Source organism: Diospyros lotus, chromosome 12 (genome assembly GCF_014633365.1).
Source record: "Diospyros lotus cultivar Yz01 chromosome 12, ASM1463336v1, whole genome shotgun sequence".
In the NCBI taxonomy this organism is placed as follows: Eukaryota; Viridiplantae; Streptophyta; class Magnoliopsida; order Ericales; family Ebenaceae; genus Diospyros; species Diospyros lotus.
Window position 1 is genome coordinate 11,804,068 of NC_068349.1, and position 72,089 is coordinate 11,876,156.

General features: G+C 37.0%; 3 protein-coding genes across 8 annotated transcripts in view; 2 read left to right on the forward strand and 1 right to left on the reverse strand.

Moving 5' to 3' along the window:
- Nucleotides 1–10,747: 10,747 nt before the first annotated feature.
- LOC127786811 (autophagy-related protein 8f) lies at nt 10,748–27,187 on the forward strand. Of its 4 annotated transcripts, none has more exons than XM_052314478.1 (7): nt 10,756–10,903; nt 10,990–11,166; nt 11,275–11,316; nt 11,461–11,516; nt 25,073–25,125; nt 26,591–26,709; nt 26,838–27,187. In XM_052314478.1, the coding sequence occupies exons 3-7, from the start codon at nt 11,280–11,282 to the stop codon at nt 26,930–26,932; spliced, it is 360 nt and encodes a 119-aa protein (XP_052170438.1). In that variant the 5' UTR covers nt 10,756–10,903; nt 10,990–11,166; nt 11,275–11,279; the 3' UTR covers nt 26,933–27,187. The 4 variants fall into 4 exon arrangements, with proteins under 4 accessions (XP_052170437.1, XP_052170438.1, XP_052170440.1 ...); XM_052314480.1 differs by having other exon boundaries at nt 10,790–10,903; nt 11,041–11,166; XM_052314477.1 differs by lacking the exon at nt 10,990–11,166 and having other exon boundaries at nt 10,748–10,903.
- An 18,819-nt stretch (nt 27,188–46,006) lies between these two features.
- LOC127787276 (uncharacterized) lies at nt 46,007–48,845 on the forward strand. Of its 2 annotated transcripts, none has more exons than XM_052315240.1 (4): nt 46,007–46,256; nt 46,421–46,622; nt 47,197–47,255; nt 48,385–48,845. In XM_052315240.1, the coding sequence occupies exons 1-4, from the start codon at nt 46,197–46,199 to the stop codon at nt 48,541–48,543; spliced, it is 480 nt and encodes a 159-aa protein (XP_052171200.1). In that variant the 5' UTR covers nt 46,007–46,196; the 3' UTR covers nt 48,544–48,845. The 2 variants fall into 2 exon arrangements, with proteins under 2 accessions (XP_052171200.1, XP_052171201.1); XM_052315241.1 differs by having other exon boundaries at nt 46,436–46,622; nt 48,385–48,840.
- A 1,549-nt stretch (nt 48,846–50,394) lies between these two features.
- The window catches only part of LOC127786949 (uncharacterized), a 27,582-nt gene continuing 5,887 nt past the window's right edge, over nt 50,395–72,089 (reverse strand). Inside the window, exons 2-5 of one of the 2 annotated variants that reach the window (XM_052314744.1) lie at nt 71,638–71,715; nt 71,460–71,544; nt 52,432–52,520; nt 50,395–50,814 (exon numbers count right to left, since the gene is read on the reverse strand). In XM_052314744.1, the coding sequence (XP_052170704.1) occupies nt 50,671–50,814; nt 52,432–52,520; nt 71,460–71,544; nt 71,638–71,715 (396 nt within the window). In that variant the 3' untranslated portion in view covers nt 50,395–50,670. The other variant, XM_052314745.1, reaches the window with a different exon arrangement.

A 72,089-nucleotide genomic window follows, 5' to 3' on the forward strand; every position in this document is an offset into this window, starting at 1 on the left:
TTTATAAATGTCCATGCATCATTCATTCATACTTATATAACCCTCACTTAGAAGATTTTATCTTCTAATATTGGACTATGTCCCTGGAATATTCCATGTTCCAGGCGAGACGAGCGACCGGAAGGGCAAGGAAGTGATCGAGGCATGAGCTTGATGGATATTTTATGGGCCCCATGTGGGGCTAGGACCATCTATTATATTCCGTTGTATTATTTAGACTTTAACAATATTTGTAATATTATGTCAGGTGAACGATGTGTATGCACCCACGTATGATGTGTCTTCGAGGTATCTTGCAAGTTCTGATCTTGCTTCCGCTTATGTTTAAAGTATATCATTCATTCTCTATATTTGAGAGTGTTAATTTATAAAGGATATGATCTTTGGTTTATGTTTGATGAAAAAAAAAAAATCCTAGCATATATTAATGCCCTGAAGAGGCTGGGGTGTTACAGCTTGCTCAAATCATTGAGAGGCAGCTAAAAGAATTTTGAGGTATGTAAAAGGAACAATTGATTATGGAATTTTTTTATGAAGCTCATGTTCTAGTCAAAATTATTGGTTATACGAACAACGATTTAGGAGAAAGTATTGATGATTCTCGACGCACTTTCAGTTATGTTTTCAATCTTGGAAGTGGTGCAATTTCTTGGTGTTCAAAGAAGCAACCAATTATGGGGTTTTCTACAACAAAAGCAAAATATATAGCAGCTTCTTTAGTTGTATGCCAAATTATGTGGTTAAAAGGTGTTTTGGAAAGTGTGAAATTCAAGCAAGAGGGACCTATAACTTTGTATTGTGATAATAGTTCAACAATTTCAATTGTAAAAGATCCAGTTCTACATGGTCATAAGGCACATCCATCTCCATTTCATTTTCTAAAGGGACTTGTTAATGAAAGAGAAATCAATATTGAATATTGCCAAAGTGAAGAACAACTTGATGATGTTTTTACAAAATCTCTTGGAGGACATATTTTTTCAAGAAATGTTGCAGCTTTAGGAGTCAAAAGCAAATTTGGTAAAAATGAGGCATTGTTGTAGTAAATTGAACTTAACCATTGATTTTCTAGAATAATTATGGAGTCTAGTCATGTATTGAATCTAGATATAAATAGAGAAGTCAAGAGTCTTGTAATACCCAATATTTAATATTAAGAGTATTTTTGAAAATTACGAGGTCAAAATGGTATTTATTATAGTTTCGGGCCTACGTGTAATATTCAAAACGTAAACGAAAGGCGAGGGACTATGTCAAGGAAATTCAATAAGGGAAAAGTTGTCCAAATAAGTGATACTTGATAAAGCAAAGAGATTCGCGAAAGTTTGAGGTCGAAAACACGCGATTAGGAGCATTCGGGCAAAAGTGCAGATTTCATAAACTATCCGAGGGAGGTCGAACTGACGAGTTTTTCAGAAATTTATGAGGGAAATGAGAAATATGGAACTTGTGGGCAGTAGTGGAAGTGTTAGAAAATCTAGGGGTATAAAGGATTGGGAGAAAATGAAATTAGAAGTTGCTTAGGGGGTTAAAGTGCAAATTTTGGAAAGTTGCAAGGTGTGAAACCGATTGGCTGCTCTGTGGCCACAGGCCAGCCGCTTGGAGGCGTCGGGAAGGTCGCCTGGAAGTGCTAGGGTGGTCTCCAGGCGATGATAAGGCGGTTTGTGGTTACCATTGGCCGAAAATGGCATTGACATGATCGATTTTAATGGCGGATAAGATTTCCGATTTGGCTGAATTTTTTGAGGGCTCTAGCTCGTGATTTAGGGCTTTTTGATTGTTTAGGAGGTTAGATCTAGGGTTAAGGGGATAAGATTAATCGAGTTCTAGTGGGAATTCGGGTTGAGAATAGGTATAAATAGCTCAACCGAGGTCAAGGGTTTTCAAAGAAATCGGGAGAAATTGAGAGCGTTTTGGATTGAATCGAGCTTCGGGGATAAGGAGCTTTTGTTCTTTAGGTTGTGGGAAGAATTTATGGAGAAATTGGGATCGTTTGGCATAGAAATCATAAGGTTTTAAGGAATTGGCCAGAAAGTTGGGCTCGCCGGATCGCAACTTGCAACCGCCGTTTAAGGTGTCTTCCGGTGACTTTTTCAGTCATTTGAAGGCACCAACGTGGTCGCCTCGTCAAGCTCTTCAAGGGCCTGGGGTTGTTTTGGCGAAAGGAAGCCACTGGAAAGCGGCCATAGCCGGAGAAGACGACCGGAACCGGTTGTGCGTGGGCTTCACTCGACGAGGCCTTGTATGGCGCGCGAGGGCGCGTGAGGTAGGGTTTTTCTCTAAAATTAATTTTGTAATTTTGATAAAATTATTTTAAAAATTATAATGGAAAAATATTTGGTGAAATTTGATGTTAGGTATTTTTTATGAATTTTCGAAGGTAAGAAAGGTTTAAAAATGGAGAAAAATAGAGAAAATTGAGGAAAAATAGAAATATTGATTTCTAAGGTCTTAAATGGTAAATAGGAGACGTTTGGGTTGTTAGAAGGAATAATTGCACGATTTTTGAGGTGTGACACATTTCTCGAGGCGAAAATTGGACTTTTCTGAATTGAGGTGAGTGGTGAGTGGTTTGATTCTAACTTTACCTCGTCTTGAAAATATCTTAGTGTGTGTATAGTGGGTTCAGGTGAGTGATTTTACCCTCCCGAACTTAGGATATTCGTGGTTGAACCAGTTCTAGTGAGCAGTTATCCCCTCTAGAACTTGAGTTGTTTTGTAAAGGCATTTCTCTTATGTACTTGTGGCATCTTTTGCATATTGAACATATGGTATATTGCATCAACTGTTTTTACTTATAAAAGAGTCGGTGCATGTGTGTGATTTTCATATTATCGGGGTGTTATTTTCGTGTCGTTGTTGGGTCTGTATGGGACAGGATGGGGTCTTCTTGAGGATGGGATAAGGTTAATCCTGGTGAACGAGTGACACAGTAGGGCACTCGAGGGATTAAGTATGTCGCAGGAAGGTTAACCCCAACAGTGTGTGGAATGAATTTTTCGCATGAGGTTGAGTATGTCAGGGAGATTTCTCAAGTTAAACATGTTGCATGTTGTTGTTTGTCTGTATATGCCATGCTTATATGTCTTTTATGCATTATGTAAACTGTTTCATGCCATCACTTAGATGTTTTATCATCTAACCTGGGTTATGCCCCTGGAACATTTAATGTTCCAACTAGGGACTGCTGCGAGGTCGAGGACATGGCCGGTGGGGCCAACGATGTTTAGTTTGATAATCATTGTACCATTTTGGGAGTGTTAGTACTTTTATTGGTATATGTATGAATGGTTGTGTGATAATGCTGTTATCATTTGCTAGTTTGTAATACATATTTCAGTGTTGGAACACCTTGTAAGGAACTCGTGTTAGCTCACGACATTTTGATATTATTTAATCTGCTGCGTTATATTACGTCTCGTTTAGTTTTAAGTCTATTGATCTTGTTAGTTAAACGAGCAAGACTGGGGTTTTCAAGATTTTTACCTGCATGTGAAGATTGTTCTTGGGATCACTGCGGGACGTCAGCCATTTTATGCGACAGGTGTTTCATCTGCACGTGAAGATTGTACTCATGGCGCCGCGTGTGACAGACTTGAAAAAAAAAAAAGATTCCCCGGGATTCCCTTATAGTGATGCGCCCGTGTAAGGTGGGGTGTTACAAGTCTCCTAAAATTACATAAGTTACGTAAGTTAAAGAATCATCTTGCCTTTTTGGCTTATCAAATTAATGTTTTGTTAGATCTTATGCCAATTGATACGTATACATAGGACCAAATGATGAAGTATTTTACATGACAAAATAGAAAATAAACTTTCAGAATATATTGCTCAAGAATTATCCAAAATTTCATGTCTTCAATTTGGCTGGCAAAAGTGGCCTAGCACGCATGAAACTCATTGTTTGCTTGAAAACGCCAAGGGTTCTAAAGGGAAATGTAAAACTATTTAATGTGAATAAGTTGAAATAGAGAGAAATGTTATTTATTTTCCACTTTCTACAATTCCATAATGCGAATAAGGTTAACTATTTAAATCTTTAGAGTTTAAACGTTACTTACTTTATAAGTTAAAAAAAATATTTAATCTATCAAAAAGTTGTTTTTTTTGAGGGTTAGCCTTCTTTCCAATTTTCTATATTTACTTTTTGTCCATATTTTATTCATGTTTTCCATGTTTTAATTTAAGATTCATGTTAACCAAGTAAAGTTTAGTCTTTTATTTTTGAGACATATTTATAGATGTTTATCATGAGATTCAATAGAGAAATATTACAGAAGTCAATTGAATTTTTTGCAATTCTGTAAGTATAGTTTTGCCCTCACTAAATTAATTTTCTACATTCGCCATTACTTGGAGTATAAGTTTAATTTTCTACAGAACCACAAGAATGGAACCACCTTGTGCTGCAACTAAAGTTGAACCTGCCACTGGAATTCAACAGTTCGCCTGCCTATGCTTTGCATGCATGCCATTTCCCTTTAGGCTGCAAGTTACGAAGCCATCGGGGTTCCACGTCCACCACATGTTTTCACTTCCGCAAATCAATGCGTTGTGTTTCCTAAACTATGCCATTGTGTTGAGTGTAGTGTGTGTTCAAAGGGGAGAGTCGGCCGGAACTTTAATGATGTAGGCTCACCTACAATGTTCATGTTCGAGTATGAATTGCACTAAGAAAACAAATATTGCTCTTATTTCATAAGCAACCAAAAACCCTATAATGTGAATAAATGTCTTAAATATGTGAAAACTGAAAACTTATCTGGCCAACAATCCCCTAACGGGTTGGGCTTTTCAAAACAAAATAAAGAAACATTTAAAATAATGAACTAAAAACACAAAAATGCATTTTTAACACTATAAACTATCTCAAACGGCCAAAATCCATCATACATCATAGCTAAGCGATGTGTTTGATTCATCTCATCAAGACCTTTTCGGAATGGGGTCGTGGGCCCAAAATGGACATTGTATGCGAAAGTTAAGCCTATTTCTTCGAACATCGACCGTCGTAACGTTCCAGGAATGCAGGGGCTTGTTCTTCGGCATTAGACACACGAACCTCATCATTCTCCCTGGGGTCAATGGGATTCAACCTCGAATCTGAACCGCTATCACCGTTCTCCATGTCGTACAGGGATCGATAATGGACTGTTATTTTGTTGATGGCTCTACTATCAACGCACATCCAATAACTCCCACTTTTTTTTGGTACTAGAAGCGCAGGTATTGTGCATGGGCTGAGGCTCTCCCGGATATGACCCTTGTGTACTAACTCCTCCATTTGCCTTCTCAACTCATGTTCAGTCGGGCTCATTCAATAATGGGGACGGTTAAGCAGCGATGCACCAGGAATCAAATTAATATGGTGCTGAATATCCCGTAATGGAAGAAAACCATGCGACAGATCTGCTAGAAACACTTCCTAAAATTCAGACACTAAGACAACAGCTTTGGGGTGAAGACCCGCCCCCTCGACTGCACTAGGAGCTGCCAACACTGTCGTCGCGTTAGTCCCCATTAATAACAACACAACACCCTCAGCCAACATCTCACGCACAAACAAGGAACGAGAAAGTAGATTACTATTGTTCCCTGCTAAAGAGGCACAATGAATGGCATGCGTCCATAGGCACTACATCACACCACACACTATCACGATACACATTGCCAATAGGCAAAGACACCAATACACATCGAGTGATGGAAATTTCATTACCTCGCTTCAACCATGCCAAACTATAAGGAGCAGGATAGGGCTCTATGGCTAAATTTAACTTTTGAATAGCGGCTTCTGACATCACATTTTCACAACTGCCCGAGTCAATGATAAATCTACACACCTTCCCTAAATGGTGCACGTGGACTGAAAGATATGATTTCATTGTAAGTTCTCAAAAGGCCCCTTAGGTGTAAGACACGTTCGCCGCACTACCAAAAGAGGCCCTATGTCACCCTGTAAGCACCTCCTCATCTTCTACCGCTTCTCCCCCATCATTGGCAGAGTTGACAACATTAGTTTGGTTCGCCTCTCCTATCAGTAGACCCGAACGTGACTGCTTTTGGGACGGACAATCCCTCCTCAAATGGACAAAACCATCGCAACTAAAACAGAGACCACCACGCTCCTGCCCACCAATAGGAGCCTAGCCACCCAGAGTCGCAGCTGTAGGACCTGGAAATCGAGTGGTCCGATCAGCGCCCCGTGGACGTTGGAATGGACCAGATGTGGGATTTGGGGTGACTTTTCGACCCCCACCTCCAAATGGACCACCAGAAATACCGACTCCTGAGCGCTGCAACTGTTGATTTTCTGCCTGGAGTGCGCGTTGATGAGCCTTAGACACGGACACTGGTGAAAACATATTGAGAATGTCCTGCAAATTCAGCCTAAGTCCGCCAATGTAGCGCGCCACCAACTGATCCTCTGATTCCCCCAAATCATTACGCGCTATTAATTGGTAGAATTTCGTGGAATAAACATCTATAGAATGATTTCCTTGCCTTAAATTCTGCAAACGTTGATACAAGGTCCTCGTGTAATTGAAGGGCAGGAATGCCGCATTCAACTATTTCTTCATCTTCTCCCATGACTGAATCTTTGCCTTGCCTCGACGGCTCCGATTCTGCTTAACTTGTTGCCACCAAGCGGCTGCTCGACCATGTAGCCTCGTAGCTACCAAGGGTACTCTTTTGTCATCGGGTACCTCCTTGTAATCCAAATCTCCTCTACTACCGATAGCCAATCGAGAAATTCATCAACCTCAATCCCACCATGAAACTCGGGGATATCCACCTTAATTCTAGCCTCCCAACACTAGAAAGCATCCCGTTGTATTGCTGGTTGTTGTCTGCCAACTTGTTCCCGAGGCTGCGGCACATGACTGCCCCATAACTCTGACATGGTCTCCTCGTCCGTCGGTCCATCTGAATCGTAACCACTCATGTCATCCCCATTGACTGTTGGTCCATGACGTGATGGAACATGGGGGTTCCATGCTGCACAACCTCCGTCGCCCACGTTATAAACTGATCAAACCGGGTTGTCAACACCTCGATTTGATTCTGTAAATTTGTAACTTCGTCAACTCGACCACCTCGACCACCACAACCGCCACAAATAACATGTCTTCTTCCATGAACCATGCTCTGATACCAACTGATGTAGGCTCACCTACAACGTACACATTCGAGTACAGATTGCACTAAGAAAACGAATATTGTTCTTATTTCATAAGCAACCAAAAACCCTACAATGTGAATAAATGTCTTAAATAGGTGAAAACTGAAAACCTATTGGGCCAACAATCCCTTAACCGGTTGGGCTTTTCAAAAAAAAAAAATAAAGAAACATTTAAATAATGAACTAAAAACACAAAAACACATTTTTAACACTGTAAACGATATCAAACGACCAAAATCCATCATACATTACAATTAAGTAATGAGTCTAATTCGTCTCATCGAGACCTTTCTGGAATGGGGTTATGGGCCCAAAACGAACATCGTATGCGAAAGTTATGCCTATTTCTTAGAACATCGACCATCGTAACATTCTAGAAATGCAAGGGCTTGTTCTTCTGCATTAGACACATGAACCTCATCATTGAGACTTGAGAGCGGTTGATCACTATATGGGCTTCTATCAATGCCATGGGTGTGGAACCAAGCATGCCCGAAAATCGTTTGATTTTGATTCCAATGACCTTTTGAGACTTTTGTGCTGGTTAATATAAGCATTTCTATTTATATCGTCAGTTCTTGTTAAGCCCACATTATGATTTCATTTTAAACAATATTTTCTGTAATGTAATGGGTACAATTCAAGAAAATTGACACCAAGTTAGAGAAGATTCCTAGACATTCTGTAGTTGAATGAAATTTTGCTTAGAAACTTTGAGAATTCTTAGGTATGTGCCTTTGTCATTGGGTCAAGCCTTGTTATGATTGAACTTTTAATTTTAATTTTATTGCTTTTACTTTATATATTATAAATTAGTAATGGTAAGCTCCAAATGTAATTCATTAGAGTATTTAGGTGATGAAGGGCTTGATGGCATGGAAAATACTGCTTGTACATAATGGATTATCGAAGGAATGACACCCAATGCTTCAATTACAAATCTACCCTCAAATTGAATACTCGTCCAATTTGCTACCTTTCCTTTCTCATTCCCCTCCCCTCACTCTCCTTTTCTTCTCGTTAACGTCAGCTATGCTCATTTTGGTCACCATTCACCGTTATTGCAACTATAGTCGTTCGTCTTCGACGCAGTTGTTGTTCGCCGCCGTTGAAGCCGCTGCCATCAATGCTTCTAGTCAGTGTTCCCCTTTCTTGCAACCGCTATTGCCGTTTGTCTCTGCTATTCTAGCCGTCGTCGACGCCTCCATCTTCTTATTCTCTTTCTCTCTCTAGGTCTTTTCATTCTCGTCCACCACTTCTCTCGTATCGCCGTTCATCGTTCACCTCGGCCGTTCCAGTCGTCGTTGACGCGTCCATCTCATTCTCTCTCTCTTTATGTCTTCTCAATCTCACCTGTAACTTTTCTCTTATCGCCGTTCACCTTTCGTTGTTCGCCTCCGTCGTTCTAGCCGCTGCTAACGCCTCTATCTCATTGTCTCTTTCTCAGGGTCTTCTCGTTCTCACCCATGACTTCTCCTCTCTCATTGTCGTTCCTCCCCGTTCATCGCTATTTCAGCCCCTACCAACGCTTCAATTGTCGTTTGCCTCTGCTGTCAAATAATATATATATATATATGTATTACATATATATGAACCCAAATATTAAAATTGATTAATAACTAACAAATAGCAAGTCAGAAAGATTTATATTATTTTTCAGTATATTGCACTTAATATTTTTAAAGTTTTGATGAAAAAATAAGCATTTTTAATTTATCATAAATGATAAAAACACCGTACTATTATCAGATTGTATAGATTGAGCATTTTGTTTCTAATTTTTAAAAACTTAAACTAACATATATATAAATATATAATATATTTACTGAAAATGTATTTGTATATAACTTCGGGTTAAATATACCTATTTTTTAAACAAAAGTATAGACTAAACGTATTCTATCTAAATATAAATATGCACAAACAAAGTATATATATTACACAAAATATTTACATATATATAAATATACACAAATATGTTTTTTAAATACAAGTATAAACTAAAAACATATTATACAAAATCATCTAAACCAAATTAAACCCATTTTGTAACTTTTAAAAATTCTGGCTTGTAATAGGTTGAAACTTTTAAGAGCATAGTATGGCTTGCTATTTTTAAAAAATTATTTTGTAGTTTTGTTTCATTTTTTAAGTTATAAAATGAAAATCAAATTATAAATCAAAATATTATAATATTTATTTTTAATAAAAAGATATATTCATACCTCCATCACAATATAATTATATTTATTCTCTTTATCATTCATACAAAACATAAAATTTTATGTATTTTGTAATTATCTTATGTATAAACAATTAAATATATTTTTATGTTATTATTTATTTATATTGCTTAAATTAAAAGGTCAAAAATTGTATGTAAGGTTATACAAAACCATAGTTCAACCCAACTAAATCATAATTTCATTGTTTGATTTGATTATAAAAAAATTATTTAATTTAATTTAAATAAAGAAAATAGTATTATATATATTTTTAAATTATTATGTTTTATAATTTAATATTTGGATTCATATATATGGAATATATATATATATTATTTGATGGCGGCAACAGTTGCAATGGTGAATGTTGAACAATGATAAGAGAAATAGTTATAGAAGAAGAGAAGCCATAAGCGAAAACAAGACCCAGATAGAAAGAAGGAGAGAAGGAGATGGAAGTGTCAGTGGTGATTGGAATGGCGGAGGTGGAGGCGAACAATGAACGACGATAGGAGAGAAGCTACGAGTGAGAACGAGAAGACCCAAAAAAAGAGAAAGAGAGATGGAAGCGTCAATAGCGACTAGAACAATGGAGATTAATAGTGATGGAGGTTGCAATAGAGACGAACAACGACTAATAATGTTGATGGCAACAGCTTTAACAATGGCGAACAATGATAGAGGATAGAGGCAGAGGCAGAGACAATTGCGTTGAAAGCGAACGATAATGACTACAAAAATGGTGAATGATGACCAAAAAGAGCATAGCAAATGCTAGGGAGAATGAGAAGAGAGAGAGAAAGTGGGGAAAAGAGAAAGAAAGTTTTGGACTAGTATTTAAAATTTTAATTTTGGACTAGTATTAAAAAATTATGAAAAATAATGAATTTCATCCCTTGGATAATCCATTAGTGGCATTTTCCACAGAAGTTTTCAACTTATTAAATCATTGATAAGATTGCAGCGCGGTTTCCCTGGAATGCCCTTAATCAGCGCCGCCTCCACGCAATTTGGGTAGGGTTAAATTCGTCAAATTGAAGAAAGGACCACGCCGTAGGGCGCTTTCGTGAAGAAAGAAAGGATCAGAGGATATCCTCTGCGCTCTTCTGGGAAGTAATTCTCTATATGCTTAATGGGCACACTTTGCACAAATGACCACCGCTGATCTGCATCTGGCGGCTGGAATCTCACCGACCATCTGATCCAATGGGACCCACAAATAATCCTGTGCATCATCCCACTGACCTCGAATTCTTGCACTGCCAGTAACCGCACATAACACTTTCCTATTTTAATATTTTATTTAATTCTAAGCTCCAAACAGAACATAAAATACGGATATACAATCCAGACGCATAGTGGAAAGAATAGGATATATATAGTCGAAAAACAAAGCTAAGGCAAGGCTGCAGTATTGGTTACCTTCCAGAATTCGGCAGCAGAAAGCCGTTGGGTGTTTTTCTTCTTCTCTCTTTCCTTGTAAATTTTTCCAAAGGTTTGGTCTCTTCTGATGCAAATCTTTTCAAAGTTTCTGGCGGTTCGCATTCCAAGCTATCTTATAATTTTCGCTTTCTGGTACAGTTTTGGTGTTCTTTTCTTTGATTATTGTTGATGATTTTGTGAGTCAACCAGTCAAAACAATTAAGTTAAGGAGGCGTTTGAAGGAATTAATGGTTGGATGATTGGTGTCTGATGTTTTCCTAAAGTTCTTTCATCGCCTGTATCAAATTCTTTGATTTCAGAAACCTAAAATTTGGGGTGAGGGCTTGTGTAGATGAGTTGTTTTCCACTTTTCCAATCCCTTCTATTTGTGTTGTATTTGTAAATTTTCAACAGGAGTATGAATTCTTTGAGCTGTAATTTCAGGTTTAATGGCAAAAACTTCCTTCAAGCAAGAGCATGATCTTGGTACTTACTACTTTTTTTGCTACTGACTTGTGTTCTTGTCCCCCTTTTTCGGTAGTTCTAATCCTATAGTTTCTGACTTTATAATAAGTTTTTAGTTTGCCTTTTTATTTATTTATTATGTCTTTGATTTTCTTTTATGTTCAGAGAAGAGACGTGCTGAGGCTGCCAGGATTAGAGAGAAATATCCAGATAGGATTCCGGTGAGAATTAAGCAATTTGTTAAGAACCCAAATGTGTTTAGGATTAATTTTGAACTGTTACAGGTTTTTCAAATTTGGGATGGGTGTTTCATCTTTTTGATGCTCTAAGATGCATAATTTTTATGTGTTGTTACTTCATATTGCGTCAATAGCATTTGTGCTTATGGAAACATTAATGCTTATGCCCACCATTAAAATATGTGATGTGATTGAATAGCAATTTGAGTTTGCAGAAAAATTTAGACTGGGGAATTAGCTCTTCAAGGAAAACAAGTAAAAGAAACATAGAAAGTTGTTACTTCTATTAGTTGTATGCTACGCCCTATTGAGTTTTGACTCTGTAAGGAGAAAACCATTGCATGAAGCAGCATGTCGTCGACAACATGACTTTTTTCCCCCTAATTTCAGATATATGGAAATTATAATTGGTGGAAGTTTGTGGAAATTTAAAACCTTAGCCACAAGTCCTCCTATTGTCACGCTTTCAGGATTATGCTATCCTTATTGCGCTGATGATTGTGTTCGCCACAATTTCGTCCTTCCATTCTTTGTCTTTTTTGACTTGCATCCTTTTGTTTTTTTTTTCCTTTTTCTTTTAAATCTGCATAATGTCAACTCAAGGTTTTCATTTAAGTTAGTGAAGTTCTGGAAAGCTTTGGGTAGCAAGGATTCTTCATTTGAGGTACCATACTCATGTCCAAGGCATGAATATGTATTTTGGCATGTCGGTTTTTTATTTTTTTTAACTTTCATTTTTGGGCACTCTAGTTTTGAAAGGTTCCTCCTATTTATAACTGGTTCCAATCTGAAATCAAGGGGGAGGAATGCGATAAGTAGTCGACCATCAGAATAAAACTCTTCAAACCAAAACATCTTGAAATTTTAAAACAAATGGTTGGAGATCTAGAATTTATGTATTGGGTAGTGGGATTATGGCTTGGGATTCTTGTTGTTGTTGTTTCTAACTTTGGACAACATTTTGTAGCAAAAGAGATATAGGAAGATCAACATTTTATAGCAAAAGAGACATGTCTAGGGCACACAAGAGAGGGGCAGTCGTGTCTATAGATTAGATACACGATAGACAAGCCTAAGGATACAATGGTGTTCTAGTAGAGTTATTAGAATTTTTGGGGAAAAAGTTAACAAATGAATAACTTTTGGGTAAAAAATAAATGACATAATTGGGCCTAACACGATTCTAACAAAAAATGTATTGTTTCCACCGTGTTTTTATGATCTATTTACTCAAAAAATGGTGGCAAGATGTTTAAGCTGGAGAAGTGCATCCAACATTTAATGTGATCATAAAATTCCTTTAATTTTTGTTTTCTTTAAAGGTTTTATCGGACAGGTACAAAACCATCTTTGTTGTATGGTTCAAATTTTAGGCATTCAAATGCTAATGTGGGAAAACATAATTAAGATGAGAATGTTTCTATAAATATACAATACAACCATACGAGAAAAAACAAAATTATAAATGAGACTATCTATGATAAGGTAAGAATGGCCCTGTTGAAGGTAAGATGTATGAGATACGATTAAGACGAGATTAAGATTATTTGAACATGTGATAAAAAGGTTAATAGACACTTGTGAAGCGAATGGATGAAATAGAAGAAATAAAAAGGATAGAAGATGACAAAAGAAAACATGGTAGAATAGACTTAGACATGGCATAGAATATAGTGGTCTTAGAGAAGATATAACCATAGAGAGATGATTAAAGGTCTCCCCATGCAGAAGCCTCCTCACTTCGTGAGATTTATGGGAAGGTCATTTTTGTACACAAATGCAATCTTCCCCTTTGTTTTTATTTTTGCAAAAAGGTTGTTTTCTCAACTCAAGCCCATGACCTTCTAATCATAAAGGAGATGAATAAGAAGTTAAAGTTCATATAGTTGAGTCTAGTGAGTAAGGCTTATAATGATATTTGTATTATGATTATTATGAATTTAATGGAATTTAATGAATAAGAAGTTAGAGTTCATCTTTCCTATATTGTACCCTAGTTCCCTATTGATAGGGATTGTATTATTCATTCGAATTAATGAGAGAACTTCTGATCCCATTCTCCTACACCTTCTTATTTGTTTTTTCTACATGGTATCAGGGCCTTAACCGTTCTTTTGATTCATCTATTGTGAGCCTTCATTGCCACAGTTGATTTCTGTGTTTCCTTGCCATTTTTCCCTTTGTAATCCTACATCATGTCAGAACTCTTTGAAACAGCTTCTCCCATCTCCATGGGAGACGCTATACTGATTGAGCAACCAACCGGTGGTGCTCTTGCCAGTGAGCTACCGGAAATGCATCACTCATACAGCCTGGATGGCGGGAATTACCTCCAGTGGTCTCAATAGGTGAGAACATTCTTGAAGGGTTGTGGGAAAATTGCTCATCTTACTGTTCCAGCACCCAAGACTTTTGATCCAGCGCTTGCTGCTTGGGATGTAGAGGATTGGATGCTAATGTTGTGGCTTTGGAGTTCGATGCTATCTGAGGTAAGCAAGAATTATATATTTATTTATAACCAAGGATATTTGGCAAATAGTTAAGAAAACTTATTCTAAGGTGCAAGATGCATTAGTTGTCTTTGAAATTAAAACAAAAATTAGTAGCACCAAGTGATGGACCTTGTCAGTGACTGATTACTACAATAGGATGAATGGATATTGGCTTGAGTTAGACCACTATCAAGACATTAAAATGGTGTGTAGTGAAGATGCTGTCATTCTTACTTCCATGCTTGAAAGAGATAGGATTATAGAGTTCTTAGCAGGAGTTAATCCTGAGTATGATCAGGTAAGGGCACAAATTCTTATCAGAGAGAAATTGCCATCTTTGAATGAGATATACTTTATAATTCGTAGTGAAGAACATCGGAGGATAGCCATGTTTAATGATCATAGTTCAGAAGGTTCGACTATGGTGTCTAACAAGGTGCAGGGATCATGGTCTAAATCACAGCAAGGTAGGGACATGTTTCACACTAAGCAGCAGAAGAAAGAAGGCTTATGGTGTTCCTACTATAAGAAGCCAAAGCACACTAGGGAGACATGCTTTAAATTGCATGGAAAATAAGCTGTTTTGAACCTGCAACCCAAGAATCAAGCATAGGTTCACCTTGCAACAAAAGAGTAGGAGGAACCAATAGAGAAGGCTAATTCTACTGCCTCTTTTGATCTGGGAGAATTGAATGTTGAAGAGATAAGTAAGCTGAAGCTCTTCCTAAAGATCATCCAAGGCGGGTCATGTTCTCTAGCCCAAATAGGTATGTGCTTTAATTCTGAGTCCTTTATTGCCTCACACACTGCTAAGAATGAATTGTGGATCTTAGATTCTGGAGCTACTGATCATATAATCCTTGACCTGAATGTTTTTGAGACCTATCACCAGTAGGTAGCTCTAAAAGAATTACAGTAGCTAATGGTCTTACAGTTCCTATAGTTGGATAAGTGTGTTTTTAAACTCTTCTCTTCCTGTCCAACATGTGCTTCATGTGCCTAGTCTTTCTACCAACTTAATCTTGGTTCATAAGCTCGCTAAAGACCTTAACTACCATGTGGTTTTGTCTCTTCATACTTGTGTGTTTTAGGACTTGGCCACGGGAAAGATGATTGGTGTTGCTAAGACACAAAATGGGCTATACTACTTATAGAGAGACTATGAGCCATCTAGAGGGGATAAACCTATTCTAGCTTGCTCATCTCAACCTACCTCCACTGAGATAGATGTCTAGCTTCAACACTTTCGATTAGGACACCTTCCTTTTAATTTGTTAAAGTTTGTGTTTCCTTCTATGTTTTAGGGTTTAGATGTTGTTAATTTTCATTGTGATGTGTGTTAGTTATCTAAACATTACCGGGTATTTTATTGTATCAGTAATAAACTTTCTTCCATTCCTTTCTTCTTGGTGCATTCTGATGTGTGGGGGCCATCTAAATGGTTCATCTCATATGTTGATGATTATACATGGATGACTTGGGTATATCCACTAAAGGATAAGGCAACCATTAGTAACATTCTACCTTTATTCCATAGGATGACTCTTACTCAATTTGGGGTTTCTATTAAAAGATTTAGACCTAATAATGTAAGAGATTATTTTAATCAACATTTATATCAGTTCTTTGAGTAGGAGGGTATCATCCATGAATCTTCTTGTATTGATACTCCACAATAGAATAGAGCTGTTGAAAGAAAGATGAGGCATCTACTTAATGTGATTCGAGCTCTCTTGGATCAGCTTTACGTTCCTAAATCCTTTTGGGGTGAGGCAGTGTTAACTACAACCTATCTTATTAACCAAGTTCCTTCTAAAGTGCTAAACAACCTTAGTCCTTTTCAATTTCTTTCATCTCACTTTCTAGGAATTGGCCTTCATGATCCTCTTCCTCTTAAAGTGTTCAGGTGTGTGGCTTTTGTTCTCATTTCTAAACATCATATGGATAAATTTGATCCTAGAGCCCATAGGTGTATTTTAAGGATGTCACCTTTGTTGAAACTCGGTTCTTTTTTGGGCCTTCAGTTTTTGGTCACTAGGGGAGACAGTTGTTGGTGACCATGGGGATCATGCAAATCTTCCTAATTTGGACTTGTCCTTGGATCTCGGTCAACCGCCAAACACTACATTAGAATCTTCCCTTGGTTGATTGCTTAGTTCAAACTCATCTAACTTACCCTCTATACCAGAGTCCTTGGATTTAGGAGAGTTATCGTCCCTACCAGGTGCATTCGACCTAAGTCCTTGTCTTCCTGACCAACCATTGGTGCCATCCCCTGCTAGGTTTAAGGGTTCACTCTATGTCTACAAAAGAAGGGTTCAACCTATTTCATGTGCAAAGCATGGACCACCATCTGTTCCAAGGCCAGGTATTGAACCATCTCAGTCTCCTCATTCTGACCCTATTCACAGTGCTTTAGATTTACCTATTGTTGTTAGAAAAAGGAGTTAGAAGTTGCACATGACACCCCATAGTAGTTTTATTTCCTATCATTGTCTTTCACCCAAACATAAGAGTTTTTTATCTTCCCTTAATGCCATAACCATTCCTATGATAGTAGAGGAGGCATTTAAGGACCAGAATTGGACATAGGCCAGGCATGAAGAAATGAAAGCCTCGGAGAAAAATTAGACATGAGAGGTGGTGCCTAGACCAAAGGGGATTCAACCCATAGGTTGTAGATATGTGTTTAATGTGAAGTATAATGTTGATGGTACCTTGGAGAGGTGTAAGGCTCGGTTGGTAGCTAAAGGATATACATAAACTTGTGGAATTGATTATTTGGAGACATTTGCACTTGTGAAAAAATGACCACTGTTCGAATACTCATATCTTTGGCTAGTTGTTGTCGTTGGGAGTTAATGTAGTTGAATATAAAAAATTCCTTCCTATATGGTGATCTAGAGGAAGAGGTCTTTATGAAGCCTCCTGCAGGGTTCACTAGAGGTGTATTAGACAAGGTATACAGGTTGAAAAAGGCTTTATATGGGCTAAAGCAATCTCCAAGGGCCTGGTTTGACAGGTTTTCAAAGGTTATGAGACAAGTGGGATATCAGCAAAGTAGGGGAGATCCAACACTTTTTATTAAACATTTAGGGAAGGGCAACTTAACAACATTACTTGTGTATGTGGATGATATTATAGTCACTGGAAATGATGTTAAGGAACAACACCACCTAAAGGAAAATTTGGCCCGAGCTTTTGAAATCAAGGATCTTGGTAAATTCAAGTATTTCTTAGGCATAGAAGTAGCTTGCTCTAAGGATGGTATCTTTCTTTTTCAAGTAAAGTACATCATGGATTTATTGAAAGAAACTGTGACGCAGCGTGTAGCGCGTGTGTGAAAAAAACACACCAAAATAAACCCTTGAAAGAGCAAACTCAATGGCCGAAGTTTGGCTTTCAAGAAGACGTAAAAACAAGACTGTTTTGCTAAAAAAACCCAAATAGGTTGCTGAAATTTGATTAATTAAAACTTGATTACAAACTCTAGATCCTAGGCATATTTATAGTATTTGGCTAATCCAAATCCATCTAATATTTGGAAAACAAAATCCAACTAGAATTCTAATAGAAATAAATCATAAATAAAAGTTCACTGGAATCCTAATAAAAATAAAACCCTAATCAAACATGAACTAGAATCCTAAATCAAGTAGAAACATGAAGTAGAATCCTAAATCAAGTAGAAATATAAAGTAGAATCCTAAATCAAGTAGAATTCTAAAACTTAAGAAGTATTAAAATAACATTATGGCACTACTATTTTGGTGATACTGTTCCGGTTTGGTTGGGTCGGCATTGGGCCGAATCTTGATTGGTGACCGCATCATTCGCCTTCACTTGAGAAAAAAATTCGGCCTCGAATTTTGATCCTGTTTGGACAAATCCACATTCAATAAGTACGAAGAGAGATTAGCCACTTTGAATGTTTAGAAATACTCATATGATTAGGCAAATCCACAACATAAGCATTGTCATTGGTCTTCTTTGGAATCTTGTAAGGACCATACTTCTTTGGCTTGAACTTGTTCTGCTTTCCTGCTGGAATCCGTTCCTTCTTCAAGAATATCATGACTTCATCTCCAATCTCAAATACCTTGTGCTTCATATGCTTGTCAGTTGTCGCCTTGTACTTCTTATTTGTGCAACTTTTGTTTGACATCTTCTTGAACTGCTTGAACTTTTCTGCTAAGGGAACATAAGTAAAGACATTCCTTCCCCTCTTAGCCCTATCTTCGTTGGCATGGGTCCAACCATCACCATGTTTGTTGCCCTCTGCCTCCATTGTATTATTACTATTAGATTGAAGACGTTGAACCTTCCATCTTGAGCGCTTCTCTAATCTGGTAGATCTTATTGCCTTTGATTCAACCATGCCAGAGCTTGAATAAACTGTAGAAGGATTTGCTACCATGACCTCCATCTCCTTTACAGTCGCAAGTCAATTAGAAGAAACACCACCATCCTTGGGTTGCGAAGCAATGCTTGAGCCATCAGGACTGGAAAATACCCCAGTATGAGTTAATAACCTTGGAGTTTCTGTCATGTTAGCAGCATAAATCAGACCTGAGTTTGCAAACGTTGAGGTTGCTGGGACAACATAATCTTCGAAATCAAGCTCCACTTTAGAAGCTTTGGTTTGATTCTTTTCCACTATGGGTAACAAAGTATAACACACACCTTCTTTCTCAAGCTGATATGTGTTCTTCCTACCCGAGTGCGTAGCATCCATATCAAATTGCCAAGGCCTCCCAAATAAAATATGGCAAGCATCCATATCAACAATATCACAATAGACTTCGTCGGAGTACTTATCAATAGAGAAAGACACCTTGCAACGTTCATCCACATGTATGCCACCAACTTCTTTGATCCATCCAATCATGTAAGGGCTTGGATGTTTTTCAGGAGTTAACTGCATCTTTGCCACCACGTCTCTTCCTATGATGTTCTCCTGACTTCCACTATCAATAATCAACTCAAAGATTTTTCCTTTCATCGTACACCTCGTGCGAAAAAGCTTATGCCGTTGAGTAGTATCTTCATTCTTTTGAGATAGCATTAACTTCCTCACTACACAAGTATATTGCCCATGTCCATAATCTTCTTCGTCATCCTCCCCATCAGGCCCGCAATATACTTCCTCTTCAGCAACATCTTCCTCTTCCTTTTCTACAATGTTAACTGTTTTCCTCCTTGGACAATCACTAGATCGATGCCTAACCTCATTGCACTTGAAACATTTTAAAAGAATAGGCTTTGCATAAGGATTAGGGGATTTTGAAAGATTAGAAGTGGTACCTCGAATGTTTCCCCCCGTTGTAGCCTTATCAGGGTTGACTGTATGGGGTGGATTGGAGGGTTGCGCTCCTTGAACTGACTTGCCTTTATCAAAAGCTGGTTGTTTATTTTTATTCCCACTATACCGACGATAGTTGTCATTACGAGATCTCTCACTCAACATTAACTCAGCCTTTAAAGCTAAGTTCCTTGCTTCTTGCACACTCAGAACCATCTGAACCCCAATTTTATCACGAATAGCAAGCTTCAATCCATTCAAGTAACGAGCTGCTTGTTGATTGTCACTTTCTGACAATTGGTTTCTCTCCGCCAATCGCAGAAACTCAGAGATATATTCATTCACACTCTTCATTCCCTGTGCACATCTTTGATAAGCTTCAAACATATATTGTTCATAGTCAGGGGGCAAAAACCTACCTCTTAACAGTTGCTTCATTTGTCTCCATGTCTGAACTGGCTGTCGGCCTTCTCTCAATCTCGTCTCTCTTAATCGCTCCCACCAAACAGATGCACTGCCCTTCAATCTGTAAGCCACTAATTTTACTTGTCGTTTATTTGAGATCTCCATGTATTCGAAAAAACGGTCAACCTCAGTGATCCAATCCAGGAACCCCTCAATATCAAGATCTCCACTAAAAGTAGGAATATCAACTTTTAGTTTATACTCATCGTTGCCCCAGTGGTTGTGCTGTTGTGCATTCCTCCTAACCCCTCTACCACCAGGGTTAGCTATTGCTCGACCAAAATCATCCTCTTCATCGCTATCTTCAATTACTGGTCTTCAAGGATTAACAAGGACATGATTAATGGGTGGTCTTCCCGCTCCGGCTTGATTCACACCATTATTCAGGTTCTTGTCATCATCAACTCGTAGTAAGGTGCCCAATTGGTTGCTATGTTGCTCCAATCGCCGCTGGATAGTACGAGTTACTTCCCGCTGTTCTTCGATTGCTCTCCAAACTGCGGACAATCCCTGATCACCGTTACGAGGCTGGTTGCTACCGTTATCTTCAAGATTGGCCATCTGATTGGTTGATTAACCGCTCTGATACCACTTGACGCAGCGTGTAGCGTGTGTGTGAAAAAAACATACCAAAATAAACCATTGAAAGAGCAAACTCAATGGCCGAAGCTTGGCTTTCAAGAAGACGCAAAAAACAAGACTGTTTTGCTAAAAAAACCCAAATAGGTTGCTGAAATTTAATTGATTAAAACTTGATTACAAACTCTAGATTCTATGCATATTTATAGTATTTGGCTAATTCAAATCCATCTAATATTTAGAAAACAAAATCCAATTAGAATTCTAATAGAAATAAATCATAAATAAAAGTTAACTGAAATCCTAATAAAAATAAAACCCTAATCAAACATGAACTAGAATCCTAAATCAAGTAGAAACATGAAGTAGAATCGTAAATCAAGTAGAAATATAAAGTAGAATTCTAAAACTTAAGAAGTATTAAAATAACATTATGACACTACTATTTTGGTGATACTGTTTCGGTTTGGTTGGGTCGGCCTTGGGCCGAGTCTTGATTGGTGACCGCATCAAACTGGATTGCTAGGTGGTAGAACAACAAGTACTCTAGTGGAACCAAACCTCAAATTTGGGGGGAGATTTGATTGTCCAATGGTAGACAAAGAAAGGTACCAGAGGTGTAACACCCCACTTCTCTAGAGCAATACGTAATGTAAGATTTCAGGGATATAAATTTTTTTTCCAAATAAAAACCCATCACAAAAACCGTTCCCCGAAGATCCCGTTACACCTTCTCAGTATATTAATTATGAACCATCAATAAACTAAGATAGGTTCACCAACTCAAATGCGGAAGCTAGATCGAAACCTTAACAGGTCATAACCGAAACCACTTTATTTATAATATAAAGTTGAACCAACGTTTACATGACGTTCTCAAAATAAACATCATAACTGAAAGGACATAATATAAAACATCCTCTAATCGCTGTCACTCCTCGGCAATTCCTTTTCCCTTCGCACCCCTACCTTCACCTGGAACGTTTGAATATTCCAGGGACATAGTCCAAATTAGATGATGAATCATCTAAGTGAGAGTTCAAAACACATTTTTTCATGAATGAATGCAAGACATGAAATAAACCAATACACCCGGTAAGCCCTAGTCCAAGAGAATCCCACGCGCTTAACCCTACCACGAGAAAAGAGCAATCTCTCTAAAAGCTATGCCACCATACTGACTCGACGACACGAAGCAATTCTAGCTTAAGAAGGGCAAGCCAACGCATCTTTCCAGATTACGCTTCCACTCTAAGCATTTAGGAATCATCATACAATTCCAACTCCAAAATTTCACATGGACCACCTAATCGTCCTAGTGCAACTTCCCTAACCAAACGACCTGGCACGGAAACCAAGGCGGCTATCCTGACTTGCACACCAGCATCAGATACCCCTATTACTCAGTCACGCCCTTGGAGAATTACGGCTACACTATCCAGACAACATCCTAGGCTAACATCTCACATGAACAACACAGTATGGACCACCTAGTCGTCCTAGTGCAACTTCCCTGACCAAATGGTCTGGCATGGAAACCAAGACAGCTATCTTCACATGCACACCAGTATCATATACTCCTATTATTTTGTCACGCCCTTGGAGAATTATGGCTATACTATCCACACATCTTAGGCTGACATTCCATACGTACACACAAACTCAAGACAATGCTACATTTCACAATTCAAAACTCATATAAACAACAGTTTTATAAAATACAATGCACGAGTACAAAACGTTTAGGGACGAACCTCTCTCATAAAATTAATCGTCACCGGTTACCATTTGCACGCAACAAAACCATTTGCACGAACAAGTCAAGACCAACTTTTGGGATAGAACCACTCACAAGTCAAAACAAAGTTTTGGGGACGAACACTCACTTCAACGTATTTGGATCGTCTCGATCCTCGTGCACAACCTCGTTTTACATGCCAAATCACAAACACTTGAATTTATTCTCAATCTCAAGTCAAGATATTCCCTAAACACCATATTTAATTAAGGAAGCATCAAAATCCATTTTTCTCAATTTTTTCATAATTTCCTCTATTTTCTCCTAATTTTCACCTCAATAATTCCAAAATAATTATTTCCTCAACCATTTTCCCAAATATTTCAACACAATAAATCCTAAAATAATTAAAGGAAAATTCTGGAAGAAAGAATACCGAAATTGCCCTTGTCACGCGCCTTCACGCGCTCAGTGCGTGTGTGCGGATGAGAGCTGGCGCGTGCAGTCATGCGCCACCGTCTTCCTCATTGATTCGGTCACTGACGGTTGCTCCGATGGCCACAAAAATGGTACCCCCTTGACGCCCTTCTTCAGTCGATCCTATTGGCACCGGTTTCAGGCCGAAAGGCCACTGGAAAGTGCCTCAAAAGACGAGTTGCAGGTCGGCCCTAGGCGTCCGCCACCCGCTTCTGGCCAAACTCCAAAACCACTTCAAACTCACACCAAACGATCCCAAATGCTCCAGAAATGATCCTTGATGCCTTGAGACCAAAAGCCCTCTATCCCTTGCCTTCGATTCTCACCAAAACGCGAGTAATTTGATGCCTAAAACCTTGAAGTTTCGGCTCCTATATATACTCAAAATCCAGTCACCTCACGGCCAAAGCTTGGTCCCCAAGCCTCCTATCGTCGTATACGACCTCCCCCAAGCCACCCTCGGTCGTGCCATTGCCGAAATCGGCCCCCACGTGTGGTGGCAGTTTTCCCTTTGTGTTCATATTGCAATTTTTGGTTAAATTGCATTTTCACCCCCTGATTTCATCAAATCTCATTTTGGCCCCTTCCTTAATACCCCCGATCTTTCCAACACCATCACTAAGGCCCACAAGTTTAGTTCTTTTCATTTCACATTCGAAACTCTCAAAAAATTACCGTTTTTACCTCTCTCGGGCAAAATTAGAAATTTGCACTTAGGCCTGGCTGGTCGTTTTGACCTTAAATGCATTCGTTTCAACCCAAAATCACTTAAGAGTTGTTCTATACATAAAATATTGGTCCTCAACATGCTTTATTGACTTTCCGGATGTCTCCTACGTTGATTCAATTTTCTTATCCCGGTCGATAGCTGTACTGAAAACTGTTTCTGATCCCACTTCTTTTGATTTCCAAAATCATAATTTGTATTACTCGTCGATACTATATCATTTTCTTTGGCTATCTAGGGTCTGGGGTACTCCCTTTGTCTAATTCGGTCATCTAAAGCTGCGTTAGTGTATCTTATATTCTCATTTTTTCAAAAATTCCATTTATGTCCTTCATTAAATACCGTTTATATCCTCAAATCATTCCCGGGTATTACAAGAGGTTAGTGGGCTGGTTAATCTATCTAACTCACACAAGACCTGGCATTGTATTTGTTGTCAATTTAGTGAGCCAATTTATGCACAGTCCCACTGAAGAGCACTTGTAGGCAGCAAGAAGGATCTTGTATTACCTAAAGGCAACACCTGAAAAAGGGCTTTTGTTCAAATCAAGGACAAATCTGGTAGTTATTGGATACATAGATGCTGATTATGGGGGTTCTCTTGTGGATAGAAGGTCTATTACATGTTATTTTGTATTCTTAAGAGGAAATTTAGTATCTTAGAGAAGTAAAAAACAAAGTATAGTGGCTCGGTTCAGTGTAGAAGCTGAGTTTCGGGTTATGGCCCTTGGTTTATGTGAGTTGTTGTGGCTAAAGATTGTATTGGATGATCTACGGATTTTTAGTCATGGTCCAATCAAGTTGTTTTGTGACAATCAATCTGCTATTAGCATTGCACAAAATCCAGTGCAACATGATCACACAAAAGATCTTGAGATTGATCGACATTTCATAGAGGCTGGGCTGATTTGTATACCATTTGTTTCTTCGGAAAATCAGCTGGCTGATTTATTGACAAAGGGTCTGCCTATCAAAAGATTTGAATAGCTTATTGGAAAGTTGGGAATGATAGATATCAATTTATCAGTTTGAGGGGGAGTGTTGATTGATTCATGAGATCATTGGGACAGTTAGACTATGATTTCCTAGTAGTCCAATCTTCCTTGATTTAACACTGATCTAATCTTCAATGTTTTAGAAAGTATTCATCCAGATTTAGATACTTTCTTATTCTTGGTTTCCTGTATCTTTGACTTTTGTATCTTGTACAGCTTAACTTTCCTTATTGTTTGTATATGATGTAATTTTTCCTATATTGTACTCTAGTTCCCTATTAATAGGGATTGTATTATTCATTCGAATTAACGGGAGAACTTCTGATCCCATTCTCCTACTTCTTCTGATCTGTTTTTCCTACAATTAGAACTGATCTAAGAGAGACACAACTGCCTTATCCCCTCTATAAATCCATTAAATTTGGAAAGATTAGCAAATACAGTGCAATTAATTTTTTCTTTCTATGATTCTTTAAGTTGTTTTATTCAGAAGAAAAACCGACAACACTAGCAAGAAGAAACAGCAAAGCCTGATACCTTAGTTCTTTTCCTTTGAGCCAATATACACAACCATGATTTGGTAGCTAGCTATCAGATGTCATAATGTAAGTTCAAATTAATATTTTCCAGATCTTCCTTTGTTATCAGTTTGTTAGTTCAATTCGGCAGATCAGTTGGGCATTCTTGCATTGTTTAAATTTTCACTTGTGCTGTATTGGTTTCAAATCCAGAATAATTTGTAAATCATGTTTATGATATGAAGGTGATTGTGGAAAAGGCAGAGAGAAGTGATATTCCCAACATTGACAAGAAAAAGTAAGCATTGTTTCTGCACTAGTAATGAATTTCTTTTCTGCCGTAGTGATCAATTCTCTCTCTGTCCCTACTTGTTTACTTCCCTTGTCATATTTTTCCTTTTCACTCTGGATATTTCTTTGGCTTTATTTTTCAAAGATTTCCCAAGGTTTTAGTTTATGATCAATTAATACATATTCATATTAATATTTCTAATTTTTAGATACTTTACCTTATTTGGAAAAAGAACCCCTCCCAAAAAATAAATAATAAATAAAGTTTTCTAGCTTTTAGGCACCATGTATTATGATAGCCCAGTAGGATAATTACATGATGTGGCAGTAGAGAGTTTTGGCTGCCAAGCTTGAGAATTTGCTTCATGTAAAAGAGTTCTCGCAACTGTGCATGCTTTGCCAAAGGTTAGTCTAGCTCTCTCAAGCCCCTTCATTACTCGGCCTCTTGAGAGGGCTAAAAGAGTGACAAGCAATTTTGTCATGTCAATGAAATTAGTATTCCATGTGGCATTTATATTCATTAGGATGTTCCTAATGAGGCACAAAGAGGCAGTAGAGTTCTAATAAGAATTTAAGGGCTTGTTTAGTTGTAGAAAATATTTTCTGTTTCCCAACTCTAATTTTCTATTAAATAATTGAATCTCCTATTAGAAAATAGAAAATTTAATTTTCTAATTTTTCAACTTTATACTATGAACTAAAATCTAAATTTTGTAAAAATGAATTCTATGACTTTTTTAAAATATAAAATGTTAGGACATCTTTAGTTGTAAAATTAGAGTTGAAAACTAGAAAATGTTTTCTATAACTGAATGGGGCCTAAGTATGCTAGATAACATGTGAATTCCTTTTCATTTTTTTTACTGCATTTATTCAAGCTATTAATTAAGAGCATCTTCATGTCATGCCCATCATAACAAAATTTCTTTTTGTTTTTTCTTCCTGTATTTTTTTTAATATATCACAAACTTAGGAAGAAATTTCAGTTACCCCTAACAAAATTGATTTTGTTGAAGAATCCACACATGGATTGGTCTGACTTTCTCTGGACTCCATTACCTGCTGAAGTTGAATGTGCTACTAACTCTGGCCTCTTTGGGCAAGGGTTGGAGCCCAAACGGGTGTGCACACTGCTTTTGTCTAAACATTATTGAATCAAGGAAAACAGTGACAGCTAGGCACTCATGCGCAGATGTCCCATACCATATCCTATTTTGCTAGGGAGATTAATGTATGGATTCCTCTAAATGCAGTAAAAAATATTTGAAGATTAATTTTTTTGAGGAATGATCAGTGATTCAGGATCCATTATGCATATCACTTTTGTCCATCTTTTTATGCCTCTTTATGCAATACTAATTTAAGGTAGCAGTTTTTTGAAAACGAAACCAAATGAAGCGCCTCCATCAAGTCACTCACATGGATGCTTGTATCTTGTGATTTTTCTCCTAATCTGGACGATGAAATAACAGGTTCCTTGTCCCAGCTGACTTGACTGTTGGACAATTTGTGTATGTGATCCGTAAACGAATCAAATTGAGTGCAGAAAAGGCAATTTTCATATTTGTGGACAATGTCCTGCCACCAACAGGTTAATCCTTTGTTATTTGTTTTTCAAGTTTGATGTCCTAGTCTGATCTGTTCTTTGTGTTGTTATTGGAAGCTGGTGGCTTTTGAAATACTAACTGGCATTCTGTGACACCATTCTGCCTGTTGCAGGGGCAATTATGTCGGCTGTATACGATGATAAAAGGGATGAAGATGGTTTTCTTTATGTCATTTATAGTGGGGAAAACACTTTTGGGGAGGCTTAACATGGGCACTGGTTTGGTGCTTTGATTTCTATCCTTTCACCACCATCAATTTCTGGTTCCTTGTGGTACGCTTTCTTTGTTTTGCACCCATTCTATAAACAAGTATATCGGTGCATAGTTTGTGTATAGATCCAAGAACATAAAACACTCTAATTTCAAAGCACGCTAAATGTTGGCATTTGATGTCTTTCTTTACTAAATAATTTTAGTCATAACGGGGAGTTTCATATGTGATTGAATGATGCTTCCAAGAAATTCTTCTGTCAATACTGTAGTCTTAGCATTTCTGCTTTCTTGCGACTATTACCTTTGCTGATGGTGCACTTGCTACATGCTAAATGATAAATCTTGCGAAAATGAGATACTTTACTGGCTTCGATTTTCATATGGGGCAAAGGGGTCTTCTAAGCCTCGGTTGATTGGTTCGCCCTCCCATTTTTGATCCTTGGAATTTGGACCAAAAATCATTTTTCTTCAAATACTTGTTTTAAGCTCCAATCATCTATATTCATAGATAATCACATAGCTTTAGAGTTCTTTTTGTTTTATCAAGGTTTTTTAGTATTTTCTCGTCTTATTTTACTAAGAATTTCTATCATTCCATCCCCTTCTCTCATAAGCAAGCGCGTCTATTTATTATTTTATCTCCTAATGTAAGCAAGCAAGCTATTTTAATCAGCGGGACTTGTCTTAAATCAACCTTCCAAGAGTTCATTTGAATCGAGAAAATAAATTTTGTGATCCAAGACGGAACAGAAAGTGTAGCTTAGAACAGAACATTAACTTGAGCTACAGGCTACAGCAAAACTTCTTCTCCTTTGTTTCCCTATGCTTGTTGGCTCTGTTAAGCTCTCTGCTTATTTACTTGCTGGAGGCAATTTGATTTGGCAATTATCTTCGGAGGATCTACTTAGGGCTGGTTATTTTTAATGCTAAATTTACCAAGTTTTGTAAAAAAAAAAAAAAAAAAACCTCAATTTGGTATTTTATCAAATCACCCAAAAAAAAGGGGCCTCTATGGACCACCTCACCTGGACTAGAAATTTTCACATAAAAAATAAAAAAATAATAATTTCAGCTTAGTTTGGATCTTATTATTTGAGTATCATTTGCCATTTAGAATTTAAAATTTTAAATGACTAATTATTTGAATACATTATGTAAGGAAATATTTAATTTTGCATTTGGACTTAAAATATAGAAGAATTTAAAATACAAATATTTTAAAAAAATATTATTTAAAATCCCTCCATCTAAATACAACTTTATAAAATTCTTTTATATAGAAATTCCTATAGCTATAGAATGATGTTGTAATTACATTCTCTAATGGGTGAACCACTTTAGTTACTTCTTTCTTTCTTTTTGTTTCTGTGAGTAAATATCATAGGATGGAGAAGACACAAAAACTCAACTAGAAGCAAGTCAAAGAGTGTCAAAAACAAGATCTCTGGAAAGCCCTCCTCTGATCATGGAGAGTTTTAAAGTTCTAATGTTACCACTTCACTTGACCAATTAATATCCAAAATCCAAATCCATATTGCCCCCATCAACCTGGTTTGGTTCCAACAAAATTAAGTTCCAATTAACCATTGCTTCTAGTTCTGGCAATAAGAAGAGCTTCTCTAGCCCATAGCCATGCACAGAGGCTTTTAATTTGCTGCTAGCTAATCAAGGAAATCTCTCTACCAATTAATAGCTTCCCATACATACTGATAGGATTGACTAGTAATGGCACCACAATCCAAGAGGGGTGAATTGGATTATTAAAAACTTTGGTTTAATTTGAATTTTTTTTGGGCTCAAACCAGGGTTTAGTGCAAATGATATTAATTGATAAAAATGCTTGACAACATAAATGCTATGAAAATAAAAGTAAGGAAAACATAATCAATTTTTGAGTGGTTAAGGCAAATGGCCTAATCCGCTATGAACTAAGGATTTTAAAATGTTCATTAAATCTTTATATTTAATCACAAGTAAGCTCTCTAGTCCCCAAGATTAGAAAATATAACCTCTTACTATCAAACTAGGCCCTCTAGCACACTTGCTAGGAAAATATAAAGAGATTATAAAAGAGAAATTTTGAGGATGAATCTCTTAGTTACAAGTTCTCTAAAAAATAATGCAAGGATTGAAGTAATGAATACAATTGAAGAAGAAAGCCTAAAAGAGAGAAAAATGTAAAACAATTCAGCACTTGTAAATAGTTGGAACAATTGAATGCTTGCAATGAATTCTCTAATCGCTTTAATTGCTCCACTAGGTTTGTACTTATAGAGCTTGACAAGAGCTTTGAAAAATATAGTTGTTGGTGGTAGCTGAGGGCATTAAATGAGCTCCAGAACTAGCTGTTGGCGAAGTCTGTAAGAAAAATGGTCGACAGGTTAGTGAATAAATTTGAAAAACGGTTGACCAGTTTGTATGCAATGGCTATTGACCGCACTTGGTTGAGAGCCAACTTTTGATTTATCAACATGCTATCAAAGCTGGTCGACAACAAAACTAAAAACGATTGATTGTTTTGATTGTTTCTTAGGATCGGTTGACAAATTGTTCTTTACTTTTAAAAGATTTTTACTTAATTTTTTAAGCATTTCAAAACCAATTTTGGTAGAACAAAATTATTTGAATCATTATGACATAAACTTGATTTTAAAGTGCCCTCAAGATATATTTGACATTGAATAAAAAATGATTGAAATTGATTTTCATTTTGAAGCTTTAAACAACTTATAAAATGATTTAGGTAATAAAGACAAAACAAAACAAAATATTTCCCTCATTACAAGAGAATATTGTTTTTCATCATTAAAATAAAAACCAAGAGCAAAATAACATTCTCCCCTTTTTTATGATGAAAGAATCAAATTAAAATCAACTTCAATATAAATCTCCCCCTTTTTGTCATAAATCAAAAAGTCCCCTTAAACTGACATAACTGAAGACAATAGACAAACGATCATTAGTCATGATAAGAAGGAGGTAATAGGAGATAGAAATGAAGTAACCAAATGAGTAACTAAGAAGCCCAAATAGAATATCCATAGATCATAATATTCATTTATCATTCAAGGGATTTATTTACCATACAAAAGTGTAATATTTTCATTCAAGAGATCAAGACATGCACTTGCCATACAAAAGAGGATTGGAGCAATACATTTATATGTCAAAACCCAAGAGAAAAACATAAGACACAATGTGCATTCACAATACATTCATGTTCCATACAAATAACCAAAATACAAGAGCAAAGTGTTCATGCACCATTTAAAACCATACAAATCATACATTACAAATAGAGAAATGTGAGAACATAGAATGAAATGAGCTATGATTGGAGGCAGCTAAGAAGAAGAAGATGATGTAGGCAGCAACAAATGGGAGAGGACCACCTCTAGAAGCTGAGTGATCTCATCTTACTTGCGATGAATGGCTATCATCTCTTTTCTAATCTCCTCTCGAAGGCTGGAGACTTCGGCTTTTAGATAAGCTATCCCATGAACTATGACATCATCAGGTGGATGAGAGGACTTACCCATGTGGTAGGATGGAGAGGCCAATAGTGATGATGGAGGAGGCACCGAGGCAATAGGCTCACCAAAAGTAGGAGGAGGAGGAGGAGGAAGAGGATGATGATGATTGTAACGACCCGTTAGTGGATCTAGGAGTTTATTAATATTTTAATTGTGAAAATTTGGAGATTTGCTCTATTAAATTGAATGTTGGGAAATATTCTTATGTGTCAAAATTTATGTATTTAAATTCAAGAATTGGGTTGTCCATTTGGGATAAGTGTTTAAGGTCAATGAATGTGATGGGTTTAAAGAATTCCCATGGGCCTAAAATGAGTTGGGCAATTAGTAAAGTGGGCATGGGCATTATATATATTTATATATATGTGTGCATATCTTTATGTGGCAAAATTATATAACTAAATGGTGTATTAAATTAATGGATTGGTCTTTGGAAACTTGGGTTGAGACCAATGGGAGATTTTGTATATTGCAAGTGTTGTATGGTTGTGAAGCCCATTGGGCTTAATGTTATGTTGAGGCCCTTTTGGTGGGCTAATGGAAATGGGCCATTATAATTAATTGAGGCAATGAGTTGGGCTTGGGCCCATGTAAGTGTATGAGTGGATTTTTGAATTGGGCTTAGGCCCATATGTAAAATATGAGAGATGAAATTTAATAAATGAAATTATATATATATATTTGTGTTTTGTGGATTAAAAGAAAAGAAGAAAAGAATTGTAAAATGCAAAGTGACCAAATGGTCCTTGCTTTATTGAAAAAGGTGAGGGCAATTAGGAAATTTCATAATGAGGTTGAATAAAGAAAAGGAGAAAGAAATAAGGAAAATGAGAAATTCCAAAAATAGGCATTTGATATTTTGAATTGTGTAAGTGTGCAAGATGGGCAAAGTTGTAAATTGGCTAAGGGAGTGGTTGGAAAGTTGATGGGCGGCCATCCCTCCCCCATGCTTTCTTTTCTTTTGCTTTTTCTCCATTCTTTTCTTCCTCTTTCTTCTTCCCTTCGGCAGAACTTCTCATTCTTCTTCTTTTCTTCTTCTTCTCCATTTTGATGTCCATGGAAGCTTGAAGTGAAGTTGTAGCTGGGTGCATTCTTCTCCTTGGATTTTTCTTCATCAAAGGCAAGTTCTTCTTGCATTTCTTTTTGGTTATGCAAGTTCTCTTACCTCCTTGTTTCGTTTTGGAGGCAAGCTCTCATTCTAAATGCAAGTTATTATTCCTCCTATGTTGTTTCATTGCAAGTTCATGTTGATATTCCTTGTTAATGTAAGCCTTGGGTTCTTTTTCTCTTGGGTCAAGTTGGTTTCCTTTTTGGTTCCTTTATCTTCGAATCTTCTAGTTTCTTAGAAGATCTAAATCTTGAGCCTATAATGATTGGTGGATTATTTTCCCATTTCGTTAAACTCTTGTGTTTTGTCATCGATGGGTCTTTTTGAGAGTTTTCGTTAGGGTCTAGTTCACCCTAAGTTTTCAAAGGAATGACACTTGATTGATTAGGAATGTTAGAGAAGCAAGGTTTGGTGTATCTTGCTTGAGATGTTGAGTTTTGTGGGTTATCGTTGTTATTTTTAAGTTTCAGGCCTCTGTTGGTCGACCAAGTCTTTCTATCGGTCAACCAAGTATGTGTTTTGTTCTCAGTTGGTCGACCAAGCATTTCTATCGATCAACCAAGTTTGTGTTTTGTTTTTCAGTTGGTCGACTAAGTATTTCTATCGGTTGACCAAGTAAGTGTTTTGTTCTCTGATTGGTCGACCAAGTATTTCTATCGGTCGACCAAGTATATGTTTTACTTTCTGTTAGTCGACTAAATATTTCAATCGGTCGACCAAGTGTTTTAGTTGGTCTACCAAGTGATAATATAAGCCTCTGTTAGTCGACCAAGTATTTCAGTCTGTCGACCAAGTAATAATTTAAGCTTCTGTTAGTCGACCAAGTATTTCAGTTGGTCGACCAAGTGTTTTAGTCGGTTAACCAAGTGGGCTGTCGGTCGACCAAGTGATAATATAAGCCTCTGTTAGTCAACCAAGTGTTTCAGTCGGTCGACCAAATGATTTCAGTCGGTCGACCAAGTGATAATTTAAGCTTCTAATTAGTCGACCAAGTGTTTTTACTCAGTCGACCAAGTCCCCATTTAGTCGACTAACTCTTCTTCATCGGTTGAGTAAGTCCTCAGTCGGTTGACTAACTCTTTCATTCGGTTAACCAACAGAATACATTGATTCTTTCTTTTTGGTCCGATTATTTTCTATTGCTTGAAATTCTTCCCCAAAGCTCTTGTGATGTTTTAGTTGGCTTTGAAATCATCTCGTGGATATGTAGGTGTTCCAAAAAATGGGGAAGTTAATTAATGGTGGGAATTAAAAATGAAAATCATGAGTTGTTAATGGTGAATTCATGTAATTAAATTATTTGACCTTGAGAAATGGTATGAAAATGAATCCCAACAAATAATGCTAAATCATGTGATGAAAATACCATTAGCTCATGTGAGGATAAAATCTTGAAATGTCTAAGTGTGCATGATGATCATGATGAGAACATTTTTAATAATGAAGCATGTCGATATGTCTACTTGAAAACCTTCATGAGCATTGCATGGTATTATTTATGGTATGGAAATGAATCTCAATGAATGATGCCAAATCATATGATGAAAATATCATTGGTTCATGTGAGGATATAATCTTGAAATTGCTAAGTGTGCATGATGATTATGAGGAGAACATTGCTAATAATGTAGCATGTTTGATATGTTTACTTGAAACCTACATGAGCATTACATGATATTATTATTTGTGCACTTATTATTTTGCGTGGTGGCTATGTACCGCGGATGAGAAAAGGATATCCTAAAGAGCGCCTGACGCGAGTAAGGCGGCCATAAACTTGGTAGGCGATGCTCAAGCCAAGTGAATGGCTAAATGATTTTTCTATGTATATGTATGCATGCATGTGAATGAAAGGCCTTGAGGGCCGATATGCTGCATGGAAAATTATACATTCATGAGAAATGAAATGATGCATAAAATGCATAATGACCATGGCATGGAAATGATCATAATGATTGAGAAATGAAATGATGCATGAAATGCATAATGGCAATGGCATGGGAATGATAATAATGATGGGATCTAATGGGAAATGTTACTCGTACTTGGGGAGTCGGGTCTATTCCATTTTGGTTTATCCATGCATTGACTCTATTGTTTCAATTGTTGTAATATATATACTTGTTGAGCCTTGTGGCTCACCTTGCTTATTCCTATCATTCCAAGTAAGGGATAAGCTATTGCTGAGGGCGAGTCCAATGAGGCTAGAGCCCAGGTTTAGTTGTGTACAGGGATGTCCCAGCCTCAAGATCTATGGGTGTAATGTTGAGGGTAGGAAATAGAGGGTTCAATTGTTGTTAGAACCTTAGTGCCCTTTATTTGAAAAGTGTATGGGCGGTAAGCCCAAGATGATAATGTTAAGAGTGTGTAATATTTATTTTGAGCTCTTATTGATAGTGAGCAAATGTGAAGATATTTTATTTTGGCTCTTGATGATTAGTGAGCAAGTAAAATATATATATATATATATAGTGTTTAGTTTGAGTTTATTGTTCTTGTATTCATTTTGTGATGATCTCCTTTCGGATTTCCTATGCTAGCGGGATGATCCGGGAGAGAGCCGCTACAATGATCATCCTCATCCTTTGACAAGTGAATTTCCTTTCTCTTCTTAGATTTAATCCAATTTCCCTCTCGATCTTCCTTATATCCCATTTAAACTAGAGAGGCTTGGTTAAGAAATTGGGAGGAATGGATAAAGATGTGCCTAACATTGCTTAGATTATCAACTTTATCGTCTAGAATTGAGCTTAGGATCATGCTATAAGGTAGACAATGATTTTTTCTTTAAAAAGCACCAATCATTTGATTAAGGATGATAAAGCATAGATCGACTCGTTGACGGGTAATGATGCAATATATAAGCCACAAATCCTAATTTGTGACTTAGGCATAATTGTCCTTGTGAGGGATCTAGATATGAGCACAAATGAGGTGCAAATGATTCATCATAGAGAGTTGTGAAACCGAATCTATATAATAGGTAAGGATTTCATCCTGAAAAGCAACATGTGGCTTTCTCTCTGAAGATTGATAAATAAGACCACATTTGGGGATACCAAACAAGTTATAAATAAGGGAGGTATTGATTTCAAATGACTTACCACACACTTTGGTCCCAAATTTAGTTTGGGGTGGATAATTATGGAATAAGTTTGAAGCATTACAGTAGCACACCCTCACAGCATTAACATAGACATTCCTATGCAAAGAAATGAATTGCATCCAACCAAAATTTTTGAAATGCTCTAGACAGGGAAAGCAAATAGATTTAAGAAAAGGAATATCGAGATACCTACCCAATAGAACGTCATGAGGCCCGAATAAAGTGGAAAATAGCTCCATATTGCATTGGTTGTCTACGATTTGTTGAATTACATTGGGTTCGTTGGAGCTAGGGTTTTCCCCCGACTATAGGGAACTTAGTACGCTCTATAGTGAAGATTGGAAGCAAAGTTGACGGATCAATTAGTCGAATAGACAAGAAAATCGGTTGAACGAAGAGAGAAATGAGGGAGAGAGTTCGGGAGCGTGAGAGAATGGAGGAGGGTTTGCTTGAATGAGCAACCTGACGGTCGTCTGTTCTACTTAAAGCATGATATAAACTGTTGACAACTTGATAAAAGCGGTTGACAGTTTTGGCCTAAACGGTTGACAGAAAGAAATGATTGGTCGACCGTTTTCCCTTAGATCATAATATTAATATACGCCATGTCTAAACGGTCGACAAACTCGAAGGACCGGTTAAACGTTTTTAAGAAATGGTCGATAGTATTGAGAGACTGGTCGACCGATTTCTCTTGGCTTTTTGAAAAATAAGAGGATATTGCATTCAAACAAAATTTTAAACCACATAGCATATAAAATTTTGCATCCAAAAATATCTTAATTACATTCAACAAATAAATACCGCATCAAGATACAATAATTCTAAGTTCACTTCTAAAATATTCAAATTTGACCTTATCTAGGGGTTTTGTAAAAATGTACGCTACTTGAAGTTTTGTATCTACAAATTCTAATTTGATGCCTCATTTTTGTACATGGTCCCTAAAGAAATGATGCTTGACTTCAGTGTGTTTAGTCCTAGCATGGAATATGTGATACTTAGTTAAGGCTATAGCACTTATGTTATCACATTTTATTGGAATGTTTAGAAGATTTATGCCATAGTCTTCTAGTTGATATTTCATCCATAAGATTTGAGCACAACAACTTCCATTTGTTACATATTCAACTTCAGTGGAAGAGAATGCAACTGTATTTTGTTTCTTACTAGAGCAAGATACTAAGGAATTTTCTAAAAAATTGGCATGAGCCACTAGTACTCTTTTTTTTAAAATTTTTTTAATCAATTTTACAACCATCATAGTCTGTATCGATATAAGCCATTTGATCAAATTCATTTGATTTTGGATAGAACAATTCTATATTAGATGATCCTTTTAGATACCTAATTTTTTTTTTCTACAGTCTTTAGATGGGATTCCTTAGACTTAGATTGAAATTTAGCACATAGACAAATATTAAACATAATGTCCGGCTTACTTGTTGTCAAATATAACAATAATCCAATCATACTCCTATATAACTTATTATCCACCAATTTGCCTATTTCATCCTTATCTAGATAAGATGAACTACTCATGGGAGTGGCAGTAGACTTGCTATTTTGAATATTGAATCTCTTAAGAAGATCTCTTATGTATTTTTTTGTTGGGATATGAAAATCCCCCTATCTTCTTGTCTAATGGAATCCTAAAAAATATTTCAACTCTCCCATCATACTCATTTCAAATTCCCCTTATATTAATTTTGTAAATTCTTCACATAGGGATTCATTTGATGATCAAAAAATAATATCATCTACATAAATTTGAACTAATAAAATATCTTTGCCATGAGACTTAATAAATAATATTGTATCTATTTTTCCTTTCTTAAAATCTTTTTCTAAAAAAAATTTGCTAAGACTCTCATACTATGCCCTAGGGACTTGTTTTAAACTATATAATGCCTTAGTGAATTTAAACACATGATTCTCATATTGAGGATTTTTAAAACCAGGAGATTACTCCACATACACATCCTTATTTATATATCTATTCAAAAATATACTCTTAACGTTCATTTGATATAGTTTAAAATTTTTATGGCATGCAAATGCCAACAACATTCTTATGGCCTCTAATCTAGCTACGAGGGCATAAGTTTCATTATAGTCTATCATTTTTTCTTGGTTATATCCTTGAGCCACTAATCTAGCTTTGTTTTTAATGACAACCCCATTTTTGTCCATTTTGTTCTTAAATACCCACTTAGTTCCTATGGTTGGGTGTTCTTTAGGCTTTGGAACCAATTGTCATACTCAATTTCTTTTAAATTGATTTAGCTCTTCTTGCATAACAATGATCCAATTTTTATCATTCAAGGCATCCTTAATATTTTTAAGTTCTATTTGAGATAGGAAGGCTACAAACTGACATTCATTCCTAAGAGATGATCTAGTCCTAATTCCTCTAGAAGGATCTCCTATGATCTTATTGTTTTCCACATACTTTCTTTCTCATAAAAATGATGGTTCTCTTTCTTCATGTGCTATATTTTATTAATTAAGAACATTTTCATTTGATGGATTTTCTTCTTTATGTTTTAATGAGAGTTTTTTTTTAAACTTTGATTTATTTCATCATTACATTCTACACGAGCTTTTTGATAGACATTTAGATCATCTACAACAACATTAATTAACTCTTCTACCACTAGTGTTTTTTCGCTAAATATTCTATATGCTTTACTTTGAGTTGAGTATTCTAAAAATATTCTTTCATTACTTTTAGCATCAAATTTGTCTAAGGCATCTTTTCCATTGTTTAAGATAAAACATTTACTACCAAAGATGTAAAAATATGAAATGCTTGGTCTTTTTCCTTTATATAATTCATAAGGGGTTTTATTTATGATAGGTTTTATGGAAACTCTATTTAAGATATAACAAGAGGTATTTACGGTTTTCGCCCAAAAATATTTAGAAAGATTTTTATCATATAATATTGTTCTAACCATTTCTTGTAATAAAATTCTCCCCCCATGATCACTCCTAATATTTGAAATACATATGCCTTTATCTTTTTGAACTTTTTTTTACAAAAATGTTTCAAAATATTTGAATGTTTCACTCTTAAATGCAAGGAATACAACCCAAGTGAACCTAGAGTAGTCATCTACTGTAACAGCCACATATTGCTTACTTCCTAGGCGTTGTGTCCTCATAAGTCCAAAAAGATCTAAATGAAGTAGAGCTAAGGGCCTAGAGGTTGACACTTCATTTTTAGGTTTGAATGATGCACTAATTTGTTTACCTTTCATGCATGTATCACAAATGTGATCTCTTTTATATTTCAATTTAGGCAAATCCTTTAACAATATCATTTTTAGATATTTTATTAAGAACACTGATGCTATCATGTCCTAGCCTATTATCCCATATCCATGAATTTTGAGTAATAGAAGCAACAAAGCAATTTTCTATATTTGATAAAGATAGATCTAAATATACAATGTAAACATTTCCTATCCTATTAATTACCTACTAATTTTATTTCATTTGTTCTTAGACATAAGACTTCACATGAATTTGCATCAAAACACACTTTATGGTTTTTGTCACATAGTTGACTATTACTAATCAAATTATGCTTAAGACTTCTACCAAAAACACATTTTTTAAAATAAAATTTGGAAAGCAAATTGAACCAATGCTAAGAATCTATATTTGGAGGTATCTCCATATACTACATTACCTCTATACTTGTAGGGATGTTGTTAAAGAGCCACTCATCCTTGGTTATGTGCTTGGAGCACCTTCTATTAAGGAGCCACTTGCTCCTTACTTGATTTGAAACTAGAGTAACATGCCACAAAAGAAATCAAGTTGTTCCCTTTGGTACCCAAATCTTTTTGGGTCCATTCATATTAGTATAAACATTTTCCTTAGGCACCCAATTTTGTTTAAACCTATATGGGTTGTTTCTTATAAAACATTTGAAATATAAAGGTCTATATTTCATAAACATTTGTTAATTGAGTGACCATGCCTACCACAACAATGGCATGTAATCCTATTTCTTGGAAATAAAGGTCTATGAAATGATTTATTTGAAATAGATTTTTGATAAAAAGATTTAACAAAAGTGATCTTATTTCCCTTGTTTTGAAAAATGATCAAAATATAATCCTTGTTTATCACCAAAATTCCTTTGAGCTCCCAAAATCATTTCCAATTTCTTTTTGCTTTCTACTAGCTTTTCTAAGAACTCTTTCAAATCCTCATTTTGTCTAGAAAGGCTTTCTTTTTCATCAATCAAAACCTTTTTCTCATTATCCCATGATCCTTTTTCCTTTTTCAATGAACTTACTTCTTCATCTAGAGATTTTAATTCTTTCTTTAAAACATTATTTTTCAAACTAACCTTTTCAAACTAACATTTTCAAACTCATTCATCAAATCATTGAACGCATCATGTAATTCATCAAATATAAAGTTAGAAATTGAATGAGAAGAAAAACTAGCAGATACTTCATCTTTCTCCTTGGCCATTAGACATAGATTAACCACTTCTTCCACTTGAGATTTATCAGCTGATGATGAATCTTTTTCACTCCATGTAGTTAAGGCTTCCTTCTTTCCTTTCTTGATATTATTTTTCAACAAAGGACACTTGGTCCTTATATGACCTAACTTCTTACATTTAAAACACCGAATTTCATTAGAGTAACTTTTTTTTTATCTTTATCCTTCTTAAAATTCTTTGTTTGGTTAAATCTCCCCTTTTTAAAGAATCTATTAAATCTTTTAGCAAGTAAAGCAAAATCATCATCATCACTATCTTGTGATTCTTTTTCTTCTTTGTCTACGTTAAAGGCTACATTTTAAGTTTTCTTTGAATATTCTTCCACATCTTTTTTCATCATAATTTCATGAGTCATGGGTGAGCCTAGCAAATTATCAAAGGATAATGTGTCTAAATCTTTAGATTCAGTTATAGCTGTAACTTTTGGATCCCAAGCTCTAGGGTGGCTTCTCAAAATCTTTCTTACTCTTTCACCATTGGTATAGATCTTTCCTAGAGACTCTAAACCCGTAACAATTTTATTGAATCTAGTAAACATCTCTTTCATATATTCATTTTCTTTCATGGTAAATAACTCATAATCATGAATAAGTAAATTGATTTTAGTTTCTTTTACTTGTTTTGTGCCTTCATTTGTTACATCTAATTTGTCTCATATTTCTTTAGCAATTTTGCATGTTGATATTTGGTTGACCTCCTCGAGACATAAAGTACAGAACAACGTGTTCATAACTCTTGCGTTTATCTCTACGTTTCGCTTCATAGCTTTTGCGTTTATCTCCACGTTTCGCTTGTTCTCTTTTGTCCACTCTTTTATCTTTTCCAGGTCTGGGAGTTTTGCTACCTTCTTAATAGATAGCAAGATATTAATGTCCTACATGAGAAACAAGACAGCATTTCTTCCAATAACCATAGTTAATACCATCAAAAAAAGGAGGACGGGAGGTGCTTTGACCCTCAAATTGAGATGAACAAAAAATGTGTGACATATGTGGATCTTTACCTTATGTTGTTAGACTTTTTAAAAAAAAGAGGAAGCTTTTCTTTGATACTAATTGATAGGATTGACTAGCAATGGCACCACAACCCAAAAAGAGGGGTGAATTGGGTTATTAAAAACTTTGGTTTGATTTAAAAATTTTCTACCTCAAAGTGAAGATTTAATGCAAATGATATTGATTGATAAAAATGCTTGACAAGATAAATGCTATGAAAATAAAAGCAAGGAAGACAATCAATTTTTGAGTGGTTCAGCCAAATGGCCTAATCTACTACATTAACTCATAATTAAGGATTTTAAAACCTTCACTAAATTCTTCTACTTGATCACAAGTAGGACATCTAGTCCCTAAGAGTAAGAAATACAATCTCCTACTATCAAAGTAGGTTTTCTAGCATACTTTCTAGGAAAATACAAAGAGATAACAATAAGAGAAATGAATCTCTCAGTTACAAATTCTCTAAAAAATAATGCAAGGCTTGAAGTAATGAATACAATTGAAGAACAAAGCCTTAAAAGAGAGAAAAATGTAAAACAATCACTACAAAAAATCAAGCATTTAGTGACGAAAAAATCCATCGCTAAAGCTTCAAATTCCGTCCCTAAAATTGGCGTCACTAAATTTTAGTGACGAAAATTAGCGATGGAGCAATTTAGTGAAGGAATTAGCGACAGAATGTTCCACGTAACTGTTCAGCAACGAAAATTCCGTCGTTGTTCAACGACGGAGAACGTTTCATCTCTAAACAGTGACGGAATGCTGAATCAGCAATGGTAAAAAAAATAAAAGCAATGCTCGCGCTCTATTCGGGTGCTGCGTGGCCTCGCCTCTACTTGCCACTTGGCAATCCCACCAGCAGCCACGTGGCGACATTGGAATTATTTTCCAACGAGAGCTTTTTTCATGCCTTTCCTTAGGATTGAACCTTAGACCTGCCAATCTCACCCCTGCGCGACCAGTTGATTTGGAAGACTCCTTGGTTTATCATGTGTATAAAATATTTTTTATAGTATTTTTGTTTAAACTTTTCAAAATTACATTTGCACCCCGAAAAATTTCCAAACTTATTTTCAAAATATTCCATCATTCATTTTGAATTTAATTTGTAATTTCATATTTTATTAATTTGCAACTTAACAACGATCATTAATTTTGAATTTAATTAAAATTTTTATAAATTTTATATTTAACTACAAAAATTTTCATTATCAAATCAGATTTTAAATTTAATTTAAATATTTTATGAATTTCACATTAAATTTTTATAAATATTTTGTTAAAGGTTATTTTTAGTAACATTACTAAGTTTCTGTGTAAACTCCTGAATTATATAGCGTGATATTAAAACAAGTGAAATGTATCATCTCAATATCGTGGATATTTAAAATTTTATCTGCATATTATTCAATTAAAAAGAAGGGTATTTGCTAAAGGACAACATATTATTGAATAAGGAAGATTAATATCTTTAAAAAATGTATGCGTATATGGGGAAAATTTAGATTTTTATTTATGTACTTTTATATTTTTTTGTCTACAGTCACTTAAATTTTTTGTTATTTAATTATACTTCTTTATTTATATTTTTAAGTTAATTTAATTTTTATATATGTATTCTTTAATCAATTTAACTACTTTACTTTGATGTGTAAAAAAAATGAAGATAAATACAAGTACATAGATGTAATCAAAATAACGAAAAGTTTAAGGTGTCACAAAAAAAAAATTAAAGTGTATTTAAATAAATTGAGTCAAAAATATAAATTTAGTTGTTAAAATGTGAAATTAAAGTATGAATTTCACATTTTATAAATTTAGTTACAAAAATATAATTTTTTTTTCCTTTTTTAGTGACGGATATCTTGCGTTGCTAAAGTTTTTTATTTTGATTTTCTTTTTTTAGTGATAGATAATGTTCGTCGCTAATTTTTTTTATTTTTAATATAATTTTTTTGATTTTTTCCTTTTTTTAGCTATGGATATTTTTTGTAGCTAAAGCTTTTTGTTTTTATTTATTTTTTTTCTTTTTTTAGCGACATATTTTTCATCGCTAAAATTTTTATATTTTAATTTATTTTTTTTTCTTTTTTTACCAACGGATATCTTTTGTCTCTAAAGTTTATTTTTTTTATTTTCTTTTTTTAGCGACATATATTTTCCTTTGCTAAAGTTTTTTTATTTTATATTTTATTTTATTTTCTTTTTTAGCGATGAATTTTTTCAATAGCTGAATTTAAAAATTTATTAAAAATTATTTAACGACGAATTTTTATCGCTAAATTTAAAAAATGTTAGTGACGGAATTATTCGTCAGAAATCCATTATAAAAATTTAGTGACGAATATCCATTGTTAATTAGTGACGAAAGTATTTCATCACTAAATTCTATAACTAAAAACTATTTTTCTTATAATGAATTGAGCACTTGTGAGTAGTTGGGACATTTAAATGCTTGCAATGAATTCTCTAACCGCTTTAATTGCTCCACCAAGTTTGTATTTATAGAGCTTGATGAGAACTTTGAAAATTATGGCCGTTGGTGATAGTTGAGGCATTAAATAAGCTCTAGAACTAGCCATTGACAAAGTCTACAAGAAAAAACGGTTGCAAATTTATAGAATTTGTCGACAAATTAGTGAATAAATTTGAAAAACAATCGACATGCTGAAAAATAGTTAATCGGTTTGTATGCAGTGGCTGTCGACCATAGTTGATCGAGAACCAACTTTTGACCGGTTGATAGGCTATCAAAGCTGGTTGACAGATTGTCTTTTACTTTTAAAAGATTTTACTTTATGTTTCAAATATTTCAAAACCAATTTTGATAGAACAAAATTATTTGAACCTTATGACATAAACTTGATTTTACAAGTACCCTCAAGATATATTTGACACTAAATAAAAAATAATTGAAATTGATTTTCATTTTGAAGTTTTAAATAATTTATAAAAATAATTTAGATAATAAAGACAATAAAACAAAATATTTCTCTCCTTATATAAGAGAATATCATTTTTTATCATCAAAAGCAAAAGCAAGAGCAAAACAACTTATATATACATATATATGTATATATCATCTTCCTCATAAGAAGGTCGCATCCGCGCATGAACTTTCCTCGTTGCAGTCAAAAAGGTGGAAGAAGAAGAAGAAGAAGAAACAAAGGAAAGTTAGTTGATGATGGGAGCAATTGACAGGGATTTGGTGTGCACAGCAGTGTATGTATGTATCTCTCACATGCCACCGGCACATGGACTTCCCGCCACGAGGCATCGGGTCTCGCCGACCGGCGGTGGGGTTCCCATGTCCTGCTGCGTTGGTGCCATTGCCGGTTTCCCCATCTAGCCTTGTCTCCGGCCCCCATCCATCTCTCTCTCTTGCCATACCTCAGTGGGGCCTGGCTGTATCAAAGTTGCAATGCGCCATCCTTGTCAATGGAGATCAGCTGCGAGTGCATATATAATATAATATAATATAATAATATTATATATGGGGATTTAATGGGAGTATACGAATCCTCTGCCTCGTTTATGGCTGAAGCATGCTCAAATCTCAACCCCCACTCACTGCCTTCTGTGGGCTGTGGTGTATATCTTTCAGTTAACAAGACAAGCCACTAGCTAGTTCCAGCTCCTACTTTGCTAGCCAGGCCTTTAATGCGGAAACAACATTGTTCCGAAACTTTTGCACTCTTAATTGTCGGTACTAGAATTTATAATGGTGCTGCTGTTTTTCAAATGCTAGAGCCTATATAATATATAAATCCATAACTCATCTACCTAGCTACGTGTATAATTAAATCTACATCCTTTTAATTAATTGATCTTCTTCTGGATCCTAAAATACTTACCAATGATTTTCACAGCATAAACTTTTGCATATTCCAAAGTACAGTTATTGGTTTTTTTTTTCTTTTACCTTTTTTCTCCGTGAATTTCATTATTCTGACTGACTGTGGCTGTGTTTTATGCATGCGATTAACAAGTCATTTGAACTGAGCACAAGTATAATAGTATAGGCAGTGTACAAGTGCTGGCTAAGTTTAATTTTATAGAAGTTTTTTTTTTAAAAAAAATGAATATATTTTGACTTAAATGAAACAGTTCCTTTACTTGGTCTATAGTCTTGTGAGATTAGGCCGTAAGTCTTTCATTGAGTCTCCATATGTTGACTTTTCGTCTATATATGTTAGCTCTTTTCTTGATTTCTCCCTCCTCCTCCTCCTCCTCCTCCTCTTCTTCTTCTTCTTCTTCTTCCCTCTTCTTTTCGTTTCATTCTCCCTTCATCTTTGACTTCTCTTCGCCGACTCCCAGTAGAATTGGTGACGATTAAGAAGGCGGCTAGAGGAGTCAGCTGTAACATTAGGGAATGGAGAAAGATAAAAAAGTAACACTGTTGTCTTCGTGTTTTAATTTTTTGTTTTAAATTTATTTTTAATTTTTTATTTTAAATATTTATTTTGAAATTATTAAAAATGCGTTCTTTTTATTTGTAATGTTTTCCGCATTTTAAAAATTTTGAGTGTATTTGTGATGAAAACAATTAAAACGACTTTTTATTGTTTCGAGTTTTCTTTATATATATTTTTTATTTTCAAAAATATGTTTTTGAAAATATGAAAGAAAACATATTTTCATTATTTAAAAAAATTAAAAATTTAAAAAAATAAAAATAACAAAGAGAACAAAGCCTAAATTATATACAAAATTGAAAATAAACACAATGCTGTAAAATAACACATTAAGCCTTTATTTTTTAAAACTACCCAACCTAACAACATAATAACAAAAGTAACTCAACTTGAACAACAAAAACATCATGGTTAAGCAAGGTCACAAGCAACAAAGCTTCAAAGCCATAACATAAGCTAAAACCTAGATAATTAAGAACTAACAAGAACTAGAGTTACATGAACCGCAAAACAACCTAAACCTGGCAACTAGGTCTCAAGCCTCAAAATCAATTCATCCTATGCAAAACAAGTTTAATCTTTAAGAATCCACAAAATAGAGACAAAATTGACCGATTAAATATCTAAAAAAGAGGTTGAGAAGATGCTACTCGGAGTTCTTTCCCTAGATCCTATGGATGAGGAATCAAGGGAAAATCCATAGCTAATCTTGCATAAGGCCAAAGAAAGATTAGTAAATAATTAAGGATTTTGAAGTAGTTACTAGAAAGACACAACTAATCAGCCTTACATTAAGACAATATTGGATATACGAGCAAAACAAGCCAGAACAAGGGCTTTGGAGCTTAGGGTTTGAGAGAAAGGGTATTTGGGAATAGAATGGCTCAAGAAAAATAGAAAATGTGAAAAAGGGAAAAGATCATAAGCCAAGGAAAAGGGAAGGGAAAAACAAGCAAACAAGATGTAAAAATGGTGAATTAGAGGTGATGGCCAATTGAAACTCAACTAACCAATCGAAAAATGATGGTGATATTGGTCGAAAATTAGGTGTCGGTAAAATCAACTGAAACCAATGATAGCGAAAAAGTATACTCTCCCGTAATCCTAAAGAGAAAAACTTTGGCTTTTAAGATTTTTCATTTTTTTAACTTACAAGTGGCTTCTCAAAGTAACTTGTGCTAGTGGTTTAATTGAGTTCTTGTTAGTATCTAGTCCCTGTAGTAATATTTATCACAAAGACGAGGAGTGGAGTTTTTGGCAGCTTCACATGGGACTCTCTGTCTGTCTGTCTCTCTCTCTCTCTCATATCTACAGTGCTTCTTCTCACTTTTGGGGCCCCCAATTAATTGATTAAGAAGGGGGGGAAGAGGGGACATGGGAGGCCCCCATATATATCTTTTGGAGGTTCATCACCCAAACACCTGCATGTTCTCTTAAACAACTTCCTTCACCTCCTTCATAGCCCTGCATTTAATGCACCCTTTTCCCTTTGCATTACAAATACTTGGGATGGAACCCTAGCACTTCAAACTTCACACTGAAACCCTAGATCATCATCACTACTCTCATTATGTCTTCTCTTGTGGTCCTTCTATGCCTTACCTCTTTGCATGCTTGCAGTGCCATTAAGGTCAGAATATATAGGTCTTCTCTTCTTTATGTTTTCTTTTCTTTTTTCAATCTATGTTTCTGAAATAGTTTGCCAAACCATATTATTCTTACAGAATTTAATTTCCATCTAAATTATCCACCTGTGAAAGTTTTTCAAGGAATTAGTGACTAATGCAAGTACAGGGTTCGGTTCATCAGGAAGTGGAGAAAGAAAAGTTTCAAAAGACTTGGATTCCACCAAGTGCCAGCAGCCCTTGTTTATTAGAGAAAATGCAGAAACAGGAAAAACTAAATGGAAAAGAAATCCACAAGAGCTGGGATGATGCAAAGTACAGAAAGCATATAGAAACAAAGGCTCCCCAGAAAGCACAGCAAGACGAGAAAGGTCTGCCGAAATTGAAACTCAACTATACGTAGTACGGGTTTCTTTCTTTGTGCATGCATCACAAGATATCAGAAGATTCTCTTTGTACATATATACCATGCAATAATATATATATATACGGAAAATATATTAATTTTTATACAAAATATATCAACATAATATTGTAGTAATAAACAGTACACTTAATTATTGCAATCATAACCTAATATATATAGCTGTATATTCTATACAAACTCCTCGGAATTGGAATAAATTCTAACACATTATTAACCTGGTAACCTTATAATTGTCTTGTTTATTTGGCTCTTGGACAGTAAAATAACCACCTTGAAAATTATCATCTACTAATTAACTTGAAGTTTTACATCTCTTTATCTCTGTTTCAACCACTATTGTATATTGCTAAAATCTTCTTAATTTGGATGATATCTAGGAAGTACGGCTGCCCACACACTCAAATATCTTATAATATCGTCTTAAACATATTGATGTTTCTATCAAATATGTGTGTGTTGATCTTTTTCCTATGGTTGAGTATATATGTCACTAATTATAATACTTGCAAAACTTTCAGGGAATGAGATGATACCATCATCTTCTCGGGAGTCTCTGCGAATGGCACCAAAAACGGAGGTAATAATTCAGTTTATTTTTGTATTTTTTGCTTCATGCAAGTACAGAAACAACCAAAAGGCTCACAAAATAGCCAGAATTTTGTCATCAACAATACCAAATATATGCAATTAGCTAGAGAATTATCCTTGGGTGACTCAGGTGATTACTAATATCTCATGATAAGGAAGAAGTTAATAGTTTTGAATCTTTTCACTTTTCTTGGTTCACATTTACAGTTATTTTTTTATGTACAAAAACAAAATAGCTAGAAAATTCATATATATAATTTATGCATAGAAATGAGACAGTGATATATAGTCCTACATGTGGTCCGACTTGATGAAATTACCAAAATGCCATTGCTTTTAATTATCATACGTAATTCCTATCAGTTGTTTTCCATGAATAACATAAAATAAAGGAATAGTGTTTTGAGAATTCTACCAAGTCGGCCTATCAATATCAGATTAGCTAAGAGGGCCAAATAGTCATCTCGTTTGTAAACCTGATGTTTTTTCTTGAATACATATAGCATTTTCCTTATTACTACTACGGAGCTAATTAAGGGAATGGAGATTGAGAAACACTCATTCGCCCATCACCGTCAACAAGCAACAAGCTCTTACAAAGGATGCCATTGCTTTTCCATTGTTGACAGCTTGACATGCACAAAAATAGATAATTCGAGTTTGAAAAATTGGTGTCAAAGGTGCAGATATATATAAAATTACTCATTTATGATCATAAAATCATTGATTTGAATAGTTGATCTGTAGAGACAAGTCTTAAAAAGGAAATTTACATACAAATACGTAAAACAGAAAGTCTTGTGCATTTATTTTCCCGAAGTTTGCCTTACCACGTACCCAGTTTTTAGAAGAGCAAAACATGTTTTCGCTGGTTCCCGGAATTGCCACACTGTGATTAGCAAAGAAAAATGGCCACACCATGAAATAAAATTCATAAGAAGACAACATTGTTTTAAAAACTTTCATTATTTTTTATTCTGAAAATATATAACAAAAACACATACCGTCTTGAATTAAATGCACCATAAAGATTATCACATAAAATGCAAAATGCTGCTCACCGGCAACTCGATGATGATAGTGTCGACAGATCTCAAATCGATTCTTTGTGCATGCAGGAATGGAAGAGGCAATCACGACGGATGCTGCGACCTACGACGTCACATAGGGATGATTTCAAGGAAACAATGGATTCCAAGGAAGACGCTGCTCTGGAAGAAGATATAGTTGTCATGGACTATGCCCAACCCCATAAAAAACCTCCTATTCATAATTAACAAACAACCCTATATGTTATGCATGCCTCAATCCCCCTTCACATCCACTCTTCTTTCTCGTTTTTACTTTCTTTGTTTCTCTTTTGTGGGTCTAAGTAAAAACATCCTCGTCACAGGCATGAAGTCATGGAGTAGAAAGAACTCGTGTCCCTTGATATAAATACTTCTTATGTATCCAAAAAAAAAGTTGTATACCATAAGCTTTGATAAATATAAAGGCGATATATATATATATATATGACATATAAAAAATCTTTGCATTATTTATATAACGTTTGTTACCATAAATAGCAAAAGGATGGCGGTTGACGGTGTTTGTCTCCAGTGCGCATGTTTTCTCTTTTCTTTTCTTTCCTTAAAAAACGAATGTGATTGTGAATAAAGAAACATAATTGGAATCTGTCTTCTTAAATGAGCTGCAGGTATCTGTTAGTTTATGGCACTTCACAGTTTGTTTGGTTCCGACTGCTACGCTTTCGGCTTCCCCACCGGTTCCCTTGCGCTATTAACTTTTATGGTCTGCTCCCTTAACAGCTTTGATATAGACATCTAGAAAACTATTTTTATTAGTGTATATACCTTTCATGAAAAATACATAAAATACAAATAATTTTTAAGTTAACATGTAATCTTGTTATAACCATTTGCATTAATGGTACTTTGTGGATTTTTGCCAAATTTCACATAAGTTTCTAGTAGGAACCTTAGGCCATCTTCAATGCGGGCGCCATATCCTCGCTAAGTCAAAATTTGAGGAGGAAATCACTAAAAATCATCTCCAACGGGTCTCCCTATCTAGTGATTTTCTCCCCAAATTTTTATGAAAGTTCAAAAAACTCCTTGCAGTTGAGGAGTGAAAATTTGCTTCTTATATTTCTCCAATGGCTTTCTACTGCATTTGAAATTTGAAGAAGACTCCAACGGCTCTCAGCTACACCTGAAAGTTGAAGAAGACACTGGCGACTAGCAGCAACGGCGGTCGAGACGAGGAGTAGCGACAGTTGCGATAGAGAAGAAGGGGCACCGGGGACCAGATCTAGCTACCAGGGACAGAAAAGAACCAGATCCGTTACTGGAGAAGAATCAGATCCGACTACCAGCAAGGATGGTGGCGACTCTAGCAGCAGTGGCGACGACGACTACTCCCTCCTCCAGCATCCAACGACTCCTTTCTTTAAACTAGGTTTGTGATTTATATGGACCAGATCAATTTGTGTATGTGTATATTTGAACGAGGATCAGAAATTGTTTTAGAATTTCTATAGAATTATTTGAAAAATCTTTTTGTGTTTTTATTTATTTATTTGTGTATTTAATTATTAATTATGTATGTATATATTTAATTATTTTATGTATTTAATTAATTATTAATTTTATTTATATGTGTATATGATTATTTTGTATCTTAAGTTATTAATTTGCATATTTTATTATTAATTTTGTGTATGTGTTAAAATTATAAATAAAATAAAATAATTAAAATTAAAATTTATAAAAATAAATAAATGAAATAAGAAGTAAAATAAAACGTGAGTTAAAATACACAGTTTTCAAGATAAGTTAAAAATAGAGATTAATTTATTTATAATATTGTAGAGAATAAGATAGGGAGGCGGATTAGAGATGGATTCATTTATTTATAATACTGTAAATAGTGAGATAGGAAGGTGGATTCGAGAAGGCTTAAGAGTCATTTCCTATATTAACAGAATACGCCGTCTACTTGTTCACTCTTCTCTCCCAGCCTCTTTTTTCTCCATCTCTAATTTCGAAGGCAGAGGCATGGTCTAATTTTCCGATGTACTCAAATTGATGATTCCCTGCTCAACATTTCTATTATTTAACCCCATAAACAGTTAACAATCCATCAAATTCATTTTCATAGTATGAATCACATTTTTCATAAAAAGAACTATTACCAATTACAAATGTTCCATTTCCCCCTTGAGATGGAAGACAATTAGGCAACCAAACTGCTCTTAAGAGTTTAAGAACAACTCAATTTGGACCCCAAGAGGAGAAAAGGGTCCATGATTATGGCAATTGTTGGCATCATCATGTAGGCAAACTCTCAAACAACTATCGAATCAAACAGGCAGTCTTGTTGGGTTGTCTGCTAGAGGAAAATCAAATACCGGAACAGCTGACAATGAAAGGTCTAGCAAGGCCAATGAATTCAGAGGTCCTGATCCCCAACTTCAGATCAACTTCTCCACCTCCCAGCCAAAAGAAATCTGGATTAAGCTTTACTATTGCCTCATCCAAGATCACCTGGACGGATATTTAAAGCATTTAACAACACAAACAGATAGGAAACATAACTTTAGCATCTGTCCCCATATATGCTTCTATGTTTACACTTGAAATATCAATGTTTAATATGCATGTAACCAGTCAGGCTCACAAATGTGTTCTGTGTGCATAATCAACATTGGCTATGATTGTCAGATAAACCATGCTTGCCATCTTCAAAAACCAAGGTAACCAAAGAAGCAACAATATAGAGCTTCTCTTTCGATCTCCGTTGCTTCAAAATACTACCACCATTAGTTACTTCAACACTCAATTCATTTATTGGCTTCCAAGGGGGCTGTTGTTCCTGTCTGCTTTTAGTCAGTAGCAGACTTTTATTTCCAAGTGTCCTTTAACATAAAAGAAAATTGAAACCACCACCTAGGTGAGATACTTTTTATTCACAAAATTCCAGATTCTTCCTGGCATTTATGCAAATGCTGATATCAACTTTGGTGTCAAAATTACTTCACAAAATTCATTCTCGCTTCTGACTTCCCAAATTTCATCTACCTAGTAATTTACATCTCCCTCATGCTCTCTATATGTGCATGCAGATGCACATGTTACTTTGCACACTCACATTTCACTCCCGGTACAAAGTTGTAGATTATTCAAAACTAGACAATTGCACATGGGTTTCCAATTATTATGCACTGATTCTTCTGTAACATTGTTCACCTTCCAGGTTCAGCCCCTAGTACTGGTCATTTATCATTATTTTATTTATTATTCTTATCATTATTTTCTTTTCTTTTCTTTCCTTCTTTCCTTTTTTTTTTTTCTGCTTTAGATGCTAAGAACAAAAGTTTATAAACATAAAGACAAAAATGACCAGAAAAAATGACTCAAGATTCAATGTTTCATGGTTTCATCAATAATGTATTTGCCTGACTACAATATCAATATCTAAGGTCATAATGGATGATAAAGCAATTATTTTTTCTCTTTGACAGACCATAAAAAGAGTTAAGGTAATTAATAGGAATAGATATCCAAATTATCGAACTAGATGATCCTTTTTTTTTGGGTGGGGGTGTGGGGTGGGGGGAGGAGTGGGAAACAAAGCTCCAGCGCCAGGCTACAATTTTCACGGGAAAGATAGTTAGAACAGTGGGCCAACCCAGCAGCTGGCGCAATTGTTGGCAGAATTCAAGTCATGAGCAGGACTAGTACTGCATGATGACACACATACAAGGAACAGTTCTCCAGGCATGTGTAGAAAAAGCCATGACCTGTAAGAGAATGATAGGAAAGGTAATAAAACCTCAGCTGGACCAAAATTGAGATTTGTTCAAGATGATACCAAACCAAAGAGGACACTGAGGTGGCATTGTCTCAAAACATGGTCCCCTGCATGTGTAATGCTAGAGGCATTGCAACATGACAAGTCAGTACTGGTTTTTGTTTGAACAGGAGTTAGCAGTAAGAACACAGTAGTTAAGAAATGTCAGAGATAGAAGCAGCTAAACTACACAAAACAAGAGATCTCTAACCCAAGATGGCCTTGCATTTTGCTGCACAGAGAATAAAACAGTTATTTCCTATAGACCTCAAAACTATTGCAAAAAAAAATGAAGATAGAAATGAAATTACCGGAATGTCTGTTTTCATGCCAATACAGGTCACTGCATTGTGCTCATAACCTGTCAGCTTCTGCGATGTCTCTTCTGGAGCAAGCCTTACTGCATAAAAAATTATCACATCACAACCAGAGAGTTCCATGCGTTTATTTAAAACCCATAAAAATGCATAATTCCTAAGGCTTAATGCATCAGAATCTGGAGCATTATGCATTATCTAGCTCAACTTTAACCAAGGAATGCACCAATTTAACCCACAGGGAATCCCTATTGCCCAAAAGCAACCGCCAAATTAACTTGGCAACCAAGGCTTGGTTCCAGATATACAAGGGCTTGAGACCCAGGCTCCCCTGTTCTTTGGGGAAGCAAATCTCTCACCACGCCACCTTCGCTTTAGAGGAATCTACCTCATTACCACTCTAAATGAAATTCCCAATTAACTGCTCAATCTCTCGGAAGCCCAATACACGTAAATGGTAGAAAGAACAGAATGTGCCAGCCATAAACGCTCCCCAAAGGAGAGCAATCTACTACACCAGGAGCAAATCCAATTCTTGACCTTATCAATGATGGGCCAACAATCCCCATGGGATAGCTTGGTGGAAAGTAAAGGCACCCCCAAGTATCTCATAGGCAGAATGCCTCTTCGGAACCCCGAAGCATTGAGAATATACTCTCTCAAAGCTTCATCCCTATATGATACAAAGCAATCACTTTTTAAAGGATTAGCCCTGAGGCCAGACATAGAAGAGAATCTCTCCAAGCAAGAATTCAATAAGCCCACCGAAGCAGGGTCTCTATGAGAGAACAAAAGCAAATCATTTGCGAACATGAGCATCACTAGCCGAGTCTGCTCGCATTTCTAGTGGAACTGAAAATTTGAACTCCTTGTACTATGGCTCACAATACCATGCAAGACTTGCATCACAAGAATGAACAAGTAAGGGGATAAAGGATCCCCTTGCCTTGAGCCCTGACCCCCGGGAAAGAAACCATTTAACTACCCATTAATCTTAATCGAATAACGGGAAGTCGTAATGCACTCACGGATCCAACTACAAAATTGCAGAGGGTGTTGGAGAGATTTTCAAAAGAATGGTTGCAACCTTTCACTTGTATGGGAAGAGATCCAAGTCTAGAAACTAGAGGTTGTAACCTTTCAAATTCTATTTACACACATGAATGGTTGTAACCTTTAGTAAAGGGTTCTACCTCACTTGTTTTAAATTTAATTTAAGTAGTTATAACCTTTGGTTTGGTAAAGAGTTGTAACATACAAGAGTTAGTTATATCCTTTTGTGAAGGATTGTAATACATATGAATGGTTGTACCTTTGGTGAATTGTTGTAACATTATCTATAAATAGATTGGTGTGTTGTTGGATAAAACACTTTGAGAATTCATGTGGTTTCTCTCTCCTTGTTCTTCTCCAACACTCTTACATAAAATTTCATAATTTTTGTGCATACAAAAACCAACTCTTTGTATTCTTTTACTGCAGAATTTAAAAATATAAAGTTTCTTGTGTCTGTTATTAATTCTGTGTGTTCGGATTTGTTTTTGGAAATTGCACATTCGTCAACAAACATTATTCTTGATTCCATTGTATTTTGGAGGCTTGTTTGGATCCCTTGTGCATTGTATTTTGGGACAAATAAAGTCTTAAAGAAAGCGAGTTTCCGTGCCTTGGAATCTTTGAGTTGTTGCAACATATTTATCATTATACCACCACAATTTTTGAACAATCTTAAGACTTTGTTTCTTGAAGTTGTGATGGCTCCACCGACTTCTTCTCTACGAGACTTTGTTGTTGATTTTGTGAAATTAGAGAGATTTGAAGGATCTAATTTCCGTCGTTGGCAAAATAAACTACATTTTCTCCTACCACACTTAATGTGGTATATGTGCTTACAAACACCAAGATCGAAGGAAACTGAAAAAGAAAATTTGGCAAATGCAAGGGCAAGACAAAAATGGGATCAAGATGACTACATTTGCAAATGGCACATTTGCAATGCTTTGTTTGACCAATACCATAGCAAGAAGAATGCAAAGGAGATTTGGGATGCTTTGGAGGCTAAGTACATGTCCGAGGATGCCACGAGTAAGAAATTTCTAGCCTCTAAATTTCATCAATATCGTATGGTGGATAATAGAAAGGTAATTGAACAATTTCATGAAATAGTTCACATTTATAACCAATTTCATCAACATGACAAGAAAATAGATGAATCCTTTGTTGTATCATTCATCATTGATAAACTTCCTCCTGGTTGGAAAGATTATAAAAAGAATCTCAAACATAGAAAGGATGATATTTCCCTTGAGGAGTTGGGTCAACATCTTCGAATAGAAGAGGACTTTAGAGTGAATAACTCTGATGAAAACAATGGCCAATCTTCTAATGTTCATGTGGTGGAGGATGAAAAAGGTACTAACAAAAGGAATGAGGGAAAACAAAACTCTTCAAAAAATAGCAAGAAGAGAAAATTTGACTCTAAGGACAAAGACTCAGAAGAAAAATGGGCCATGTTACAATTGTGATAAGATGAGTCACATAAAAAAGGAATGCCACCTTTTGAAGAAGCAAAAGCAAGATGGAAACTCCAAATTCATGGCTATGATAAGCGAGGTGTTCGTGGTGGAGAATGAAAATGAGTGGTGGATCGATTCGGGTGCCACTAGGCATGTATGTAAGAATCGAAACCTATTCACCACTTATGAATCTAATGAAGATGGAAAAACCCTCTACATGGGAAATTCCACCACTGCAGCCGTGCTTGGCAAAGGCAACATCAAATTGGAATTTACTTTTGGAAAGACTCCCATTATCACTGATGTTTACCATGTGCCAGAAGTTAGAAAGAATCTTGTGTCCGGTGGTCTCCTTAATAAGTTTGGTTTCAAACTTGTATTTGAGTCAAATAAGTTTGTGTTGTCTATGGGAGGTGTCTTTGTTGGGAAAGGATTCTATTGTGATGGAATGTTCAAACTCAATACTATGAATAAAACTACAAATTCCGTTTACATTGTTGTTGCTTCTTTATCTTTTTGGCATTCAAGTTTAGGACATGTTAACAATAGAAGGTTACATGATATGAGTGTACTCGAATTAATTCCTAATTGCAAACATGACATGGAAGGGAAATGCAAAGTATGTGCACAAACTAAAATCACAAAAACATCATTTCCTAAAATTGAAAGAAAAACCTCTTTACTTGAATTTGTGCATAGTGATGTATGCGATTTACATAGTACACCTAGTAAAGGAGGGAAACTTTATTTTGTGACTTTTATTGATGATTTTTCTAAATTTTGTTATGTGTATCTTATGCGCACTAAAGATGAAGTATTAGAAAAATTCAAGATATATTCGACTGAAGTAGAAAACTTGTGCAATACTAAAATTAAATGCCTTAGAAGTGATAGGGGTGGTGAGTATCATTTCCCTAAATTTTGTGAAGATGTAGGAATTGTACATAAGACTTCAATTGCTTATACCCCTCAACAAAATGGTGTAGCAGAAAGGAAAAATAAGACTTTAATGGAAATGGTTAATGCTATGCTTAGTAACTCGGGTTTAAGTAAAGGATATTGGAGAGAAGCATTACTAACGGCTTGTCATATTCTTAACCGAGTACCTAGTAAAGGAAATAAAGTTACACCATATGAACTTTGGAAGAATAGAAAACCTAACTTCTCTTATCTATGTGTTTGGGGTTGTAGAGCTATTGTTAGGTTACCTGATCCAAAGATTAAAAAATTGGGTGAAAAAGGAATAGAATGCATATTCTTAGGATATGCAGAACATGGTAAAGGGTATAGGTTTCTAGTAATAGAACCTAATAGTTCGGTTGAAGTTAACACCGTGATAGAATCGAGAGATGCTATATTCTATGAGAATAACTTTACTACTATTCCTAAACCTACAAATTCAAATGTCGTTGTACTAGTAGTAAGAGAGGATAATAAAAGAAATGCTAATGAAGAACCTCCAGAGTTGAGGAGTAAAAGGACTAGAAAAGAGAAAACTTTTGGACCTGATTTCATTATGCATCTAGTGGAAGGTACTAGGGACTCACACATAAATCAAACTACAATTACGCAGTTAATTGAGTCTGATCCTCTCACGTATGAAGAGGCAATGAAATCTAATCATTCCGGCTTTTGGAAAGAAGCAATAGATGAAGAAATGTCATCTATTATGAACATCAAGACTTGGAAGTTGGTAGATCTTCCTCCGGGTTCTAGACCTATTGATTGTAAGTGGATCTTCAAGAAGAAGATGAAAGTAGATGGAACCTTAAACAAGTTCAAAGCAATGTTAGTAGCTAAAGGCTTCACTCAAAAGGAAGGCCTTGATTACTTTGATACCTACACACCGGTTGCTAGAACGACTACTATAAGAACATTGATTGCTTTGAGATTCATATATAAGTTTGAAATCCATCAAATAGATGTTAAAACAGCTTTCCTAAATGGAGAGTTGGATGAGGAAATATATATGGAACAGGAGAAAGGGTTTATCTTACCGGGACAAGAAAGAAAGGTGTGTAAGTTGATTAAGTCATTGTATGGACTTAAACAGGCACCTAAGCAATGGCATGAGCAGTTTGACAAAATTGTTGTAACCAATGGATTTAAAATCCATGAATCAGACAAATGTGTGTATAGCAAGTTTAAAGGGCACAAGGGTGTTATCATTTGTCTGTACGTGGATGATATGTTAATATTCAAAACGAACTTAGAAGTCATAAGAACTACTAAGTCATTGTTATTATCCAACTTTGATATGAAAGATATGGGACTTGTGGATGTGATTTTGGGAATTAAAATCATAAGAGATGATACTGGGATCATACTTACTCAATCACACTATATCGAAAAAGTATTGAAAAAGTTTGATCATTTTGATTGCAAGTCTGTATCTACTCCATTTGATCCAAATGTTAGAATGTATTCTAACACAGGTAGAGCGGTATCTCAATTAGAGTATGCTCGAGTTATTGGATGTCTTATATATGCTATGACATCTACAAGACCGGATATTGCTTTCGCCGTCGGGAAAATGAGTCGGTATACGAGCAATCCAGGACTATTACATTGGCAAAGAGTCTATAGAATTCTGACATATCTAAAAGAAACCATGAATTATGGCATACATTACTCTGGTTATCCTTTAGTTTTAAAAGGATTCATGGATGCTAATTGGATCACCGATTGAGAAGATCATGCATCAACAAGTGAATGGATTTTCACACTTGGTGGAGGTGCTATATCATGAGGTTCAAAGAAACAAACTTGTATAGCGGATTCCACCATGACCACGGAGTTTATAACCTTAGTTTCATGTAGTAAAGAAGCGGAATAGCTAAGGAATTTGTTGATTGAAATTCCTATTTGGCCTAAACCTATGCTTTCGGTTTCTATCCACTGTGATAGTGAGGCTACGTTGTCTAGAGCATATTGCCAAATATATAATGACAAGTCTAGACACGTTGGGTTAAGATATAGTATGGTTAAACAATTGATCTTAGATGGAGTCATTATCGTTGACTATGTGAAGTCAAGTCAAAACTTGGCATATCCTTTGACAAAATGCCTAGCAAGGGATTTAGTTTCTAAGACGTCCAAAGGAATGGGATTGTGGCCAATTCATAATCATCAGTGATGGAAACTCGACCTAACACTTGAAACATCAAGATCTTAGGTTCAATGAGTAAAGTACATCATATGAGTGATTGCAAACATTTAAGTTAATCCAATCCCAAGGTAGAGATGTTTGGGAACGTATCAATAATGGGAGGTTGAGCTAATTTGCTCTTAATAGGCTTATATAGATATCTATAAAATGCTTTAGATATGTTGGCATTTTCAATAAGCCTACCTATATGAATATCAGGGATGGTGCCATCTCCAAAGTGGTTTGCCAAACTACTCAAGGTATTCATGAAAGGAAAACCAAGATATGGGACACATGGTCTATTCACGTGTCGATACTTATGAACACAATAAGGACATTCAAACGAGTGCGTGAAGTATTTTCGGTTAATTAGATAGGGGTCGCTGGTTCAAAGCTTGTCTACCATGCCACCTTGGTTGACATTTGAAATGCTTTCACTACGTGAAGGTTCAAGTCCAAAAGACACTTTCATTTATGCATAAATTTGGCTAACTTACACAAGAGTTTTCAAAACTTCATTCATTTTGAAAATGGTGGAAGATTGTTGGAGAGATTTTCAAAAGAATGGTTGCAACATTTCACTTGTATGGGAAGAGATCCAAGTCAAGGAAATAGAGGTTGTAACCTTTCAAATTCTATTTACACACATGAATGGTTGTAACCTTTAGTAAAGAGTTGTACCTCACTTGTTTTAAATTTAATTTAAGTGGTTATAACCTTTGGTGAAGGGGCGTACCTTTGGTAAAGGGTTGTAACACACAAGAGTTAGTTATATCCTTTTGTGAAGGATTGTACTACATATGAATGGTTGTACCTTTGGTGAAAGGTTGTAACATTATCTATAAATAGATTGGTGTGTTGTTGGATAAAATACTTTGAGAATTCATGTGGTTTCTCTCTCTTTGTTTTTCTCCAACATTCTTACATAAAATTTCATAATTTTTGTGCATACAAAAACCAACTCTTTGTATTCTTTTACTACAGAATTAGAATACAAAGTTTCTTGTGTTTGATATTAATTATGTGTGTTCGGGTTTGTTTTCGAAAATTGCACATTCATCAACAAACATTATTCTTGATTCCATTGTATTTTGGAGGCTTGTTTGGATCCCTTATGCATTGTATTTTGGGACAAACAAAGTCTTAAAGAAAGCAAATTTTCGTGCCTTGGAATCTTCGAGTTATTGCAACATATATTTATCATTATACCACCACAATTTTTCAACAGAGGGAAGTTCATTAACCTAAGAACCATCATGAGTAAATCCCACTCCATAGTATCATATGCTTTGGCTAAGTCCACCTTCATCGCATAGCGAAGAGGCCTCTTATGGAGATGGTATTGAAAAACCAACTCTTGGGCCACCAAGATATTATCGCCAATCGATCGCCCTGGCATGAATGTTGCCTGAGACTCGTCCACCAAGCCAAAAAGCACCAGCTTAATTCTATTGTTCAGGATCTTGGTAATGACTTCATACAAGACGTTACAATAGGAGATAGGCCTAAACTGGGATGACGACTTAAGATGAGGGACCTTGGGAATGAGACTGATGATAGTCGCATTCCTTTGTCTCAAGAGATGGCCCATGGAGAGGAAGCTATGGATTGCCTCCACCACATCGAGCCCCACAATGTCCCAAGCCTTCCGAAAAAACTTAACAGTAAAACCATCCGACACAAGGGTTTTATCATCACCCATACTAAAGAGGGCTCTCTTAACTTCCTCAACAGAGATATCGGTGATGACCCCCCCCCCCCCCCCCCCCCCCCGATTCTGCGATAGGCGCCTATCAATAAAAGGAGTAAAATCCTCAAGAGGACAAAGGAACAAAACGCACGCTTTGACCTATAAGATTCTGGAAATAGGAAACCATAATACTCGCAACCTCCACTTTGGAATCCATTTCAGAGCCATCATCTTTTTGGAGACTAATAATGCGGTGCTAATTTCGTTGAGCCAGCATAGACTGGAAAAAGTAACGGGTACAGCTATCCCCCTCCGCATACCACTTGATTCGAGCATGGAGGCAGAAATAATCAGACTCTTGCGCAAGGCCTGCCATATAATCCCTGGTTAGGTCAAGCTCTCGCTAGTGAAGAACAAGGTGCTGAGGATTATCTTGTACAACTTGTTGGAGCTGACGCAACCTATCATAAAGCCCCATAACATTCATTGGAACATGGCCACTAGACTGATTAAGGATCTTCATAGCATCCTTAATCGCTTTAAGCTTATGCACCACCCTAAACATAGGAATCCCATGCACCCAGGTGCTCCAGCTAGCAGCCACCTTATCTAGAAAAAGAGGATGATTTGTTAGATGGTTAAGGAACCTAAAAGGGTTCCCATAATTATGAGGATTACCTGATAGAAACACCACCATGGAACTATGATCTAAAATCCTTGGTTGCAAGAACATAGCCTTACTCTTTGGATATTGAGCAAGCCATCCATCATTATCCAAGGCTCTATCCAGCTTCCTAAAAATACAATCCTCCCTAGACCTCTTATTGTTCCATGTCAACTTAGGCCCACTGAAGAACAAATCTTGAATGGAAACAGAGGAAAGAAAATCGTTAAATCTGCACATCCCCAAAGTCAAGGAGGTGTTGCCACCCCTCATCTCTGAACTATTGCAACAGATATCAAAATCACCTAGGATGAGCCAAGGTCGTTAACTACAGACATCCCCACTCCCCTAAGAGAATTCCATAAATGAGATTGATCCACTTCCTCATTCCTAGCATAAATGCAAAAAAGGAAAAAAGGAGTGGGATCTTTGGGCCTGCCACTTTCACATGAATAAATTGCTCAGATCTATTCAGGACAATCAAATTAAGGGTAGACAAATCATAGCCTATCCAAATACGACCCCCCTCACAAATATCGTAATTAAACTGCCAATTCCAGAAAGGCATAATGAACTAGGAAATCTCCCCAACCTACCCCTCATGAACACGCGTTTCTAAAACGGCTACAAGCGACAACTTACATTGGGAAATAAGCAACCTCACCTCCCACTGCTTAGGGGACTGATTCAGACCCCTCACATTCCAAGCAGCGATCTGCATCATAAACGCTTCTAGGAAGTCGAGTCCGAGCTCATGGACCCCTGCTGCTGTCTCTTATGATCCCCCTTTTTTTTGTCCTCTCCTTTTTTGCTTGATCTCTAGTCCTAGGCTGAATTCCTTTTGAACTAATGCTAGGCGCCTTATCGGAATCCGAGTTCTCCCCCTCATCTCCCTCCATGGCCGAAGAGCCCCCAGGATCCCTTCTGTCACCATCATTTTTTTCCTTAGAATTTAAACCCTTTGACTCCATAGGAGAGGGGATATCCTTATCCTCGTCCTCTAAAGGACAAAACCTATTATTTAATGTTGCATCAATACCCTTGGGGACATAAGGAACCATCATAGATTGTTTATCTAGATAATCTAATAAGCGCATACGATTAGTCACACGCTCATTGGGTCTAGAAGACGACCCTACATCCTCTCTAGAGTTTACCACTTCCTTCTGTTTCTTCTTTCGCACCCTAATAAAACCCTCATCCTAATCCCCTGGATCTCAGACCTCTTCTCCCTTTGGATCAAGTTTAGGCTGCCTTAGGCACCACAAATCTGGGTGACCAAAAACCTAACAATGGGAGCACACCCAAGGGATCCATTGATACTTAACTAGAAGCCTAAAGATACGACATTCCTTGGTAGCTTCATCATATCCCTGATCAATATCGATACTCTTGGGAAATTTAGAAGAAACATTGACCTCAACACAAACCCTAGCATATCCTAGCCTCGATCTATCCTCCGTCATAGGGTCTACATGAAGAGGTCTACCAATCTCGCTACCCATAACCAAAATCCCTTTTAACGATCATCCTTCTAACAGAGAGGATTATGAATTTTTATCCAAATGGGAATCGAAGAATGAGACTCGGCTAGATTCATACCCTCCTCCCAACAGTTCAAAATAAATGGGCAGTTTGCAAAATAATATAACCCTGCATAAAAAATTCTTAACATACTTTCTTGGGAATCAAATTGAAAAAAGAAAAAGCCATAGTTATTAGAAACCACCTCAAGAAGCCCATAGCATTGCCACAAACACCTGGCAACACTCTGGACTACCGGAAATGCCAGCCGCTTTTTCAAAAAATAACCCACTAATGTATTCATCCAATATTCTCTACATTCATTAACATCACTAGGAAGTTTAACCAAAGGAATGTCAGAAGGCGTACTTGATGGCGGAAAATATTCCAAGCACATAGGAACACGTTGGCCTTGCCCTTCAGTGACATCAACCCAAGAATTAATGGGTTGCATAGGAGGCCTTGATTGGCTCCTATTATTTTGTCTTAGTTGGCCAAAAAAAGCAGGCTAATTGTGATTATTGGGCCCCTGATAATTCTTGTATGTAGGCTACTTGATAGAGCTATTGGGCCGCTTCACTTGCCAATTTGTAATTACACGTGCCACTAGAATTGGCCCTACCCGACCTAATCTGACTGTGGTACCTAGCATCTTCGCGACTCGATCCAACACTTGAACCCCCCAACGGCTCACCTGCAATTGAGGATGAGTGCCAAAAATTCCGACGGCCATTGATTCGATCCTCCTCCTCTAAACGATAACTTTCCCATTAGAGATTGGAGTGAGATTTACTCCCCAAATTTCCTTGATTTGCAAGATTCAATCACCCAGATACAACGCCAATCACGGACCCATTCCCCTTTAACCCATCTGGGAATCTTGCCGTCGCCTGAGTCACCGCCTTCCTCTCCGATGATGCCATCACCCTTTGACCATCATCGGGATTCCGATTACCCACTAGCTATGGAAAGTTATTGGGATCATCCAGGCCCAAGCGCTCCCGATTTCCTTCACCCATCTCGATATCAGCATGCGCTTGACCCAAAACTAAATGAATCAGCTCACCGTTCACCCATTCATCGGAGAAAGGAAGATGATTATCTTTAGTAACAACTAGATGCAAAGGACGCTCCTTATTTTCGTCCAATTGCTGCGTAATTCCTTGAATATTATTAGAAATCATCCCACGCTTGCGGATATTTGGCCAGAGAATTCTTTTTATCCTGATTCCGATCCAATCCGTAGCCACCTTCCTAGCCTTCCTCGTTTCGAGCGCTGTGATAAGCCTTGTTGGCTCTTGGCCTCGAACAGGGCTTTCTTTGTCAAGCCTACATTCCAGTATCTTCAAATTCAACGCCCTAGGGTTCCTTGGTATGGGCTACTTTGGTCCGTTGTAGGCATTCTTGCCCATATTTTTATCCTCTGGTTAGCAGTCCGAGAGCGTTTATCTACACTTGATCGTATTAACCTATTTTTGTCCTTCTCGAATAGATGTTTCTTTTGCAGGGCTAATGTGAAGAGACATAGCCATCTCTTTTTCGAGTGTCCGTATTCTCGAGAGGTGCTGGCTTTCTTTCGTAGATCAAAAAAATTCAGCTGGTCGTGGCATCGATGGGATACCAATGTGCTCTGGGCAGTTGCTAGATGGAGCAAAAAGGGCCCGTGGCAAGTTGCAAACAAGTTGGTGCTTCACGCTTTGATGTATTTTATCTTGAGGGAGCGCAACAACATATGCTTTCGGGATCAAGAGAGATCTGTTTTTCAATTGGCGCACCAGATCCAATGTGTTGTTTGGGCTCAGCTGGCAACTATTCACTTCAAGTCGTCTTTGCAGAGCCATGCCCTTCATCATGCCTGGCGGCTCTCGAGGGACCAGTCTTTTATTCCCTGATGAGTTGCTGTTATTTTGCTTCTGGAGGATGGTTGTTGTGACCCTATGGTGTCATGCTTGGTGCCAGTGCCTCTTGTGTTTACTTTCCCCTAATGCCCTGTTATTCTAGGCTTGTGTTTTGTTCAATCTTGCCTCTGTTGATGCTTATCTTAGCAGATTTGTCATTTCCATTTTTTTTTGGGTGTTTTCAGCAATTATCTTCTGCCCTTTGTTTATATCTTGTACATATTTTATTTTTTGTTTTGGCCTAGAGGGTGATTGTTGTTGTTTTCCCTTTGATTTTTTGGTGGCTAGGGTTTCCTGGGAGGAAAATGAGTGTGCACTTCAGTGGAACCTAATGCTAAATTAAGGGGAGACACCACCAGTCCACCAGTGGACAAAGGAAGGTATCAGGGGCTAGTAGGGCGGTTGATTTACTTGTCACACATTAGGCTAGATATAGCTTATGCAATGAGCTTAGTAAGTCAATTTATGCATTGTCCTACTGAGAATCATATGCAGGCTATGAGAAGGATATTGTGCTACCAGAAAACAACCCCAGGCAAAGGAATCCTATTCAAAGTAGGTGGTTCTTTAGATATACAAAGCTATACAGATGCAAACTATGTCAGATCACTAATGGATAGGAGGTCTACTACTAGATATTGCATGTTTTTAGGAGGGAATTTGGTCTCTTGGTGAAATAAGAAGCAAAGCATAGTGGCAAGAAAAGTGTTGAAGCTGAATTCAAGGCTATGGCACTCGGCCTATGTGAATTGCTACGGCTAAGGATTGTGCTAGCAGATTTGAAGATTGTTGTTAATGAGCCAATTAAGTTATTTTGTGATAACCAATCAGTCATAAGCATTGCCCATACCCCTGTATAGCATGACAGAACCAAACACATTGAGAATGACCGACACTTTATAAAGGAAAAGCTTGAGAAAGGCATAATTCAAATACCCTATGTTTCATCCGAGAAATAGGTAGCTGACCTTCCAACGAAATAATTGGCATTAAGAGATTTGAAGACCTAGTATACAAGCTGGGAATGATGGATATTCATTCACCAGCTTAAGGGGGAGTGTTGGCGTAAGGAGATTCAAGAGAAAGGAAAAAAGCCAACTGTGGTGGCTTCTAGAATGCTGAAGTTTTTAGAAAGTTTCTAAATCTTGTTTTAGAATAGTTTCCTAAATTCAAATTAGGATACTTTCCTATTGTGTTGTATTGTAATCTTTCCAAAGGCTGTAAATATCCAACCCTGTAACTAGGGCTGAATGTGAATAAAATTGATACGCTTTTCCATTCAATTTTACAAAACAGATTTTGTGTTTGTTGGCCAAACCAGATCTGATGAATGATCTGATACAAACACACATAAATTTGGTTGAAACCCGGATCAAGGTTCAACAGACAAGCCCAACCTGCTAGCTGGATAAAGGAGAAGAAAAGAAGAAAGCCAAATGAAATCTAGATCTGCACTCAGCTGGTTGAATGGAGGAGAGAAAAAGGGGTGAATACTCCAGTCACCCCATTGTCAGACATGGGATCTATCCGGTTGTGTTTCTAGGATTTTAGGAAAGAATAATGGCGGGAGAGGAGATATGAGCGAGAGGGAGAGAGAAAGAATGAGATAGAGTTAGAGAATTGAGATTGATTGGGAGGGAAAGGACTTGTGGAATAATCTTCACATGTCCCCATCCTCATAAGCAACTTCTTATTTATACGAGTTGGTTACAATAGAAGCTCCTTCTAACTAACTCTCTATAATCACCAAGTGGCCATGTGCCAACTAGGCTGCCATGCCAAGTGGGTTATTACAGTTATAACAGCCTACAATAGCCTGCCATACCCTTCTGATAACCATCTAATTACATGTTAACCCTTGGGCCGTGACACTCCCCGCCCCTTAAAATATTTCTTGCCCTCAAGAAATTATAGAAGGTTGGTCATCCCTGTAAATGACCCGCCGATCAATCACAGCCTTAGGTTCACCGTCCATAACTGCATCATCAGATAGCTCGGGTAGATCCTGGCTAACAACAGCTGCAGTGCCGACTACCTTCTTGAGAAATGAGACATGAAATACTAGATGTAGCCCCACACCATCCGGTAATTGCAGTTTATAGGCAACAGTGCCGATCTTAGCCAATATTTTGAAGGGACCATAGTACTTTGGGCTAATTTTAGAGATAGGTCCCTTGTGAAACAAATGTTGTTGGAACCGTTTGACCTTCAGAAATACTTCGTCACCCACCTCAAAGGTCCGATCAGTTCGGTGTTTGTCAGCATGATGTTTCATCTTTTATTGAGCCAGGCTGAGTTCCCTCTTTATCATCTGAAGAGCATCCTGTCGTGCCTGGAGATAGTGGTCTGCTGATACTTCTGCTGAAGTGTAGTGCATCACGGCAAGAATGATAGGGGGAGGATAGCGGCCTCAAATGGGGTTCTTTTGTGTGCGGTATGGAAGTTGGTGTTATACGACCATTGGGCCAATGATAACCAACGGCTCCAACTTCGGGGTTTGGTAAAACATAGGCACCGGAGGAAGGTCTCCAGACACTGGTTGACGTGTTCAGTTTGGCCGTCGGTCTCCGGATGGTAGGCTGATGACATTTGCAACCCGATGCCTAGCCCCTGGCATAATGTTTTCCAGAATTGGCTTGTAAATATTTTATCTCGATCTAAAATCATAGCTTTCGGCATCCCATGAACCTTAAAGACACTATCCATCAATTTTTTGGCTACTTCAGTGGCTGTAAAAGGGTGAGCGAGGAGGATGAAGTGACCGAACTTAGTTAGGCGATCTACGACTACCAGAATGGTGTCAAATCCTTCCGATTTAGGGAGAGCTTCAATGAAGTCCATGGAGATCTGTTCCCAAGCTTGGGCTGGGATCTCCAATGGTTGTAGGAGGCCGGGATATGGGACCTGCTCATGCTTGCACCTTTGACAGGTGGTGCATTGCAGCACATATTGAGTGGTGTCCTTCTTGAGACCCGGCCAATAGAATAGCTGTCTTACCTGGCGATATGTAACCTGTAATCCCGAATGGCCCCCTATGGGAGAATCATGCAAAGCTCGCAATATTCGACTCCTCAACTGCTCGATGTCGCCGATGACCACTCGGCCTTGATACTTTAGCAAGACACCCTGGAAGGTGTATCTTGAGTCTCCTTGAGGTTGGACTGTCAGCTTAGTGATTTTGTCCTTAACCCAAGCCGTGTTTTCATAGCTGTTAGATATCTCCTGCACCCAATCGGGTACCAAAGCTGAGATGGCATGGCAAATGCCCAGTTCTGCCTTTCTGGATAACGCATCTGCCACCAAATTTTCTTTTCCTTTTCTGTATTGGATGATATAGTCATAGCCCATCAGTTTAGTAATCCCTTTGCGTTGAAGTTGATTGTTCACCTTTTGCTGAGATAAGAACTTCAAGCTTTCATGGTCTGTTCGAATGATGAATCGCTTGCCCTCTAGATAGTACCTCCACTTATCTACTGCCATCAGTACCACTAGTAGCTCTTTGTCGTATATGCAGAGGCCTAAATGCCAGGTTGCAAGGGCTTGGCTCAAGTACGATATTGGTTTGCCCTCCTGACTTAGAACAGCACCTACTCCTACGTCATAGGCATCCGTCTCCAGTACAATTTCCTTCGAAAAATCGGGAAGGGCCAGTACTGGAGCTTGAGTCATGGCAACCTTTAATGCTGCAAAAGCCTCATCTGTCTCCTGGCCCCAATGGAAATTATTCTTTTTAAGCAAGACACCTAGAGGTTTGCTCAGTACCCCATAGCTTCTGATGAATCGCCGATAATAACCAGTGAGCCCCAAGAAACCCCTCAATTCCTTCAGTGATTTAGGTTTAGGCCAGTTCTCCATGGCAGCTACCTTCTGTGGGTCTATACTGACCCCTTGGCCAGTAATTATATGGCCTAGGTATTCCACTCTTGGCTCTGCAAATGTACATTTAGAATTTTTCACAAAGAGTTGATGTTTTTTGAGGATTTCAAATGCTGTTCGTAGGTGGCTGAGGTGCTGGTGTAGGCTGGGACTGTATATTAAAATGTCATCAAAGAAAACCAGCACAAATTTTCGAAGATAGGGAGCAAAAATGTGATTCATAAGAGCTTGGAATGTGGCTGGGGCATTAGTAAAGCCAAAAGGCATTACCAAGAACTCATAATGTCCCTGGTGTGTTCTAAAGGCTGTCTTGTAACAGTCTTGTGGGTTCATTCTGATTTGGTGGTAACCGGAGGTGAGATCTAGTTTGGAAAAGATGGCTGCTCCGGTTAGCTCGTCTAAGAGGTCCTCAATGATGGGAATGGGAAATTTATTCTTGATGGTGAGAGAGTTTAGTTGCCGATAATCGACACAAAACCTCCATGTACCGTCTCTTTTCTTTACTAACAGTACTGGAGAGGCAAAGGGACTCTGGCTGGGTTGAATGAGGGATTTATTGAGCATGTCTTTGATAAGGTTCTCAATTTCTGCCTTTTGGATAGGTGAATAACGGTAGGCTCTTAGGTTAACTGGTTCAATATTGGGTTTAAGATGGATGGAATGATCAAGGAATCGTTGTGGGGGTAGGTTAGTCGGAACAGCAAACAAATCCTCAAATTCCATCAACAATGTGTGGACAGGTTCAAGAGAGTGTACCTGCTTGAGATTGGGATCAGTTGAGTGTGCTGTAGGTTGGTCTCTGGTTATTAGCTTGCCTTCTCCGACGTAGTCGCCCCTTTCCAAGGCGTATAATGAATGTAGTTGCCCTACCAGTGTTTCCCCTTGATCCAGCAACTTCTGTAATCGTTTACCCGATACTGCTTTGCACTCCCCTGTCTCCTGGCACCCTTTTAGGGTGATTTTGCGGCCCTCCTTATCAAAGGTGACTTCTAGTGTGTTGAAGTCAAATACCAGAGGGCTTACTGTCCTCATCCAATCTACTCCCAACACAATGTGGCATCCCCTGAGCCGAAGAATCCTCAAATCTACTGCAAACTCAAGACCCCCCATCTGCCATTTGAACTCCCTGCATTTGTAGTGACTTACCATTTTGCTTCCATTTGCAATCATTACAGACAGAGGAGTAGTTGCCAGCAGTTCACACTGGAGGGTGGAGGCTGTTTCCTCATCAAGGAAACTGTGGGTGCTGCCGCTGTCAATGATGCATGACCTTGCAACGCATGCATTAAGATCTCCCCTCCTTTGTCATCTTCCTCTTGTGCCCCAAGGTCCTCCCCTCCATCTTGTTCCATCTCTTCCTTCTGGAGGCCTTCCATCGTAAGTAACATACGTTTGCATTGGTGTCATGGGCCGAACTTCTCACCACAACGAAAACATAATCTCAGTTGTCGCTTCTGATCTAGCGTGAGATCTTTAGCTAGGTTTGGCGCTGGGGGAGGTCTTCCTGCCATCCCATTCTTTAACCATGGTGGATTGCTACCCTTACTGGAAGTCCCATATGGATTCTCCTCCCTACTCCCTTTAGGTAATAACCGATGCCTCTTGACAAAAGCGTCCAACGCCATCTCATGCAAGTATGCTTGTTCAGCGACTTGTTCCACCGAAGTCGGATAGAGCATCTTAACTGTGGGTCGGATTTGTTCATCCAACCCGCTGATGAAGCTGGACACGAAATAAGCTTCGTCCAAGGATGGATGAGCTAAGGATAACAACAATCTTAGCTCCTCAAATTTCATTAAGTATTCCTCCACCGATCCCTTTTGCTTGAGTTTGTTGAATTCTTCTATGACGTTAGTCCTTGTCTTCTCACCGAACCGATTGCATATGTCATTCACAAATCTAGGCCAACTCAGCTCCTCTCTGCCCTTGCTCCAATTCTGGAACCAGGCATCGACCACATCATCTAAGTAAGTCGCCGCCATATTTACCTTATCACCCTCCGCCACCCGGTATTGGTAGAAGACCCTTTCACAACGTCGTACCCACTATCGAGGACGATCACGCTCGAACAGCAGAATGTCCATCAACGACCCTTGAGGTTGGGAGTGGTTGATTCGCCCGCCTCGGTTCATGATATCGTCCTTTGTTTCCTCCCGGTTCCTGACCTCCACTGGGTCATCCATCCCTTGTCGTGCTCACGGTGTAGTCAAAATTGGCGCCGAAGAGGCCCTCGGGGGAAAGTCAGTTGGCAGACTGGCTTGGGGTTGCCGAGCAAATATTCCCAAAGCCACACTCAGCTGCTGACTAAGCTGTTGGTTTAAGCCGGCGAATTCGTCCCTGATCCCGTTAATAGCTCTATCGAAATTGACCGCATATCCCGCGAATTCCGATCTAATTCCGCTTGCTACCCGATCCAAATTGGACGTATATTCCGATCGACTTCGATTAATCTCTTCCTGCGTATTCCGTATTCCTAACTCCAAGATTTCCAAGCGATCCTCTACTTGAGCCTGATTCTGACGCAACTCGGCTTCCATGGCATCCACCCGTGCCTCCGCCTGCTTCGCTCGCGTTCCGTCGGCCATACTACCCTCCGCTAGGTCGCTGGCTCTGATACCAAATGTCAGACCTGGGATCTGTCCGGTTGTGTTTTTAGGATTTTAGGAAAGAATAATGGCGGGAGAGGAGATATGAGCGAGAGGGAGAGAGAAAGAATGAGATAGAGTTAGAGAATTGAGATTGATTGGGAGGGAAAGGACTTGTGGAATAATCTTCACATGTCCCCATCCTCATGAGCAGCTTCTTATTTATACGAGTTGGTTACAATAGAAACTCCTTCTAACTAACTCTCTATAATCACCAAGTGGCCATGTGCCAACTAGGCTGCCATGCCAAGTGGGTTATTACAGTTATAACAGCCTACAATAACCTGCCATACCCTTCTAATAACCATCTAATTACATGTTAACCCTTGGGCCGTGACACCCATCACCACAGATAAACCACATTTGACCACCCCTTCTTTTTTCTTCTTTCTTTTTCTTATTTTTTACTTGTTCCACTGATAAGTTGAATTCGACTACTGAACCCAAATCTAAATTCAACCATCTAGTTGGAAACAAACAGGTGGACAAAATTTGGGTTAGTTCATAAGCTGAAACCTAGGTTTGTAGTTTTGGCCAAAAAAAGAACATGAAACCATTTATGTTTTTGACTTTGCTTTTTCTTGGGTATAGAGTAACATGTAAACACAAGGAAATACAAAATCGAGTTTTGAGTCAACCATGCAGGTTTATGGGCCCGAAATCTATGGAAAGGGTTTTGTTCACATAAGGAGAAGGGTGCCCAGAACCTTCTAATCCAGACCAAAGCTCCTATCCTGGCTACATCCCTTTGGGTCTGCATGCATCATAGGATGCGAGTGAACAATAGGAGGCTAACCTACTATTACCTCAACTGGAAAAGATAACATGCTCATTACAGAATTTATAGTGCAGCCCCCTATCCCCAACATATTCAAACCTAACCACATGGGCATGGATCATTCTGGTACAGGAATTAAGAACAGAAATGTGATACAATAATATGTTGTAAACGATGGTATGACGTGATTAATTTGTATATTTAATTAAGAGTAATGTGAATGACAAAAGCTCAACTTTGGCATTTTAGGACATACTCCAGCTATTAGCATGTTGTCACTTACAGTTGAATTTCTTCTTTGGTATATTCCCATTGTTCAGAGAGTAAAGAAAGTTCTTCACAGTCTCAGCATTAAATCGAGCTATATACTGCAAAAAAAAAAAAAAAAAAGGGAAGTAAACTGAATTCAGGTATATTGGAGCTTAGACTTAGATCATTAATTGACAAGTAACACAACATACCTGAATCACAACAACATAATACTTTGAATTGTTGTGATCACTACAATCAATTACATTAGAGGGGGCTTGGGTATTAACCTGCATAGAGTGAAAAAAGTTGGCTCAGGACTAGGTTAATAAGAATATTTCCATTTCAAAAATTACTAATGGTCAGAGTAATTTCAAAAGCTTGAATAAAGTACAACAAAGCCTGAATACCACAGTTTTATTGTCATTTTGATGCCACATCTTAAGAAATATCATCTTTCCAGCTCTTTGAAATTGATATAGCAGCAAATACTAATGTTTTGAGTCATTTATTCTTAAATACCATTTATCATAATCTAACTTTATCCAGAACTTGAGTGACACTAGCGGCAGCCAAGTAGCATGAGTTTAATGAGGATCCAAATAACAAACTTCCAGCTAAAACAATTGCCACAACTCATTTGAACCAATAGCACAGGTAGAAG

Bases quoted from the DNA above. Each gene is read 5' to 3' on its own strand.
- LOC127786811 (XM_052314477.1), top strand. From the start codon at position 11,280: ATGGCAAAAACTTCCTTCAAGCAAGAGCATGATCTTG. The intron at 25,126-26,590 runs GTAAGCATTGTT...ATGAAATAACAG, and splicing joins CCCAACATTGACAAGAAAAA to GTTCCTTGTCCCAGCTGACT. The intron at 26,710-26,837 runs GTTAATCCTTTG...TGCCTGTTGCAG, and splicing joins CAATGTCCTGCCACCAACAG to GGGCAATTATGTCGGCTGTA.
- LOC127787276 (XM_052315240.1), top strand. From the start codon at position 46,197: ATGTCTTCTCTTGTGGTCCTTCTATGCCTTACCTCTTTGCATGCTTGC. The intron at 46,623-47,196 runs GTCTGCCGAAAT...CAAAACTTTCAG, and splicing joins AGCACAGCAAGACGAGAAAG to GGAATGAGATGATACCATCA. The intron at 47,256-48,384 runs GTAATAATTCAG...TTGTGCATGCAG, and splicing joins GAATGGCACCAAAAACGGAG to GAATGGAAGAGGCAATCACG.